This window comes from Tauraco erythrolophus, chromosome 2, assembly GCF_009769465.1.
Source record: "Tauraco erythrolophus isolate bTauEry1 chromosome 2, bTauEry1.pri, whole genome shotgun sequence".
NCBI classification, from domain to species: Eukaryota; Metazoa; Chordata; class Aves; order Musophagiformes; family Musophagidae; genus Tauraco; species Tauraco erythrolophus.
Window position 1 is genome coordinate 2446928 of NC_141466.1, and position 71200 is coordinate 2518127.

Here is a 71200-nt window from a genome sequence, read left to right on the forward strand (position 1 = left end):
GATACAGGTTTTATTGTGTGTGTTCTGTTTTCTGAAGGCCTGCAAAGGCTTGAAGTCACCTGTGCATAGTTAAAACCCCCAAGTGAAAAATGTAAAAATTAGTTTGAAGTCACCCAAAAGTGGTGTTGACAAACAACAGTTTCTCAGGGAGGTTTTGCCTCAGTTTGGGCTGGCTGAACACGAGCTGATGAAGCATGAATGTGACAACTGCAAGTTTTTCTCTGTGCTACCAGATCATCCGAAACCCCACCTCTGGTTTGTAATCAAAGTACTCGGTCAGCTGCTGTGAGGGTGACACGGTGATGGTCATCTCAGCACTGGGGAAGACCCAGTGAGGCAATGACGACCAACACATCCCAGTAAATGGAGAGTTCTGGTCATGGGAACAGGCGATTTGGCAGATTTCTCAAGCAGCAAAAGGCACGTAGTCGCTTTCAAAAGAACAACCCAAGCCAAGCTAAGTCACTTGACTGATAACAGAATGAAGAGCTTGTTCAAAAGAAACCGGGCGTATCCGAGTTGTAGAAAACTTTCATGCTTGCACAACAAGCCACTAGGCACGGAGGCACGACACCGACCAGCTGCCACAGATCATATGATGCCATCGGTCACATGAACCAGTCTTTCAGAGAAAATCTCTCTGATGAGCCTTTTAGACAGTTACTCAACAGATTAGCTGCTGTGGTGCTTACAAAAAGTTATCTATCTTCCCCATTTTGTAGCGTTATGTATTCTTAAACACTTGTCCTCAAAAGTCCTTAGCAGGGTTAAAGAGAGAGCCAGGCAAAGGCCCCCAGTCTCCATGAGGTGATAGTGGGTGAACTTTTACCTTCATACTCCAGTGTAGATCGTTGCAAGCCTGAAAATGATTGTACCTGGTCAGATTAAAGGCACCGTGTTTTCCCTACTTGCTTGTTTAGAATCATGGAATGGTTTGGCTTGGAACGGACCTCGGAGATCATCTAGTTCCAACTCCCCTGCCATGGGCAGGGACACCCTCCACTACACCAGGTTGCCCAAAGCCTCATCCAACCTGGCCTTGAACACTTCCAGGGATGGGGAAGCTACAACTTCTCTGGGCAACCTGTGCCAGTGCCTCACCACCCTCAGAGGGAAGAATTTCTTCCTTAGATCCAATCTAAGTCTGCCCTTTTTCAGATTAAAGCCAATTTCTGCCATCCAACCCTGGGCCTCCATTCCCAAGACTCTGCCTCGATGGAATTACTCTCCCAGAGATGGTTCCCATGGTTGCCCCAAGAAGGCAACCTAGAAGTGAGACCCAGTTGCTCCCCTCTGCAGCTGTGGCACAACCTTTGCCTGAAGGACAGGCTGGGTCTTGGTGAGCCATGGGTTGTGTGCAGTAAGAAGGCAGCGTCCAGGTGTGAAGAAGAGCAAGAGATACTCAGCTTCAGATGTGGTAGTCCTCTTATCCTTCTCTGGCCCACCCACTTCCATGTTGGCACTTTCTGGTGAATTTTAGGGACATTTCACACAGCTAAACCGGGTTGTATGGCATAGCATTCATCTGCCACCCCATCTGGGCTATCTCAGGCTTGTGTCAGAATGTGGGAAGTGAAAGTGGAGGCACCACTTTGTACTGAGACTGTGACCACGTTGGTTTGAGTTGCTCCTCTCCCCTTTGTAAACAGGCCATGCAGAAAGCGTGCCACGCCACAGCGGGGAGGGCAGGTCTGCAGGGGGAGCGTGCTGAGACGTGTGCCCGTGCAGACTGCTGGAACGAGAAGGGCAGATGTGCAGGGGAGCATCTTTTGTGTACTCCTGCCGAGCGGAAAGGGGTCACACTTGGTCACAGGACACCACAGATTTGTTTTCATCTAAGAGTCATCTAAAACCTGTTAAACACCAGTCAGCACCATTCCTCTTAGCAATCCTGAAATGCAGGCTGTGACAGTTCTGGAAGACCAGACCGCCTGTATAAAGTCCGAAGAACCACTGAGTTGTCTTTATTTAACGACGGGCCTTACCAGTGAGTGGCAGCTACACCAGATGTAGGGATCCAGGATGGAAAGGGGATACGTAAAGACTTAGAATCATAGAATCATAGAATGGTTAGGGCTGGAAGGGACCTTCAAAGGTCATCTAGTCCCACCCCCCTGCAAGGAACAGGGATATCTCCTACTAGATCAGGTTGCTCAGGGCCTTGTCCAACCTGGCCTTGAACGTCTCCAGGGATGGAGCATCCACCACCTCTCTGGGCAACCTGTTCCAGTGTTCTACCACTCTCATAGTAAAAAATTTTTTCCTAATATCCAACCTGAATCTACCTCCCTCTATTTTAAAACCATTACCCCTTGTCCTATCATAACTGGCCGTCCTGAACAGCCTCTCCCCATCTTTCCTGTAGGCCCCCTTGAGGTACTGGAAGACCGCTATAAGGTCACCCCGGAGCCTCCTCTTCTCCAGGCTGAACAGCCCCAACTCTTTCAGCCTGTCCTCATAGGAAAGGTGCTCCAGCCCTCTTATCATCTTCGTGGCCCTCCTCTGGACCCTCTCCAACTGGTCCATGTCCTTCTTATGTTGGGGACTCCAGAACTGGACGCAGTACTCCAAGTGAGGTCTCACGAGGGCAAAGTAGAGGGGGAGAATCACCTCCCTCGACCTGCTGGCCACGCTCCTCTTGATGCAGCCCAGGACGCGGTTGGCCTTCTGGGCCGCAAGAGCACATTGCCGGCTCATATTGAGCTTCTCGTCCACCAGTACTCCCAAGTCCTTCTCCTCAGGGCTGCTCTCGATCCAATCACCACCCAGTCTGTATTTATGCCTGGGATTGCCACGACCCAGATGTAGGACCTTGCATTTGGCCTGGTTAAACTTCATGAGGTTGGTACGGGCCCACCTCTCCAGCCTGTCAAGGTCCCTCTGGATGGCATCCCTCCCTTCCAGCGTGTCGACGGCACCACACAGCTTGGTGTCATCTGCAAACTTGCTGAGGGTGCACTCCATGCCACTGTCCACTTCTTCTGGTTTCATGCACCCTTGCATCAGACAAGTCTTTGGTCATTTTATGTTTCTCTGGTCTTAATCTGCCAAAGGAGGACAGGAACACTGCCTTTCTTTCATCTCATCTCCTTTGTCCATTGTAACCTGCATATTCCAGGGGGAAATGGCAGCCTCTTGTTAGAAAGACCTAAGAGCAATGGAAAGCTCCTTTTTGGGTAGGTTCTTTTGGTACCACTGGGCCGTGGCTCTGGTCCTGGCCTCCAGCCTCCCCCTGTATGATCAGGAAGATGACCCCCCATCGTCTCTGTTCCCTATTTGCTTCTGAATACACAGGGGAAACGAGGCATCTCCCTCCTCTGAAGCACCATGAGGTCAGGGGTAAGAGACACCTTAGGCCTTCACCTGCCAGAGCAGGACCCAGATGACAAATTAGCTGTGGCTCGATGGCAAACCTGTTTCCACTGACAGAAAGTCTCCATGGTACAGGATAAGGACAGGTGCTGCCATGTCAGGTCCCGTTGTCAGCCTTGCGGAGTCTCTGCCAGAGCCGAGAGGAGCATGCTGATCTGGAAAAGCCTGGTCACCTTCCTTGGACATTGCCGTGACCACTCTGAGGAACAATCCTGACACTACAGCCCCGGCAAGCGTTATATTGGTATGGAGAGACAGCAGCCTTACATTCAACAGAAGTAGGAATGGGAAAATGGAAGGGGAAAGGACAGTCACATGGATTTCCCGTGTAGGAGCAGAGCTCCTTCTTCCTGGGTGGGACTGGCACATGCAGCATCAGCGGTTCTCCAGGGGAAACCTACGGCCTGTGCTCAGAGCCGAAGGAGAGGTGGGATTTAGGCTTGCTAGCCCTTGGTGACTGATGTCCAAACCCAAGCCTCCCAGGCCTCCTCAGCCCATCTTCTGCGAGGAATTTCTGATCTTTTCAGGTATGGGATGACGAACTGAGTGAGAAACACTTTACCCATCCCATGAAAAGTTTATAAGTAAGTCTTACAAATTTTCAGAAGAAAATTCTGTTCAGATTGCACAAAACTCCAGTTTTCCAAGGCGTTTCGCAAGAAACTGAGAGAGAAGACTGAAGAGCTACACTGAGATAAACAGCAGTGGGAAAATCAGGCTGGACAGACACTCAATGTCAGTCACAGACCTGCCAATGTTGGGCCACTTTCCTACATTTTGTTGCAAACTAGTAAAACGAAAGTTAAATTCGGTGGGGAGATTTTAATTGCAACATCATTCTCCGTGGTGTCAGTTTACAGATATGTTGAGCCTCTAAGAAAAACATCTCCATAAACTGCAGAAGTAACTACCCTTCGGCTGCTCTTGTGAAACATATTTCGGGAAATGGTATGTCTAGTGAGGGATCCGTTTCCAGGAAAAAGTCTCGTGCTGGATGGACCAAAGAAAAGAGAAACTGAACAGTGTGAAGGGGAAACATAATCACAGAAAACTGCGATGACCGTGTATCTCAATGCAGAAATAAAAACGTGCTAGAAAACATCACATGAGTTGTGATGAGATGTATTCAAAAATATTGAACTAAGAAAGATAAGACTATTATTTACATTTATCTTAAGTCCACTCCTTATGCATTCATGTCAAATCCAGGATGAGAGAGGGATCTTATGAAAAATCTGTGTAGTCATATGACCAGAGACACTACGAGAGCACACGGGGACAAGGCAGCTCACAGAGGTTTGCCCATGCAACCATAAAGTGGACACTTCCAGTCACTTCCCCATTTGACTTAGCAATCAAGATGGCTTGCTTTCTTCAATGTAATTTCCCAGGTCTTTACTAGAAGGAAACCAGGGACATCTGTGTTGCTTTGTTGTGCAGGCACGTGCATCCTTTCAATTCAGATTTCATTGTTTGTGAGCCTGAGTTTGCAAGTTGGGGCTCCCAAGCCCCTGGCGAGGAGAGTTAGTTATGTTTAGATATGAATGGAAGAAAAGAGACAATCCAGCTTCAGCCAAGGCCAAGGAGATGGTCATAACTAGACAACATTCCCCTTCTGTTTGGGATAAAAGTGTCCACAAACAGGATAAAAAAAGAAACAGTGAGAATTAGTAAAGACAGGCTGCAGATACGGTTCAGTAGACCCTTTTTCTCCTGTCCTTCTTGTTCAGAGCAAGCATGATGAATAGCTTTTTCTCAGTAACTTCAGGTGTCTCTACAGAAACCCTGGAGATGCCTTCCAGTCTGTCTTCCCACTTGATAGTCTCTACTGTGGCTTTGGATCTGTCTCCCAAAGGAACAGCAAATGGAAAACCAGATGTAAACAGCTGAGCAGCTGGTGGACAGGTTCTTTCTGCTCGTCGCTTTTCCTGCCTGCCTTCCACAGAGGTCTCTGACCTCCGTGCTACCACTGTCCTCAACTATGGGCACTGCACTAGCTGTTCCTCACTGAGCACTCTCTTTATTTACCCAACTTCTACATATCATCACATGTAACTTCCACTAGCATCTGCGTTTCTTACTCCACCTCACCATCAGACCACAGTCTGAAAAGAGAAAATGAGAGAGAAAAAGAAAAGAATATTGTATCTGCATAGGTATTAAAGAACTCTCTCTCTCTGCTCACAATTTCTTGGTATGTTTGTCTCCTTGAAGATGTCATCCAAACGTTCTTGCCACAAGCCCTCCCACTATGCGCCAGCTGAGGGACTTGAACCCTTTGGGTTGAGCCAAAAACAAGTCACGGTGCCTTGCACCAAGGGGCAGCTGCTATCTCAAAGATAAGAATGCATATTTGCATCTGAGGAGCCAGCTAGCTCCTCACTCAGCATCTCTGTCAGTGGCTGTCTCCCCATCACATGGGCCCAGGAGCAATGTGTGCTGCCGTTCGGGTGGAAGCTGTTCAACTGCCTACAGCATCTCCCACCTCCTTGCTTTGCTGTCGCTGTTCTGACAGCTGTCAGATGTTCTCAGCATGGTGGCTGCTGCTGTTGCTGGATTGGTACTGATGGAACTTGGCCTTAAATGTTTTTTATTTGGTTGTTATTTGGATAGGCCAACAAAGCGTTTCCAAGTCAACCCAAGCTTGCGAAGAAGGTCTTTGACAGTGTTTAGTACTTTCTACCTCCCCAAAAGATGAGTGGACTTTAAGAAAATAATGCAAAGAGATATTCTCTCACTGTGTAGGTCTTCATATGCTGAACAGTAAAGACATTGAGGTTTATGATTCTCAGATGAAAGATTGCAAGATGAGGTTATGCATATTCAGTCAACACAATAGGATGGTTTCTTGATTTTCTCTACACTTTTGTCATTATTGCATATATTATGGACAGATCCAAACACCTCCTGAATTCCTGGAAGACTTTAGCAGGATTTGTATTTTACACTTTGCATTATAACACTACTTATTAAAGAAAATGGTACCTTCCTCATTTTCCTATGGTCATGCATATCACTTTTAATCACAGAATCACAGAATGGTTTGGGTTGGAAGGGACCTCAAAGATCATCCAGTTCCAACCCCCCTGCCATGGGCAGGGACACCCTCCACTACACCAGGTTGCCCAAAGCCTCATCCAACCTGGCCTTGAACACTTCCAGGGATGGGGCAGCCACAACTTCTCTGGGAAACTGTGCCAGTGCCTCACCACCCTCACAGTGAAAAATTTCTTCCTAATATCCAATCTAAATCTCCCCTCTTTCAGTTTAAATCCATTGCCCCTTGTCCTATCACTACACGCCCTTGTAAAAAGTCCCTCTCCAGCTTTCCTGTAGCCCCTTTGAGTACTGGAAGGTGCAATAAGATCACCCTGGAGCCTTCTCTTCTCCAGGCTGAACAGCTCCAACTCTCTCAGCCTGGCTCCAGAGCAGAGGTGCTCCAGCCCTTGGATCATCTTCGTGGCCTCCTCTGGACCCACTCCAGCAGCTCCATGTCCTTCTTGTTGGGGACTCCAGAGCTGAATGCAGTATTCCAGGTGGGTTCTCACAGAGCAGAGCAGAGGGGCAGAATCACCTCCCTCGACCTGCTGTCCACGCTTCTTTGGATGCAGCCCAGGACACGGTTGGCTTTCTGGCTCCCAGCGCACATTGCCAGCTCATCTTGAGCTTCTCATCAACTGGCTCATGTTGAGCTTCTCATCCACCAGCACTCCCAAGTCCTTTTCCTCAGGGCTGCTCTCAATGCATCACGTTTGTGAAGAAGGAATGGCTTCTGCCCATGCACAAGATTATTAGCATGTCAAAGTCCTGTTAAAGGTTTATGCAGCGTGGCACCATGGTGAAGCTGTGCCAAAGGATCTCAGTGATCCAATGCTCACTCACAGTAAAGGAAATTACACTAAAGGAAACATCTTGCTGTGGCCCATAAGTTAGACTAAGGCAGAGTTCATTCAGAGCAGAGCTCCACTAGGGACACAACAAAATCTCTTCATTCATAATATTTGGGCTGTTAGTAGATCTTCGAATCATGCTCATTTTTTTAGAGATGAGTCATTGACTAAGACTTGATTCAAGCACCATTTGGATCAACTCATCTCTGAATCCCAGCTTTGCAGCCTTCCTGTGCAACATTTCTCTGGCAACTCACATCAAAACCTAGATGCTGATCCCCGTCCCTTTTCTGTCTGTGTTCCCAGACTTGGCATTCTGGGCAAGCACTCTGGTATTAAATCCATCCTTTGTAATTACCAGAGGCAGTCTAGGTCATGCTTTTACCATCTGTTTTCTGTAGAAATGATTTGGAGAATGCACCGTGTCCTCTCACGGCACCTCCTTTCACTGGTACTGAAAACAAAAGGGATCACAATGAAAAGCACTGCCCAAGGGCAGGTTGGGTTTATCTCAGCCATGCTCAGCGTACAGTGGTCATGAAGAAGAGCAAAATAAATGAGTTACACCTCACCCTGCCAGAGCTGCCTGCCCTCTCCCTAACACTGATCTCATCCCAAAGTTACCACGGCAGTTATGTTCTCAATTCCTATTTAAAATCAGGATGGGCAGATGACTAAAAAGGCAACAGGTCCCTAAGTATCTTTGAGGATCTGGTCCTTGACTCCACTTCCCCACCAGAGCCCTCGGTGGTAACTCCCCAGCACAACGTTGCCCAGCCGCCAAGGGCAGCTCCAGCCTCCTCCTGCCCAGACGGCGCAGAAGTCACAGCAAAGGAGACAAAATCCCACAAGTGGGCAAACGCCGTTTCCGTCCCCTCTTCTCTTCTAAGGAACAGAGACTAGGGTGGTACCTTGACCATATAAAGTAGAGCCTTCATCCATCTGTATCATTGTGAAAGAGTCTGTGGTTTCTAATGGAAATTCCCCAATTTGAGGATAGAAATTTTTGCCAAAAGTGGTAGAATAATTCGCAACAGCAGGCTTTTATAGATGTTCTCTCCTAAAGGCACAATGCGACACCAAAAGCCTGGGTGAGCTTGGACTCAGCTCTGGAGTCCCCAGCACAAGAAGGACATGGTGCTGCTGGAGTGGGTCCATTCTACAATTCTATGATTTTTTCCCGTTCTTCTTGTTACTTATCCCTGTTTGATTTTGAATGCCACCTAAATCAGAATGGTGGGATTTTACACCTGGGATGCACGGAGAGGCAGGCTGCAGGAATTGGGCCCTTTTCAGTTATACCTACACGGATGCAGAAACAGCCACACAAAGCGCTGCGAGGGAAGGCATTTTTGGCGGGAAAGTTCATTCTGCAAAAACCAGCAGTGTCTTATGCATCGAGAAAAAGAGAACCAACAAAAACTGCATTTTGAGGAACTAAAACCAGGATCTGCTAAGCAATAATAAGAAGAAAAAAAAGAAGGAAGAGAACAAAACAACCACAGTGTCTGACTGTAATTTTCTTTTGGAGGATTACCTCTGTGTAAGAAATTACACAACTACTTTCAATTTAATGAAAGTTGTTTGTTTTTTGATTTTTGTTTGTTTTTTTTTAATCAGTACAACATAATTCAGCATCAGAGTTGGAAGGGACCTCAAAGGTCATCTAGTTCCAACCCCCCTGCCATGGGCAGGGACACCCTCCACTACACCAGGTTGCCCAAGCCTCATCCAACCTGGCCTTGAACACTGCCAGGGATGGGCAGCCACAGCTTCTCTGGGCAACCTGTGCCAGTGCCTCACCACCCTCAGAGTGGAAAATTTCTTCCTTATATCCAATCTAAATCTGCCCTCTTTCAGTTTAAAGCCATTGCCCCTTGTCCTGTCACTACACGTCCTTGTCAAAAGTCCCTCTCCAGCTTTCCTGTAGGCCCCATTTAAGTACTGGAAGTACTCAAGCTCTGAAGTGATATATAAGCCCAAATGTGATTGATTTTCATTTGCTCATGATGAGAGTAGAGGAAAGGAACAAACCTGTTAATGGCAAGGATAAAGCAGTGAGTTCTGCGTGGTACCAAATGTACTCAGTTCACACTCCAGCTCAGCTTGTTCAACTCTGCACTTGTCTCTGCTCTTTGCTGAAAAGTTATGAACTGAATCAAATGTTTTGATTCACTCTGAACATCTCAGCGTGCACCTAGATGGTGTCACACTAGTGGAAAGGGTTGTTCTCTGGCTCATTGTTAGGCTGTAGAGCAAGAAGTCTATCTCCATATACATTACTCCAGTCACCATGCCAGGGGTTTTTTAGAAGACTAAATATGAAGTTTACAAAAATTGGCAGCTACCTCTTACCTTCAGTACTTCTTCTATGTTGAATATACAGAAGTTCCTGTATATTCTGACAGTCCTCCAGACATTTACTTGATGACCACACCAGGTCACAGGCCTTGCTGATAGATAGAACAGGCTGTCCATCTAACCACCTTCCACCCTCCGTTGCCTCACCTTGTAGCTCAAAACCTGAACTCAGCCACCAAAGCTGTATCCGAAAACCTGAATACACTGTTCTGGAAGAGCAGAACCAACTGTGCGACGTTTCCTGCAGGACTGTGTCCTTGGTGCCCTGATCCACCTCTCGGCAAAGACCTTGATCTACACCATGATTATATGCCATTTCCATCAGGCACACCACAGCTAGCCCAGAGCTACGGGCACAGTGACTGAGTGGCCATCATGCACATGCTGTTTAGCCACCCAAGGTTGTTTAATGACCTCTTCTCAGGGAAAAATTACCAACATTACCCACTAATTTCCAACACACTTGCAGGAAATTCACTGGCTTGGGGAAGGGTGGCTCATTTGCCTAATTGTGACTGAAATTAATGTAGGGGTTAAAAGTTACTGGGGGTGATAGAGGAGTAAAAAACACCTGGGAAAAAAGCGCAGTCACACGTGTCTTGCCTGTGAGTCTAGGAGCCCAAGATTAAGAGCAGAAAAAGGACTAAACTGGTCAAGGGGCTGGAAAATAAAACTTATGAGGAGCGGCTGAGGGAGTTGGGGCTGTTTAGCCTGGAGAAGAGGAGGCTGAGGGAGACCTGATTACAGCCTACAAATCCTTGAGAAGGGATGGTGGGGAGGTGGGGGAAGGGCTCTTTACGTTAGTGATGGGTGACAGAACAAGAGGAATGGGTATAAGCTTAGTCAGGGCAGATTCAGGTTGGATGTTAGGAAGTATTTCTTCTCTGAAAGGGTTGTCAGCCACTGGAATAGGCTGCCCAGGGAGGTGGTTGAGTCCCCATCCCTGGATGTGTTTAAGAATAGGGTGGATGAACTACTTAGGGATATGGTTTAATGGGGATTAGGGATGGTTGGACTGGATGATCTCTAAGGTCTTTTCCAACCTAGAAATCTATGAATAAATCCAGTTAGATCTAGCACAAGTTCTGCGTGGCTAAAGATACAGAATTTGGCATAGGAAAGTAAAAATTAGAGGACAATAAAGGACTATTGCGTGCGAGAAGTTAGACGCCAATCCCTTAGAGAGGATAGCTGTAGGCTGAAGGTTTCTGAGGAGCTGCCGCTGAGGCCTCTCAACCCTGTGCAGAATTAGGCCCTTTTTGCTAAGGGGTCTTGCAAACTTTCTTGCTAAGGAGGCTAAGAGCTTCCTTAAGAGCTTGAAGGTACGCAGCGGTTGCAATGACTGCAGTGCCACGTGGCCCTTCCCAAGTTCACTTTGAAGGAAGTACCTCCTCAAAGAGCATGTGGACATCATGTGACACCATATCCCACTATCTGCCTGATGTTTAAAGCGTAGCCTCTGCTGCGATCGTGCTAGAGTCCCATGTCAGATCCCTTCCCAGAGGCCAGGGAAGCGAGCGCATTACAGAATCGAGATAAAATGGTTAGTTCAGTCCCCATATCGAATGGTTATTTCGTTGTGGCATTGCCATAATTCCTCCTGACAACAAGCCACATGCTTCAAATAAGTGAGTATTTGATCTGGCCAGAAGGTGACTGTTGCATTCCGATGTGGTGAGTAGAACTGCAAAGACCTCAAGGGTCACAAGGAGTGTCAAGAAAATAACATCTTGTCCTCACAGACGATGCATTTAAAATGCCTTCATTTGTCAAAGGTTTGCCACTAAGGCTGAAATTAAGGTCTTCTCCTTGCTGCATGACATACAGAAGACAAGAGCTGCCAAACTCTTTACTGGGCTCTCCTGTATGTACCACTTTTCACCAGAAGATATCAAAGCACCTTATACAGTGCAGTGAACTTTTGCGTTCATCACGTTTTTCACGAGAAACTGAGGCAGAAAGAAGGCAAGCTACCCTTTCTGATGTTGTGTGGAAAATCAAAGGGCAGAACAAAGCATCCCTGGAGTTCACCCACAAAACCCCGACACAAAGATGCGATTACAATTTTGGTTAGTCTGAAAAATCCCTAATAGGGGGATTACTGGGCACCGTAGGTTTGATGAGTAAGCCTGTTCAGCAGTTAAAGCAACTACTTTTTCCATGCTTGTGATGTTCTTTAGGATTTTTCCTATAAGGCCAGTTCAGAAATATTATCTGTGTTGTTTATTCATGTCACTCTGACAGTTATGACAGGTTTACATTGCAGCACACTCTTGTCCAAAGAAAACCGCGGGAATGCCTGGTTCTGGAAGCAAACAGAAATGTTGCAGGGAGGAGGGACAACCACTGGAACATACACAGGCCTCTCAAACTCCTCTTCTAGCACATCTGGCTCCCTAAAATAACGCAGACAGGAGTCAATCACAGCGATATGTTGTATTTTGGTGCCTGAGTTTAGCAAACGTTTTCCCTGAGTGTAGCGTTAGAGCTGAGTAACTCAGAGCTGTAATAATTCCAAGGGGTAATGTTTGAAAGATACACTCTGGGGATGGGTGTATAGCGCAGTAAGAGTAGGCATATCGCCTTGTTACCTACCAAATGGAGGGGGACCCCTTTGCAAATGTATCAGCATCTTAGGTTTGGCGTAGCTCACAGGATAACGAGTGTTCATTTCTGCTCTCTGAATATTAAGTTCAATTAGGTTACACAAGGACAAGACGGGTTCGTGGTGTTGTACAAGCAATGCTAAGACTCTGTAGCAACATGGTCTTGGGTTTACACAAATGTTACAGCAGTTGCTGGACTTACAGTAGAATCATAGAATCATAGAATCACAGAATGGTTTGGGTTGGAAGGGACCTCAAAGATCATCTAGTTCCAACCCCCCTGCCATGGGCAAGGAAAACCTCCACTACACCAGGTCGCCCAAAGCCTCATCCAACCTGGCCTTGAACACTGCCAGGGATGGGGCAGCCACAACTTCTCTGGGAAACCTGTTCCACTGCCTCATCACTTTCAGAGTGAAAAATTTCTTTTTTATATCTAACCTAAATCTGCCCTCTTTCAGTTTAAATCCATTGCCCCTTGTCCTATCACTACACGCCCTTGTAAAAAGTCCTTTTCCAGCTTTCCTGTAGCCCCTTTAGGTACTGGAAAGCTGCTATAAGGTCACCCTGGAGCCTTCTCTTCTCCAGGCTGAACAGCTCCAACTCTCTCAGTACATCTCTGGCTTAGCATTTTTATATCTTACGGTGCCTAAAGGTAAGAGGATTCAATGTCTCTTTGACAGGACCCTTCTTGAGGTACTTCTGGAGTACCTATCTTGTCTCAACGAGTAATCATGTAACTGATTGATGTAGCTAGTAAAATTCAGAGCATTTAATCTCAACTTGTTCTTAGATTGAAGACATTTCTATTCCGTTTCAGAATTTCTTTTCACACCTGAGGAAGAGTTTTGCACCTGTATCAGTTGGTGTGGTTAAAGATGTAACCTCCCCTTGCAAACTTCCTTGCTGATACTAAATAAGGCAGTTCATGACTGTAAGACCACACACAGTGACTGTTTTGAGACAGAAAAATCCCAAAGAAACATATTCATCTGATAAATGGGAGAAAAGGTAAAGCTCAAAGAAAGCACAAACAAACCTTTAAAAGGAAGTGGAAAAAGAGAACAAACTCTTCTATTCAAGCCTCAGCCTCCACTGACCAGGGAAATGAGCATGGTGGCATACAGGTACCTTCTCTGTGTACTTCTTACTACCACCTCTGTGCAGCAAGAAAACTTGCTGTAATTTTAGCAAAAATTGTAGTTCTATTTACACACAAGTAAATCACACACAATTTTAATCTGTTAATATGGCAGAATTATACTTTACATAGACACTGGCATAGGTTGCCCAGAGAAGCTGTGGCTGCCCCATCCCTGGCAGTGTTCAAGGCCAGGTTGGATGAGGCTTTGGGCAACCTGGTGTAGTGGAGGGTGTCCCTGCCCATGGCAGGGGGGTTGCAACTGGATGATCTTTGAGGTCCCTTCCAACCCAAACCATTCTGTGATTCTGTGATTCTATGATATAGCAGAACTCAGTCTCAAAGGCGTTTTTCCTTCCCCCCCCCCCAGCCCCAGCTCTGGCTAGCAGGCGATTCCAGCTCCTGCTTGCTCTGGAGAGTGGGAATTCCTCTCTTATTCCTAGCCTGGAAGAATCACTGTGCTTTTGGAAACGTGTAGACAAGGACCTGGCTGCCCTGGTTCCAGGCAGGGCAGCCCTCGGGATCCCCCAGTTGTGCCAGTTGGTGCTGGTGCCCGAGCCCCATGGTGGCTCCACTCTCCACGTGTCCCCTCCACAGCAGTAGCCACAGTCCCCTTTGCCCAGGGGCCTCGTGGTGCCCTGCAGTAGGAGGCAGAGCCCGTGCCATAAAGACATTTGCTTTCTGAAATCCTCATAAGGTAGTTGGGCTTTAAAACAGGATAGCAATACAAAAGAGGAGTGTTTACATGAAACACTAACACGGCAGCTGTTGCTAGTGGCAACAATATGGCAATCACCAGCTAATATGGAGATGTTTGCTTCTAATTTATCATCTCGATTTGATGGGTGGCCAAAACTTTGCAGAAGAACATTTTATTTTGCTGTGTGTGGATGTGCATGCACAAGGACAGAGGGCATGACAGCAAATAACTGTCCCAAACACGAGGTCAGATGTGCTCAGTGGGGTTTAGCTGCAGCCAGCAGAGTCACGCTTGGAAAGATTTGCTTTGCCTGATATTGCTTGTGCCTGGAGGATGGAGTCAGGTGCGTGGCCATCAACGTTCCCATTCAGGGTTCATAGATTTCACGGATTTCATAGATTTCTAGGTTGGAAAAGACCTTAGAGATCATCGAGTCCAACCGTCCCTAATCCCCCATTAAACCATATCCCCAAGTAGATCATCCACCCTATTCTTAAACACATCCAGGGATGGGGACTCAACCACCTCCCTGGGCAGCCTATTCCAGAGGCTGACAACCCTTTCAGAGAAGAAATACTTCCTAACATCCAACCTGAATCTCCCCTGACTAAGCTTATATCCAAGCTTAGTTAGTTGTGATGAAGGTTAGTTTAGTGGTGATGAGGATCTGGTTACTGGCACTTCTACTTATTACTTAGGTATAACACAACTGACAAAATGACAAGGGCATCACCACGCTGAAGAGTTTGGGGATATTCCCATCATATCCCTGGGGCTTGGAAGAGGCCAACTGGAGGTGAACGATAGGGAAATTCCAGCTACTTCTGATTGTTCCTAAAATGACAGCCGTGTTCCCAGCCATGGGCGCTTGCTAAATCTGCGTGTCCCGCTCTACCAGGGCAGTTGTAAGGTCTTGCCTCTCCCAAGCCTGGTTTTCTTTTCTAGTTTTTGTACCAATGGGACACATACACAATGAAACCCTAAATTACACTCAGGCCAAGTTTTATCGGTCTTATTCTGGACTGGCTCCTGGGCCATTGGCAATCTGCAGATCATCTTTTGTGTGACAGTGGGATGACTTACGCCTGAAAATCACAGGCAAGTTAGAATTCAATATGAAATCCAGGTTATCTCTGGTTTCCAGTGATTCTCATTTTGAGATCTGAGATCGTTTTGATGCTGAAATTCAAAGCAAAACACAAGGTGCAGAAGCAAGAGAAACACAAGCCTGTATCAACCAAAATCGCAAAGAATCATAGAATCATAGAATCATAGAATCATAGAATCATAGAATCACAGAATGGTTCGGGTTGGAAGGGACCAGGAAAACATTTGTATTAAACCTGAAAAGCAAAATCAAAATTCACACCTTTCTGGATTCAGTAGGAATATAATCTGCCTCTGAGAGCAAACAAATTTGGCAGAAAAACACCATCTCAGTTTCTGATTTGTGAATGGATAACATAAGAAGCAAAACAAGTGAGAAACCTGCTGGAGTAAAAAAAAAAAAAAAGAGAGTAACATCTCACTTTTCAATACTTTTTGAGTACTTGCAACCAGAAATCTCGAAAAGAACAGACACAGACTTCATTAAACCCTGTTGTCTATTAGTTTGTTGTTTTATTGTAAGTGAGCAAAGATTTAGATCTGCACCTCTCAGTCAAAAAGGATGGGAAGCTTCAATTCCCTGGTGCCCTTTTGTGCTGGCTACCCCAGGGAGCCAAGGATGAGTGATTCCCCCAGCGCTGCTGAGATACAGCAGCAAAACTGAACTCAGACCCCCAGCTGAACACCAGCGCAGACCCTTTGGAGAAATGGCCTCATCTGTGCCTGCTCTCCACAGCTAAAAATACACCCATTGGGACCAGTCACCTGATGATGAGGGTAAAAAACTTTAGAGCTGCCAACTTCTCCAGTAGAACAGTAGAACACTGGAACAGGTTGCCCAGAGAGGTGTGTGGATGCTCATCCTGGAGACGTTCAAGGCCAGGTTGGACGAGGCCCTGAGCAACATGATCTAGTTGGAGATATCCCCTGTCCTTGCAGGGGGGTTGGACTAGATGACCTTTGAAGGTCCCTTCAGCCTAACCATTCTATGATTCTATGAACTTAGCTTTGGGGGGAGCACCCATGAAAGAACTAAACAAATCAATCTGTAAAGTAAACTCAGCCAAAATGGTGTCAGGGCTAAGGGCACAGAATACACCTGGGCTGTGTCTACAGTATTATTTTTTATTTGTAACTTTTTCCTATGTGACAGTAACCCCAGCGTGTAGAAGGGTGGTGCAACCTAACCTGATACTGATTAAGGATAGAAATCAGCTGAACGGAGCTGGGAAAAAACTGATAGTGGGTTTCACTTTCCAAAGGCAGGGTTAGCATGAGCCCCACATCCCAGCTGACTAAACTGGAGTTCAGCACAGCTGGGTGATGGATCTTGTTCTGAACTGTTACAGGCAGGAGGTTGGGACTGGCCTGATGGAAGCTAGGCTGCCCTCCTTTCTGTGATCAAAGCTCGAAACGTGCCGTGCAGTCTGGAGAGCGGTAGGAAATTAGAGCTGCCTTTAGAAGACGTGTAGAAATGTGACCTGTTCTCAGCAGCCCACGTGTCACCCTGTTCTTTGAGTCCATGGACAGGACCATTGCAGAGCTTTCCTTTCCCAAAAAAAAAAAACCCACCCAACAACTCTCTGACTTTGGCATTGTTGGCTTTCCTTATTTTGGTAAATGTGCGTATCGTCCCCCGAGGAGACCGCAGTTGTGCCAGTGAAGACAAAACTGGAATACAACCCCTTTTCCACGCGGGAGAGGGACAGATGAAGGCTCTTTCTGCTCTATATGGGCTTGAAAGAGTCACTGCTCCAGGGGCGTCCTGCTGCGCGGCGTCCACAGCTACGCTCCACGCTGCGTCCCTGCTGGTACCACAACACGGCGAAGGCGGGTTTTCAGGATTCATACACACACTCCCCCTTTCAAAGAGCCACCATGTCAAACATTTGCGAAAGTAGCAGAGAGAAACAGCCGTGAGCTGAGGCTGGGATTTTCCCACTTGTGGTTTGATAAGGAGAGAAGAAAACAGACGACGCTTTCCAGCCACAAGCAGATTTGTTCTTTTGTTTACTATCAGCTCCCGGTTTCATTTCTCCTCCCCACTGATGCTGCCCCTTCATTGCTATGGTCTGGAGTCCTCCACTGAGCGCAGGTGTAAGAGGAGAGAGGAGAACACACCTAGCTTGACTGTAAGCTCAAACAAAGGGGAAAATCACCATTTGGTCTTACAAGGGTGTGTAGCGATAGGACAAGGGGCAATGGCTTTAAACTGAAGAGGGGAGATTTAGATTGGATATACAGAAGAAATTCTTCCCTCTGAGGGTGGGTGAGGCACTGGCACAGGTTGCCCAGAGAAGTTGTGATGCCCCATCCCTGGAAGGTTCAAGGCCAGGTTGGATGAGGCTTGGGCAACGTGGCGTAGTGGAGGGTTTTCCCTGCCATGGCAGGGGGGTTGGAACTGGATTGATCTTTGAGGTCCCTTCCAACCCAAACCATTCTGTGATTCTATGATTCTATGGTCTGTGTTGGCAGCAGAGCTACCTAACCTTCTCTCAAAAACTAGCTGGGCAAAGTGCTTGGGAGTGGACCATAAAAGCAGCCATGGCCTGTGAGGGGAGAGGCGCTGCCTGGGCCCAGGGGGGAAGCAGCAGCATCATTCAGATGTCCTGGCTTCTATAAGGAAAGTGCTTCACACCTCAGGAGCAAACCCAATCCCAAGGGTCCTGGATCTACCCAGGGCTGGCTGCTTCTGCGGGACCTCCCCACTCCTGCTTTCCCTCCACTGAGCGCAAAGCACTTCAGCAGAAATGGGGGAAGCCACCTGATGTACAGGAGGGGAAGAACTTTTGTAGGCTAGTCCTACAAAACCCTTGTAAGTCCACCTTCTCTCCCATACCCCAATCTTGGTGTAAACGTCCCCGTGTTTTTGAAGGAGAGTGTGTTCACTTAGACAGGGATGGCTTGGGAGAAACACCAATCCCCTGCAAACAGCTCCAGCTGTGCCCAGCATCTGCCATCTTTTCTGCTACCCTAGGGCAAACCACTGTGGTACAACACACCCCTTGCTCTAATGCATGGGGGTATAAGGTCTGTACCAAACGGAGGGGCAGGCCATAGCAAAGGCTCTGAGTCTGCAAAAGCACAGCTAGGGGGCAGCAGAGGGAATCGGACCCTTCAGGGAGAGAAGAGGCTGTCGTGTAAGGGACTTGCTACTCCCTTATAAATCATAGAATCATAGAATGGTTAGGGCTGGAAGGGACCTTCAAAGGTCATCTAGTCCAACCCCCCTGCAAGGAACAGGGATATCTGCCAACTAGATCAGGCTGGCTCAGGGCCTCGTCCAACCTGGCCTTGAACGTCTCCAGGGATGGAGCATCCACCACCTCTCTGGGTAACCCTGTTCCAGTGTTCTACAACTCTCATGGTAAAAATTTTTCCTAATATCAACCTGAATCTACCTCCCTCTATTTAAAACCATTACCCCTTGTCCTATCACAACTGGCCCTCCTGAACAGCCTCTCCCCATCTTTCTTGTAGGCCCCCTTGAGGTACTGGAAGACCGCTATAAGGTCACCCCGGAGCCTCCTCTTCTCCAGGCTGAACAGCCCCAACTCTTTCAGCCTGTAAAACAGGTTTATACACTGATGGAGGATGCTGTGAAGCTGCTCTGGCTGGTCGGTGTGAGGGCAGCTCACGCTGTGCTGGTCCTTCCTGTCTTCGCCCACCTGGTGCAGCAGCTCTTCTGAGCTCGGGACCCTGCATGCAGCTCTGCGGTGCTCAACAGGGGCCAGCACACGCTCGCTTACTGCTTTTCACAAATACTGAATAGCTTCGCTCTCTGTGGCCATACGATTATTCCACCAAGCTATAGCTTTTTAGGATGCCTGCTATTCAGATGGAGCATGTTTGTTCATAATGAAATAAGCTGCTTTATGTCTTATAAAAGTCATTTGGGCACAATTAAGTGTTTGTGATGCACACCACAAAAGACTTATAAAAAAAAGAATGATACCAGGAGGGCAAAAAAAAAAAATCAAATTGCTTTCCATATGGGCAGGCAGGCCTATATGCATACCTTCCACATCCAATGGCCATTATCTCCCCACAACTGTTAATAGATGGGAACTAATTAGATAGAAATACAGCAGTGTGTGCCAACAGACAGTCTGGTGATGTGCTATCAATACACCACCCATTGCTGTATCTTTTCCTCCTGGGAAATTCAAATCTTTCTGTCCTGTGTACAGCTGTGCCCTGTTTGTAATCTAAGCTTCTGGCCTGGCTAATCACCATCAATTAAACTCTCATTTCTTCACAGGGTCGTACATTTTCCAAATCAAACCCTGTGTCTTAATCGTGTAGCAGGTCGAGCTCAGAAATACATCTGGGTACAGTGCTGGAAACTGAGGGCAAGGTAGAACTGAACTGCATAGGTGCCCGTAGCCTCTGAGATGCTTAACAGACAGATATGTTCAGCTACACATTTCACAGATGTACCGAAAAAATAGATGCCCCTTGTCCCAGGACTCCTGCTGGGACTATCAGCAGGGGTGCGGGTACCGCAGCTGCCAGGGAGCCTCGGAATAAATTCTCAGGAGAACGTGATGCAGGATGACAATGCTTCTTCAAGAACGTGCATCATCCCATGGAATTTAGTAGGGAAATGGCAGATGTCACGGGACTGCTAATTAACACAAAATCAGTTACAGCGGTGAGTTAACGATCAGTGGTAAATGCACAGGGCTGCAGAGTAAATGATTGAGATTCCTGTAAGTTTCAGCCCTAAGCAAGTCTACAGACTGGTGTTTCTACAGGAGCATGGAAACGATGGGCCTCAGGAGGACTTGAAGGTCATCTCCAGCACCTGCCCCTGCAAAAGCAGGGCAGCTCTCTTTTTGCACTTCTGTCTAACCAAAAGTGAATTTTGCACCTTGGATTTCTGCTGGAGTCAAGTGGAGAGACCATCTACCTGTTTCGTATGACAGCCCAGGGTCACTACTACACGGGCTGGGTCTGAGGTGGTTAAGCAAAGAATGGCTTCCAGGGCAAATTCAGCAGCAGATAGAATCACAGAATCATAGAATTGTCTGGTTGGAAGAGACCCTCAAGATCATCGAGTCCAACCAGTTCGCCCTGCACTGTCAGGGTCCCTAAACCATGTTGCTCAGCACCAAATCCACACGGTTTTTAAACACCTCCAGGGATGGAGATTCCACCACCTCCCTGGGCAGCCTGTTCCAATACTTCATAACCCTCTCTGGAAAGAAATTCTTCCTGATATCTAATGATGTAGCCGTAATGTGCATCTGCAAAGAGCTGTGCTACCACACAGCCTCGTCCCCTGCCACACGTGAAACGGTGCATCCGCCAGGGGCAGCAGCAGAGAGACCACAGTTGTACCAGTGTACTTTCCACCTAAAGCCACTACTGAAATATTCCCAACCCTTGGCCTCTCAGCCTTAGCTCCTCTTTTTCACTAGATCAAAAGCTTGGTACCCAGAATACCAGGTTGTAACTTGCCTCTGCCAATGAATCAGGAGAGCTAATATTGTGCACTTAACATCAAACATTGACGAATTTTCACAACGGCCTGGCAGAGGGAGTGCTCTTGTCTGCATGTTCCTGGTATGCCCAGCTTGGAGGGGAGTCAGCAACAGACCCTGAAGAGGTAAGGGGAGAGCCGAGGTAGAATTTTCCCAGATTTTTTGATCTCTTCAGTTGAATTAAACGTTGTTACTTGGACACATAATTCTTACTAAGACGTATTTTAAGCAAGACTTTTCATTACATATTGCCATACATTACTAAATTATTATGTCACACCACTTCTTCTAGACAAGCCCAATGCTTAGATTCTCAAGAACTAGTTGGCACCGGCAAAGTGTGTGTGTCTACATCTGCTTGCAGATAGTAAACTGTTGCCATTAGTTTTTCCAAAAAATATACAAAAACATTTCTCTGAATCTTGGCTATTCCACTCCCCCATCTTTTAACTATTTTACTGTAACTTGATCTGGTGGTGCGTCTTTAAACTGCAAAATCTGAGGTCTCTGAGCAGTCAAAGGGCAGACTGTACCCACTGTCCTTTAATGGTAAGGAGAAGCTGCCCACACTGCAACCCCCTCTGCACATCCCACCTCATGCTGGTGATGCTAGATGGAACCTTTACCTGGCGAGTGTCTCATCTTTTCCATCCATAACAGCGACAAGGGCTTTTTTTTTTTTTTTTTCTTGAAGGGGAAAAAAAAAAAAAAAGTAGTTTCTCTAAAAGGAAAGAGGAAGCCAGAAATTTTGTAACGTCTCAGTCCTGCCCCATGATGCTTCTTCCTGTCTGTGAATTTCCACCTGCCCTTCTGCGTATATAAGGCAGCACACGTGGGGTAGAACTGTTTAGTCGCCGGCGTCCGTCCAAAGGATTAGCAGCAGTGGGGAGTGATGCTGTTTGTCCTTTCCTTTGCAGCTCACGGGAAGTGAAGGAGCTCTGGCTGGATTCATTCCTGGGGTAAGTACTGCCTGGGGTGACATCCGTGGTGTCAGGGCTGGAGTTGGTGAAGTGCTCCAGGTACAAGCTGGACAGAGATGTCCAAAACCACAGCCGGGGCAGGAAGGTGCCCACTGCTAAGGGCAGCTCGCGGGCAGAGCTGGCTGCCTCGCTTAGCCTGGGTTTGCAGATTAACAAACTCACGCGGCTGTCGCCACTCGCTCATTTTTGGCGTGGATTAAAATGGAAAGCTGCTTTCTTTCTGTTTTAATCAGGAGGCAGACAGAGCTGCAGGGCTGAGTGCCTTCCAGAGCAGGGACTTGTGTGGGGTATCTTGCTGGTTCAGGATCAGAATTAAACGCTAGACTGGCTTGCAGGGGAGAAAGGCAAGATGGGTGCAGTTTTACAAAGCTCTTTCTTTGTCCTTTCCCTGTTCAATAAACAGGCAAACAAAAGGACCAAAGGAAACCAGAGGGTCCAGAGCTCCCCCGATCAAACTCCTAATGAAAGTGTTGAGCAGCTGTAATACCGTGAGTGTCTTTATTGTTCCAGCCCTGTCAACAGAGCGATTTTGAAAAGCTCTGATTTCTAAACTTACCATTCAGCTACTCACGTAGTGTCTTTGTTTTCTTGCCTAGTCAAAGACACTAAATGCTGGGAACATGGAGAGTCTGATTGGGTGCCAGTCGGAGGTAAGCAGCCGCTACGTTTCCCCCATCCTTGTTGGGTACTGATGTGATCTTTGTTGGGTACTGCTCTGAGATATCTTAGCAAAGTGGACGTGGCCCCTGTAGGAGCTGCCCACCACCTACTGTTACCCACCAGCGGGCAGAGCCCTTTGAAGGCAACTTCATGCAGCACCATGCAGAAGGAGCTGGGCATCGCTGTGAGCAGCCAGCGCATTCCCTGGGCTCCCGGGTAGCTTTGCTTGGGAATCTGGCAGGCTCCAAACCATCAAGACTCCCCACAGAATTTTGGGAGGAAATCTCCAGTGCTGAGGGAGGACACAGAAGGGCTGGCTGTATCTGGTGTGGCTTCTCTGGATCAAAAGAGCAGCCTGGAAGAGCATGGGGCTGTGCCCTGCCGGGCAGGTCTGGGGTGGCTGGCTGCAGGGTTTACCACAAACCCCTCTGTTGGGCAGGGAGACAGTGACACTCCTGGACTGAGAAGCCTTTTCAGGAGGAGTTAGGTTTGCTCTGGTTATTCCCCGGAGCCTCCCACAGATTTCTGAGGAGCTGCAGCAACTCGCTGGTGGCCGTCGCTGCCGGTGGCAGCTCTGTAACCCCAACGTGCTTCTTTCAGGCTGATGCCAAGAAATGTCCCCCGCTGGTCCCAGCAGATACTGAAGACAGACTTTGCCACTCGACCGGTGAGTTTTAAAAACTGCCTTCTTATATAATGCTGGCAAGCTGGCACTTCTGCAAAACCACCCGAAACTGCCTGCTTCACCTCCCTGAGAGCAATCCGCAGCCCTCAGCCCCATCTAGGAGATGGCTTAACCCCTGGAGTGCCACTTACTTGCAAATGTCCTCTCTCCCTTACGCTTGGTGGCAGAGGTGACAGTGCTGAGTGCCAGAGGTCTTGTATCCCTGTTTCCTGGTCCTCGGAGCCCTGTTTCATTGTAAACGTGCTCCTTTCTCACTGGAGCATCTCCACTGAGGTGTGGCACCGCAACCGAGCACAGATACCAGCGGTTGCACGCCAGAGCAAATAAACACTCTTGGCAGCAGCAACTGCACATGTTTTTTCTCTCTCGGCAAACCCTCAGCACCTGTAAACAGCTCAGAGGAGACCATTAGCAGGGCAGGGTCAGATTTGGAGCAGACGATCATATCAGACTATTTTCAGCAGTATCAGAAGCAAACATTTTATATGGCACTATAATGTTAGTGCCATGTGTTTTCTCATAGCTTTTAAACCCTCCCTATGAAGGACTTGCTAAGCTACAACTGCAGGTCCTGAGAACCTCCAATCTGCTTAAGACAACTTCATTTTGGAGGGGCTGGAGGGGGCATTCAGGGCTGGAGCACCTCTGCTATAGGAGACAGGCTGAGAGAGTTGGGGCTGTTCAGCCTGGAGAAGAGAAGGCTCCGGGGGGATCTTATTGCAGCCTTCCAGTACTAAAGGGGCTACAGGAAAGCTGGAGAGGGACTTTTTACAAGGGTGTGTAGTGACAGGACAAGGGGCAACGGATTTAAACTGAAAGAGGGCAGATTTAGGTTAGATATAAGAAAGAAATTTTTCACTCTGAGAGTGGTGAGGCAGTGGCACAGGTTGCCCAGAGAAGTTGTGGCTGCCCCATCCCTGGCAGTGTTCAAGGCCAGGTTGGATGAGGCTTTGGACAACTTGGTGTAGTGGAGGGTGTCCCTGCCCATGGCAGGGGGGTTGGAACTAGATGATCTTTAAGGTCCCTTCCAACCCTAACCATTCTATGATTCCATGATTTTGGAGAAGAAGGCAAGTCCTTTACAGGAAATTTGCAGAAGGCAACTCCTTTAGAAAGTTTTCTAGCAAAAGGATCCTTCTGTCACCGTTTCTGGAAGGAAAAAAAAGCCACACCTCATACCAATACAACCACCATCCCCAAATTCCTAGCACGCCCTCCTCTTTAACATGCAGATGCAAAACCCATGCTAGGAGATTCCTGATCCTGAAGCCAATGAGGCCCTCTGTGACACTCATCCTCTGGAGCAAGTATCACCCTCCATTGGCTGGCTGGCAGGGGCGCGGGGCAAGCACTAGCTCTAGCAGGACCATTAACATCAGAGCTGGCTCTGAAGCTGGCAGAGCTGGAGCCATGTGTTTTCATTTCAGCCTCTGAAAGAAGCTGAGAAGCAGGAGCCCCTAGTTCCGTTCTTGCCCTAAGGCTGGGGCAGGTCAGACCGAGCAGTGACAATTGTCATGGTTAGCTGGCCAAGTGACATACCTGCCTTAGATTGTTATCACAGAAACCACTGCAGTATCAAAAAGCTCTATAAATGCTGTTATTTCCCTGCCTTGGATGTTCCCACTCTCTAAGAAGAAACAGTGACTAGAATGTAAAAAAAATGCCCCTAAACAGGAAAGGTGGTGTCCTTAGAGGGATGGTCACAGTTTGACAGTTTAGGTGGTTGTTTCCTTAGTAACCACTTCGTTGTCTTTCAGTTTCTTCCGTTTAGTTCGAGTCGTTTCAACACACTCTCTGCACTGCACACAGATGACAGGCTGCGTGCACTCTTTTTTTTTTTTTTTTACATTGATTTTTTGCTTTCCCTTGCTTGCAGCAGATGGAACAAAGAAAAGAAAGAAGGTGATATCACAGTCCTTCACTCTGAGACGAAGCTCTACCAATGGGAATTCCCCAGGGCAGCTGGACTCGAGTGCCAAAATTGCTCTGTTTGGCCAGCCTCTGGCAATTATCTGTGGAGAAGATGACACGCTGCCCCAACCAGTCCAGGTATCGTATCTCTGGCTTCCAGGATGAGGCAGGATGCCCAATACTTGTGCTGCAGCATCCAGGATGAGTGGTTTTGGTGTTTCCCCTCCACACACACTTCTGATAAGCTCAGGGCCCATCCCAGACGTAGAAAGGGTCAGGTCTACTGGTTTTGTCCAGCCCATCCAACTTTCACTGGAAGTGATTTTGAGTGGAGACAACACAGGACCAGGAATAGGAGAAAATCTACTCCTTAGTATAAACATTTGTGATTCTGAAGAAGTCATTTAAATGAATCTTTCAGCAGCATAAACTTTCAAGGATTTCTGTATTTCCCTGAAAAAACGTGTTTAGCTATGGATTGCCACCAACAAAGACCTAAACACTATCTTCTGGGTAAAAATGGTCTTGTGACAGTTCTCCCACTGAGTTAGCTTTTGCAGTAGACAAGCTTTTGTCTCTTCTAAGCAATATTTGCCTGGGTTGGGAGGGAAGAGATTTTACCTAAGACTTAAGCCATCCCTCGTTTCCTTCTGGAAAGAAGCAGGGATGACTCCACTGAAGTTAGTGGAATTCACCAGTTTAAAAAGAGGGTGGGGTGGGGGAAAATCAGGTTATTGCCATGTAAACTACTTGGAGCAAGAACTAGATACTGACATAATTAGAGCATAGTGTACCTCCAGACAATTTTTCTTGTGTTTCTGAATAAATGTTTGCCTGCTGAAGAACCTTCTTTCTCCCAAGTAACTGTTCTCCCATTCTTGTTTTTTTTGTGTGTTTTTTGTTTGTTTGTTTGGTTGGTTTTTCCCCTGCAGGATCTCCTAGCTATATTGTATATAAAAGGACCTTCCACTGAAGGATATTCAGAAAGCTGCCAATGAGAAAGCTCGAAAGGAGTTGAAGGAGGACCTGAACAAAGGCGAGAATGTTGATTTGAAAAGCAAATCTGTGCACCTGCTGGCAGTGGTCTTGAAGGTGAGCTCCTCTGATCTGCAGGGGTGAGATGGCAGTGCTAATCTGCACGGGACCACTTCAGTGCCCAGCGCTGACCTAGAGGGGACTCCAGGCTACAGTGAAGCCAGACTAAAGGTTCCAGGCTTAGGAAAGTTTGGCATTTTCCTTTTCCACCTGATTTTCATCCCACTTGTTGTGCTGCTGATGTCCTGCATGCCCGCAGGAAACTCACTCCATCCTCCTCCTCCTCCTCAGCATCCTCCCAGGGAGGAGTACTGAGGTTTATGGCTGAATGAAAGCAGCCAAGAGCTGGGTCCCATTACTACACCAATGCAAGTGCACTTGGCACGTGCTCGTGCACTGCACAGCTCTGCCAGGGCTGATGCCCAGGTAGCTCAAGCCAACCTGCCTCCCAGTGAGCCCATGCCACAGTGGTGCTCCCTCTGTGCTCAGGGGTGGTGTCCAAAGCCTCATCTAAATCTCTTGCCCTTGCAGGACTTCCTCCGAAATATCCCCTCCAAACTCCTGTCGGCCGACCTCCACGAGAAGTGGATGCAAGCTCTGGAGAAGCCCAGCAAGCAGGAAAAAATTGAAGAATTGAAAGAGTAAGTTTTGCAACCAGGAAGTTCTGCAACCAGCCCCAGTGTGACGGAGGGGCTGGCAGAGGCCCGGGACTTCTCTCGAAATCGAGAGTCTCACTGAAAAGCCCGTCACTTCTGCCAGCTTGCTGCTGCTCCCGGGGTCTGGTTTAAGGCTCCAGCAGCACCTCCGGAGGGTATGGGAGATGGCTCCATGACACGACTGAGCGTAGGGAGAGGAGAGAGGCTGCGGCATCTCAGCTAACGTAGTCACTGTGCTGTGGGACAGGCACTGGCGGGGACCCTCCACATCTGCTGGCGGTGAAGTCGAGCACGTGGAGACCACCGCCGTGTTTTGCTCTTTAGAAGGAGCAGATGTGAGGGCCGGCTGGGAGGGCTGTGAAAGCTGCACGGCACAACCGCAGACTTTCACGTGCCTTCGGGAAGCCTCCAGTGACCTCTCCTGACATCATCCCATCTACTCAAGGGTATGGGTGGCTGTAACGCTCGCCTTTCTGTCAAGACCTTGTAGTTCAAGATGTTATAATTCACCACACGCTGAGCTGCCATTGGGGATTTCGAATGGTGCTTCCACTGAGCAGTGAGGAACAGCACACGCTCCTCTCTCTGGACGAAGTGTCATCTGTCTGAGTTTGGCTGAGACTTGCTCAAATAGAGAAGCAGCCGCTGCCGCGCCGTGAATTAACGTCACATTTTGTTTGTGCTCATGCAGGGTGGCCGACAGACTGCCCAGACCAAACCTCGTCTTGCTCAAGCACCTGCTCTCTCTGCTCCACCACATCAGCCAAAACGCCGAGACCAACAGGATGGACTCCAGCAACCTGGCCATCTGCCTTGGCCCAAATATGCTGAGCCCGGAGACGGACAACACGCTCCCTCTGGAAGTGCAGAAGGAGATGAACGAGAAGGTGTGTTGAACTCACCAAGCAGCCACCCGCTTCGGGGCAGCTCAGACCCGTCCACAGGGATCCCAAAGCCACTGCCAAAGCTGAACAAAACAGCACCCCTGCACATCGGGTGCCCCTCGTCTCAGGTGCCTGCAATGTGATGGACATGGCTGCCCCTTGTGTCACCTCCTCTGAGCAAAAGTGGCAGTTGCCCTGCAGCCCCCTATCCCATAGCACAATTCCTGAACACTTTGCACACAGAGGGCAAGGGCACCCTGTGGGCATGGCCACCCGCGGGCCCTCTGGACAGCGAGGCTGAAGCTGTGGCTGATGGCATTTTGTCTCCATGGGAGGCAAAACAATTTGTCTGCAGCATCAGGCCTCATCATCCAGAGTGGACTCATCCTCTAACTTTAACCTAGGATTCTGGCAGAAGCCACCTTGCTCTGTGCTACCCTTCATGCAAAGAGAGCAGGCAGGGCCAGAAAAGACTGTTCAGCACGCTTTCAGCCCTTTTGACTGAAATAAACTGTTTTCTATGTGCAGGTGACAGAGTTGGTGGAGTTCCTCATAAACAACTGCTTAGAAATATTTGGAGAGGACATCGCTTTGTCTGCCTGTGCCTTGGCTGAGGAGTCGCTGGAGCACACAGACAGCTCCACAGGTATGAGAACGGACTGAGGATGTCACAGACTGGGGATGGTGGGCAAAACTCTTTAATTTGATATGGGAATACATCTGTTCAAACACAGAGAGTTGTAGATGACTCAAGACATTATTGCAGTGCTCTTCTACAGGAACTCTTTCCATATAGTTCCCCTTCATCCTCAGATAGTCAGTGAAAACTAATGGGTGATTTCTTCCCACAGAACACTTATGTGCTGCTCATCAGAATGACTCTGCCTATGACAGCCCAGATCCTGAAGCAGAAGGCAGCCCTCGTACCTCCCAGATGGAGCAGCCCATGGGGAGGAGCACTAGTGTGAGCAGAAGATATCCAACACGCATCTCTGCCCCTTCACTGTCTAATTTCAATAATGACATCAGCACGATGGACAGGAGGTACTCAGAGCCAGACCTGTCCTTCCAGAACCGCCTTGAAGGCAGGATAAGGAAACAGAAGCTAAACAAAAGTGAGGACAATTTTCCGGTTCAGCAGAAACAGCTAGGGTTGGAGGCATTGGAGAAACGGCTTGCAATCTTACCTTCACAATTATCAACTGACTCTCTACCCAAAACATCCTCCAGCTGCTCCCTGGAGAGCTCTGACGGCTCGGTCTTCACCAGCTCCCCAGTGGTTTCACCCTCCAGTCCCAAAAAAACTTTTTTAAATAGGCCCCAGTCCTTTTCCACCAAGGCCACCGAAGACTGTAGTACGCCTAGCAGAGAGATCAAAAAGCATTCCATGTCGTTCTCTTTTGCAAACCACAGGAAAACACTAATAAAAACCCGGAGTTGGGGGCCTGGAAAAAGCATAGCTTTTCAGAGAGACAGTTTCACAAAGAAAGAAGATCAGTTCTCCTGCAGAGTTGTCCAGGAGAACAGCCCTGATGATGACAAACCATTGCCTGTGGCGTATGAGCAAAGGCACCGTTTCAGGTCGGCCGATGAAGTGTTCAGAGAGGTGGACCAGAGGAATCCTGGAAGGCCACCCTCTTACGAAGAGGCTACGAAAAACTGCCTGGCCACTGAAGTTCCCTCCGACAACCTCACGGTTCGAACGATGAGATTAAAGGTGTCGGGCCAGGACGCTTTGCTGCCTCATCCAGGCGGCAGCTGTGCACAGGACACATCATGCGTGGTCCTGAGGGATCGACCCAGTGGCAGAGTTCCTGCAGCCAAGGGTTCTGACGTGGAAAACGAAACCCTCAGCATCACTGTGGGGATAAACTCCCGCGTGAGTTTACCTGTAACCCCAGGGAGTCTACCGATTGAGAGCCATGTCTGAGTCCTGTCAAAAGAACAAACTTGAATATGTGGCTCGGAGGTGCAGCCAGCCAGTTTTTGAGGTAGACCAGATCCAGTATGCTAAGGAATCCTATGTTTAAAAAGCCCATCCCTCCTCTTCACACTGTACAAAGCAAATACTGTAAAAATAGACATCTTGCTCATCCTTCCTAAGATTTGACTTTCAAGAGACCAAGAATAAGCTAGCCCTGCATGAACTTTTTGCCCTTGAGGCTCTCTTGAAGCGTCTGTCAGCTTGACATGTCCCAGTCTTTCAGCACAAGAGGTGGCGGTGGGGAAGACCTGTGTATTATTGTGTGAAAATGTAAGTGAATGTGTTGTACAGAACCTGTTGTGTGGGAAAACTAGTAGTTGATAAACAGCCTTGTATTTGTATCTCCGAAAGGACAATTAAAAGGTCGGCAGGTCCAAAACCTGTCCCACCTTCCTTTTCTTTTCTCTATGGTCACAGACTCCATGCCATTTGTCACGTGCGTGTGCCAGGTTGATGCAAAGCTTTGCCGATTTTCTGCATTAAGAAGTGGGCTGGCAGTTACCCTAACTGGGGGAGAGCTGTTCTACCATCAAGGCCACTTCAGCACTCTTCCATAAACCCCCTCTAACTGCTGCCATTCCCTCTTCCTGCTTGCTGGTGATGAGAATGAGCTGACCACTAACCAGCATTAGTGTTGTGTACCGAGCCTGGGTTTAGAGCCACCAAAGCCCTACAAGGTCATTATGGGAATGTATCACGTAAACCTCGTGTGGCCTGAGGTGCTTTTAGTCTAAATAAACTGGACAGGCTAAGCAGAAAGAGTATCTTCAGGTTTGCTTTTAGGAGGGGGAAAAAGCCCTAAACAACAAAAACTTCTGTAAGGAAACGTTCTAGATTCCAGCTTTAAACAGTTAAAGCTGCAGCTCATTTAAAATAAAAAAAAAAAAAGACAAAACAAGAAAATACCAGGCTGTGTCCTTATACCCTTGTAAAAATGACTGGAAGTGCAATGTGGTTTTACGTGTAGGAACTTGTTTTAGGCAGCACTTATCTCCTCTTTTATGGTCCAGCATAGCCTTGAAGCAGGAGCAGGGAGACTTTCGTTTTTCCCCTGTGTAACTTCACTACAATAAAACATTTTTCTGCATGAATGCTAAACTGTCCATTGTCTTTCTTTAAAACACCCGGGCCCTGCATGTTCTGTACTTACTTTTACACCATTCTCCAGGTACTGCAGGTCCGCTTGAACGACGTGGCACATCCAGGTAGCGGGAAGGAAAATAACTGACCAGCAGTATCACTACTATTGTTGTCCTAAGAGGCTGCAGGCTGGATTTTGGGAGCAAATCCCTCTCTCTCAGGAAAACAAGTTACACTGCCATGCAACAGCAGTTATCAGTGAGGTGGAGATGCAAAGAGGTGATGCTGCTCCAAAAGCTCAGCGGATTAGGGAACAGCATACCAGCATCTCAGGTATGATGTTTTCCAGGTGTAGGTGTTCACAGAACGCAGAGAAAGGGGAAGGAGTGCGTGGCCTGACAGGAGAAATTATGTGACAAGGACCATCCTGGTAGGCTGCAACTAGAGAAAATTCCACCTAAAGCAGTGGCTCTCTGATTCCAAGCAAGCTGAATGAGAGGGCTCTGCTGCAAGCTGCAAAAAGGCATTTGCCATTTTCTGAAACCTGCAACTCCTGAGTCACAGAAACACAGAACGTGTCAGGCTTGAGATCCTCCTGTCCAACCTCCTGCTCAAGCAGGGTCAGCTAGAGCAGGTTACCCAGGACCACGTCCAGATGGCTTTTGATTATTGCCACAGACGGAGACTCTGCAACATCTAGATTGAGAGATGTTGAGCTCCTGGAGCGAGTCCAAAGAAGGGCGACTAAACTGGTCAAGGGGCTGGAAAATAAAACTTATGAGGAGCGGCTGGGGGAGTTGGGGCTGTTTAGCCTGGAGAAGAGGAGGCTGAGGGGAGACCTGATTACGGCCTATAAATACTTGAGAAAAGATGGTGGGGAGGTAGGGGAAGGGCTCTTTACATTAGTGATGGGTAGATAGAACAAGAGGAAATGGCATAAGCTTAGTCAGGGCAGATTCAGGTTGGATGTTAGGAAGTATTTCTTCTCTGAAAGGGTTGTCAGCCACTGGAATAGGCTGCCCAGGGAGGTGGTTGAGTCTCCCATCCCTGGATGTGTTTAAGAATAGGGTGGATGATCTACTTGAGGATATGGTTTAATGGGGATTAGGGATGGTTGGACTCGATGATCTCTAAGGTCTTTTCCAACCTAGAAATCTATGAATCTATGAATCTCTGACCAATTTGTTCCCATGCTTGAACATCCTCACAGTGAAAAAGGGTCTCCTTGCATTCAGATGGAATTCCATGCGTCTTAAGTCGTGGCTGTTGCCTCTTGTCCTGTGTCAAGTGGGAATTACAGCTTCTTTTGTAAAAAACACAAGCTCCTGGCCCTCATGGCAGAACGAGAGCGAAGAGATAATCCACGTGCAGTGGAAAGGCTCAGAAGCCACAGAGCAGAAAACACGAACTCAAAAATGTACTCAAACGTTTAACAACATGACTCATTTTTTGTGACTGTGACAAGACTAAGGATCCCAAGAAGAGGAACTGCTTGTTTCCTGTCCTGTAACCACACCAGAAAACCCGAGGAGAATAAGCACAGTCACTTCACCAGAGATGAGGAGAGTCTTTCTTTAGGTCCAAGGTGTCTTAAGGCAGACATGACAATCACACTCAGAAAGCTCACAAAATATTCAATACAGATGAGCCTAAATCTTCCAGCTCCTGGATAAGAAAGTCCATTTAGAATTTCTTTTGAGGCACTTCAATAGAGGGAGAAAAAGGAAGATGAGCAGAGGAGAGCTTCAGAGAGGAGCTCTACACATGGTTAACAAACAAGGGGTAAGGTGAAGGAGTTGTGTAAGACAGTGGTCCAGTCCCTGTCACCTTGCTCTTGCATTTCTTCAAGTACATGAAATACCATGATTAAACAAAATCTGAATGTAAATGGACCCCAAAAGAAATTTACTTCCTCATGACAGATAACTTTTGTCTTCCTCCATCTCTTAAGACTTGTCTCTTCAGTCAGCATTATTCTCATGTCACGTCCCTTCACACAAGGGATTTCTCCTCTACAGAAGCACTTAGGAGACCTCAGAAGACTAGAATGACACAGAAAGCAGAGAGCTCTGCTTTAGCCCTCACCTGCCTTCAGCTCAGCAAACAGCTCTACCACGTTACCGGCCCACCATACCACAGTCAAGCATCCAGCCCAACTACCCCGACCTCCAAGAGTAAGGCCCTTTGCTATATCCAACAAGTGAATTATCTAACCGTCTTTGTCAAAGCTCTCTTTGACTCCTTAGCTAGAAAGATCAAATACCCATTTACAGCTGGGCCAGCTGGAGCTGGATTTTCACACAAGAGCTGAATGATGACAGCAAGCCTCCTATTGTCCACAGGTTACTCCATCATCAGTATTGCATCACTCGCTTCACGCACCCAATTTTTGAATTAAATTTCATGAAAACACTCTAAACATACACAACACGTAAGACTGAAAGAGGGAAAAAGCGGAAGATCCAAGCCATTGCTGTGTGAGGCAAAGCTGGAATGAAGGCTACTGGTGCAATCTGAATTCAGTTCCTTGCGTTCACATCCTGCTGCTGTTCTCAATCACATGCTGCACTCTGTTCTTCCTCACAGGATGCACCTTGAGCTGGGGAGGAACCAAGGTTGTGCAGCGAAGGAGAACGTTTTATTTCTGGCAGTCCCCAGCATGGCTTGCCTAGCAGGGCACCTGGGCCTTGGACATATGACTATGTCTGAATTTCTAGGATTTGAAAGAGTCAACAGAAGAACAAAGGAGTTCCTCATGGAGCAACACGTTCCTCTCCTTCCTTCCCCATGCTGTGCACCAGGTAGCTGCAAACTCTCGTTCTCTGCCACTTGAATTAGGACAGCAACTTACAGCGAAATTACATTGTCATCAACTCTATGGCCAAGTGTCAGTGAAGGCTGAGAAGAATACCATGCCTGCAGGTTTCACAAACATTTGGACTGGCACTCAGGACCAACTGAGACACTTGCATTCAGCTATCATCTTCTGCCCAGTCTGCATTTGAGTCTCTCTCTCTGGACACCCAGGACTGTGCTGGGCCCAAGTGGAAAACAGTTGCCTGAAAGCAGGTGTCTACAGCCATTGGGGTATCTTAAGGCACCTCAAGGAATTTTCTAAGGCATTAAAAGTGGATGCAGGTCCAGATATTTAGACACCTGAATTCTTCCCTAAAATCTTCTCTGACCGTGATGGGAGCTTAGACTCCCACCTCACATGTTGATGCCATGTTTAGATACCTTGAATGTAGGTCTCTACAATCTAGGGCTGACACTTACTTTTACTGACAGCAGAGAAACAGTAATTGGGATTTTAGGCTCCATTTAAGCCTTCAAAGAAGTGTTCTTGAGCAGGTATAAGCCCTCCTTTTTGCCCCCCTCTAGATCTTGCATCCTTTTGCTCCATCCCACCACAGATAACCCTGACTGAGACCTTCCTCTTCTCTGCTCCTGACTCCTCATCTCTGCCTCATTTTCATTGCCTCCCCATTCCCAGCCTGTATTCCCCACCTCATCCTGTTCTTTATCTTTTGGTTGAATCAAACCAAATCTATCCCTGTGGACTTGCTGTCAAAGTCCCAATTTCATTTCTGTCCTCTCCATCCCCAGACCCACTTCTCTCAGTCAGCCAGTTTGTTTGCCTCTGTCACTTCTTCCACATTTTCCCCTCATATCTGCACTGATTATTATTGCAACAAGCCCCACCAACACTCATCCAGGCACCGTCCCACACACACGCCCCCCTGTTTTAGTCTCCATGTATGCAGAGAATCAGAACAAGAGAACGAAACATCTCCGCAAGCTACAGGAGAAAATACACAATTCATAAAGTCCAGTGATGATGCAAATTCACAGTTGTAACTGTGGAGAACCTCTAGGATGAAACTTCCATGGATGGAGGTCCTTGACCTTACAGGATTTCAGCGAGGGGTCTCTACATCTCTCGCTGCGGGGTAGTATGAGCTGTTAGCTGCCTTGGAAGGAGATTTGAGGCAAAATATATGTGTTATTTTACCTTGTTAAGGTAAAATAACAAGCCAAAATAAGCCATTTTTCCCTGTGCCTCGCCAAAGCAATTCAAAAGCTATGATGTTGAGGATATTTTTTGTAATTTGCTTACATTATCTGAGGAAAGGTATTTTGAAAAGTATATTGATTTTTGCTACCTTTACGTGCAAGGTCTTGAGGAAGAAGCTTTCTCACCTGTCTGACCTCCTCTCAAAGCTGTTTTCTGAAGGGTAGCTCTTTCTGAGCACTGTGGAAACTAGAGACATCACGAATCCTTCACACTTCGAGAAGAACAACTGCTGGCCATTAATAATGATGCATAAGAGAATTGTTACAGCCATAGACACCTTCTATGATCTCTGCCACAACATAAACCAAGAAAGCTCTTCACTGGACATAGTCACAGAATAGAACCACTTCTCTACATAAGATATTTCTTCTGTATTTTCCTCCCACGATTGCTACCTGTATACCCCAGGCACAAGACGCAACACTGAGCTTGTTGGTATAAACCCACCGTAAAAATATTGATGGAAAGAATTCCACCACCAACTTTATTCTAACTACTAGCTTGGGCTGTTACTGCCCACACTTTGTATTTGGCATTTACAACACAGGCTTTCCTTTTTCAGGTGTGCTTGGCTCTTCAGAGTTTCTTACACTGTATCTAGTTTGATGAAACAGGATTTGCAGTCTTCTTCTTTGGACATTATGGAAACGGAGGCCAAGACTGCATGCTCTGCATTGACAAACATCACTTGGAGTTCAACAGCTAGTATTAGTAAAGGTAGGGCATCCTGTTTGTCACCCAGAACTCTGCTTCTGTTGGGGACTGAACCACTGTGTGACTGTTCTCCACAATTCTGGCACCTAAAATAAAGCCAAGAACTCAGGAAATTTTTTGTAATGGGATTGTATCTCTTCAGCCTTTTGCTTAGAAACAGATCTCTATATTTTCCTGTAGCACTAAAGCAAAAATGGATGGCTTTGGGATTCCTCTTTGGACTTTAATATTAAAAAGCTAATACTAATGTTGAAAGTTAATGATAAAATTCCAGCCTCGTAACTCAGTTACACATTCTAGGGAGTTCCACACAGACCATTTTTACCACAATGTTCCCTCCTGTAATATTGCTATCAAATGTCTCCAAGCCCAACAGGAAGAAGTATCACAGCAGACAAAAATCCCATCTGTGTTAATTTTAGTCTGAGAATGGGAGTTCTTATTTCTCTACTGCCCGTTCTGGTTCTGGTGCTGATCCATCACAGGAGAGCAGGTGGTTTGTTGCAGCACCACACCAGCACTGCTTATCCCTGGGCTGACTCATTCCTCACCCAGACCACTGCAAGTGACAGTTTCAGCTTCCCATTACACCCAGGCAGGTTTCGTGACTCAGAGAACAAAATTTTTGCCGTAGTAAGGCCAAGAGATTACAGTGCTTGGCTATCACAGGGGTGAGCTTTGAACAATTATAGGTAGGGAGCCCAGGATCCGGAATGATAGCCTACAGTGGATAAAAGAGTTCTCAAGTTAAGGAGCTGCTGATTTCCAGTGCCTCTTTTCCAGGATCTCCAAGTTCAAGGGTTCCCTAGAGGAAGATGGGATTATGATTGTCAGGACTTTTATCCTTCTGCCACCTGAATGTGTCCAGAGACACTTCTTCCCACAGGATTCCAACAAAGGGAACACCTTAATATAAAAGGCCAAGAAAAAGCTCCAGTGGCTCACTGCCAAAAACTCCCTCCATGACAACAACATTCTCTTTCTTCCCTTAAATCCAGTAATTTATTCTCTCTCTCAGGAAAGGAGGATGTGTTCAAGTGACATTCATGCAATCCTACACTTCTGTTCAATATGAATCAAGTCTTCAATAAGGGGTGCACGGGCCATTTCACCTGCCTACTAAGCCATGTCCAAGGCAGCAGGCCAGCTTCTCCACTGCTCTGCAGGCTCAGGGGGCACCACGAGCTGTGGGGAGCAGGCATGGAAAGCTGTTTTGTTGGTACACATTCCCTCTTCGTGGTAGAATATGCTTGTCTTAGATGGAAAGCAGCACAGAAACTCATTCACCAAGTTAACTTGGAAACTCAGCCATGAAGCATAGACTCATAGACTCATAGACTCATAGACTCATAGACTCATAGAATCCTAGAATCATAGAATCAGAGTGGTTTGGGTTGGAAGGGACCTCAAAGATCACCTAGTTCCAAATCCCCTGCCATGGGCAGGGACACCCTCCACTACACCAGGTTGCCCAAAGCCTCATCCAACCTGGCCTTGAACACTTCCAGGGATGGGGCAGCCACAGCTTCTCTGGGCAACCTGTTCCACTGCCTCACCACTCTCAGAGTGAAAAATTTCTTCCTTATATCCAATCTAAATCTGCCCTCTTTCAGTTTAAAGCCATTGCCCCTTGTCCTGTCACTACACACCCTTGGAAAAAGCCCCTCTCCAGCTTTCCTGTAGGCCCTCCTTAAGTACTAGAAGGCTGCAATAAGATCCCCCCGGAGCCTTCTCTTCTCCAGGCTGAACAGCCCCAACTCTCTCAGCCTGTCTCCAGAGCAGAGGTGCTCCAGCCCTCGGATCATCTTCGTGGCCTCCTCTGGACTCACTCCAGCAGCTCCATGAAGTTAAACAAGTTCACTTTGACGTTGGCTTGGTTGGCTGTCCGACCCAGCAAGCATTTCATGTCCACAACTGACCAGGTCCAGCTGCGAGATTCAGGTGAGTAAGACACGCAGCTACTCTGCATTAGCCAGAGAGCAGTTGCTGCGGCTGTCGTGTGTCTCCACGAGGACAAGTTCTAACTACAGGAAAAGGAAACCCACCGTGGTTAGGCGCTCTGGTTACATTTTTCTCTGAATTTTCTGAGCAGTCAGTCCTTATCACACGTGTCATCAGAACAGAGAGAAAACTTCAGAGAAACTTCTGAAGGTTAAAAATTCAGAAGAGGAAGCAACTTTTTAAATAAAAAGCCTGACAACAAGAGAGAGAAAAATCCAGTGGAATAGGGCAGGCGCTGCTGGAGAAGTGATATAATCCACATTTGCACAGCTGACTCTCATATACATAGCAAGTCTCCATGGATGGTGGGTGAACGATTGTTTTCTCTGTCTCTCTGTTACTCAGAAATGCTAATCATCTAATCCTTTTATTTTCTATAGAATACATCACTTTTATAACTTTAAATCAGTCTTCTCCATTCGCCATGATAAATAGACCAATTTACATCTCACTTCTGAGTGAAGCCCATTCCAAATTCTTCATGTTCTTCTACAAGGGGAGAGGAAATAACAGATTATTTTCTATTTCCAATCTGAGGTGTCAGCATGTAAGTCTGAAAACATGGTTCACAAATCCCAAACAGAGCTTGATGTCGTTGAGCTCTGCTTCCTCTGCTGGCTAATAATATGAAAAGGTTTCTACGAAAGGTTTTGCACTTTCTAAACAAAACATGCTCTTTAGCCAACCAGCTATTTGCAGAACTGATCCAACGGCTGCTTGAAACTTTTCCTTTCTACGACCCACAAACCTCCCACCAACTTCCTTGACAGATGCTACAGCCTAAATTCAAATCTTGCGCCTTCAGTATCACATAGGCCAAGCTGAAAAATATAAAAATGTATTTTTAAAAAATTTTAAGTCCAAACCCAAGCAGATTCCAAGACAGATGATCAGAGAAGATGCTCTTATGACAAAGAGCAGGGATTTGTCTGCTTTTCCACATGCACTTCCATCCCTGGAAGTATTCAAGGCCAGGTTGGATGAGGCTTTGGGCAACCTGGTGTAGTGGAGGGTGTCCCTGCCCATGGCAGGGGGGTTGGAACTGGATGATCTTTGAGGTCCCTTCCAACCCAAACCATTCTGTGATTCTATGATTCTGTGCTTGCTGCACAGTCTTAGGCTGTGCAATTCAACCTCATCATATATAGGGCATAGCCCTGTCTACTTCCTCCGTGTACTGAGGAAGAGGTTTTGCACTCACCTTTTCCCCACTCCTCCAGGTGTGAATTCTATCTGCCCATCATAAAGCTGTGACTTCACACAGTAAGTGCAGCCAGACAGCTTTGCTGGCAATTCACCGACCAGTTCTCTTCAGCACAACTGGTCCCAAAGTGAGAAAGTCACCACGGCGTCACTCAAGAACTTCACAGAGTGCTGTACTTCAAGGAGTACGTAACGTTACATGATATGATACACAGATGCACACCCATCTTATGAGGTACAGGCACCAGCAGACAAAGCATTTGAGAAGTCTTTGGGTGTGTGAAAGAGCAGAGCAGTTCCTATTTCTCCATAGATGATCAGGGAGGATGGTCTTGAGATAAAGACTGGAGATTTAGAGTTAAGTTATTCAACATCAGGGTCTGCTTTTTCCACCTGCTTCCCACCCAGTGCAGTCCTTGGACCACGCAGTTTAACTCCGGTAAAGCACAGGTGATACCGCTCTGCCTCCCAGAGGTGTGATAAAGGGCAATTTATGTCAAGATGGACAGACACCAAAGCAACAGTGGAGGGGCAACAGAAGCAGATCAGTCTTGTTTCTTACTCTGCAAGTTTAGTGCAGTTGAACAACTGCTGTCAGTACAGGGAGATGGAAAATAAGGCAGAGCTTCCTGGGCCAAAAGGAAGACAAGTGGAAGAGCCCTGTCAAGGAAGGGAGAGGTGAGAAGGGGACAGAGCGGGAGTAGCAGCACACAGTCTATTCGAGCTTAAATAGGAAGGTTGTCAATAATTGATTTTCCAATTAGTTTAATGAATGGTAGTTTAAAATTAAGTGTGCACTGCTCCACCCTCTAAGGTGCTCTCTCACCCCTCCGTAATTCTTTCTGGCCACTGGCTGTGAGGTCCCATGGTGGCACAGGGGAAGAATGCAAGCCCTGACAGCAGGTTTGTCACACCAAAACACAAAGCTTGTGGGGGACATGGAGGGAAGGGAACCTAGAGACAGTGGTGCTGAGATCCAGACATGAAGTGGTCAGTGGGAAGCAGGAGTGTTAATTTTGGCTGGAAAACATGAATAATAAAACCTGGATTTTTACTACTTCAGAACTGGGATTTCCCGGTCCTGCCCAAGCCCAAGAGCTCAGGACTGGGGTTGAGAGAAAGCTGTGCTGCTACAGAGAAAAGGAAGTTTAATAATTTCAGTTTGAAGACATGAGTGATAGGATCTGCATTTTTTTCTATTCACAATTACATATCAAGATTAACAACCATATTTAAAAAAAAAAAAAGTATATCACCATAGAGACTCAAGTTTAGCCCAGGTATTTATTTATTTTTCCTTCTATATCTCTCATCTGTCAAAATTCTCAAGCTGGCACGTATTTTTTAAAAGTATCTCACTCTTAGGACCAGGCCTATATGTAGGCAACATCTATATATGTCGTGGTTTTAGGCTGATCCAGCAACTAAAACTCACACAGTCTCTCCTTCTCCAATAAAGTAGAGAGGAGAGGGAAGAAAAAAAAAAACACAAAAGGACTGAGGGTTGAGGCAAGAACAGAGGGAGCACCCACCAACCATGGTCCTGGGCAAAACAGGCAGCGCTTTTCTCAAAGCAAAACAGTTTATTAATGATTACTTAGAAGGACAAAGGGAAATAAAAACCGATTACTTGAGAGGACAGAAAGAAACAAAACCAGATCTTAAAACCGACACCTTCTCCCCCCCCCCACCTTCCTTTTCCTCCCGGCTCTACCTCCTCCCCCCAGCAGCACAGGGGGCAGGGACTGGGGGAGTGCAGGTCAGTTCATTCCGTGCTGTTACTGCTGCTTCTTTCTTAAAGGAGAAGGAGTCCTTACACCCTTTTCCCCTGCTCCAATGGATCCCCTACCCACGAGGAAAAATCCACAAACTTCTCCAACGTGAGTCCAGCCCACTGGAAACAATCCTTCCCCACAGATTGCCCCAGTGTGGGCTTTACCACAGTCTCGGGTACTTAGGGAGCTGCAGCCACTCGCTCCGGCGTGGGTCGTCACGAAGACTCCAGATGCCTCTGCCTTGCCGTGCCCCCAACACGACCATCCTCGGGCTCAGGCATCTTCTCCCCACGGGCTGCGAGTGGGTCGCTGCTCCACCGAGGCCGTCCTGGTTGCAGGGGGGCAGCCTGCTATCTCACCATCAGCCGCAGGGGAAACTCGGCTCCGGCACCTCCTCCCGCTCCATCCTCACTGACCTGCTGTCGATGCGGCTGTTTCTCTCAGATCTCAGTCCTCTCCAGGTGAACTCAGCCCAGTGGGCACCCTGGGAGTGGGGTGCCCCCGAGTTCCCCAGCTGGCTCCGCCGCCGCCATTCTCCGTGGGCGGCGCCGGCCCGACGCAGGCAGCCGCCCGGCCGGGAGCCAGGGAGCGGGGGCAGTGCCCTCCTCCCTTCTCTGGTCGATCCTGGGCGAAGCACCTTTTCCGGTTCCCTTGTCCTGACTTAAATAGGGCAATTCGCAGAGGCGCCCTATTGGCTCAACCCCGAGGGGGATGGCAGTCTGATCTGGTGGCCAGAACTAAGCCTAACCCGGATCCAAAACCGGGGAGGTCGCAGGGAGCAAAATCCCTCTCCTGCCACCAGAACCACCCCCCCCTCCACATCAAACCATGACAATATATCACAGACGCGTTGAACCTAGTGCCTACCAACAGCAGCAAAGACACCATCTGAGGGCCAGCAGACACCAGTGATGCCACACTAGTGCAGTATTGCTGATCCTCTATGGTCACGTCACTGCAACAAGTCACAAACAGAACATCTGCACCCTGTTTGGGCTCTGCAACTCTTTCACCTTTGCTGTCACACTGACAGCTCTCCATGTGCAACGTGCGCTGGCAGCCCAGAAAGCCACCCGTGTCCTGGGCTGCATCCAGAGCAGCGTGGGCAGCAGGGCGAGGGAGGGGATTCTGCCCCTCTGCTCTGCACTTGTGAGACCCCACCTGGAATACTGTGTTCAGCTCTGGAGTCCCCAGCACAAGAAGGACATGGAGCTGCTGGAACGGGTCCAGAGGAGGCCACGAAGATGATGTGAGGGCTGGAGCACCTCTGCTATGGAGACAGGCTGAGAGGGTTGGGGCTGTTCAGCCTGGAGAAGAGAAGGCTCCGGGGTGATCTTATTGCAGCCTTCCAGTACCTAAAGGGGGCTACAGGAAAGCTGGAGAGGGACTTTTTCCAAGGGCGTGTAGTGATAGGACAAGGGACAATGGATTTAAACTGATAGAGGGCAGATTTAGATTGGATATAAGGAAGAAATTTTTCCCTCTGAGGGTGGTGAGGCACTGGAACAGGTTGCCCAGAGAAGTTGTAGATGCCCCATCCCTGGAAATGTTCAAGACCAGGTTGGATGAGGCTTTGGGCAACCTGGTGTAGTGGAGGGTGTCCCTGCCCATGGCAGGGGGGTTGGAACTGGATGATCTTTGAGGTCCCTTCCAGCTATGATTCTATGATACTGTGTTTGTGGGTTTTGTATTTCTGTCAGACATCTCAGGGCATTGATTAGCAGCAGCATGATGCTTTCTGGGATCTTCAAGGCTACCCCAAGCACCTCCACCTCTGGAGATTTTCAAAACCTAGCAGGAGAAGGCCCTGACTAATCCAATCTATCTTTGAATTCCTCCCTGCTTATGCAAGGGGGTTACACTAGAGACTTCCAGAGTCCCTTTCAACCGAGATTGCTCCATGATTCTGTGACGTGTACTCGAAGGCAATGGCATTTTTGCCTCAAGTAGAGTTGCTTCCAAAACTGGGAGCTCCATTCCTTTATCTGCAGGCCCAGAGGGGTAAGAACCACCGCTTGGGACACTATCTCAGGTGTCTAACCCAAGTCTCAGGTAATTACACAGTATTACATCAGGGAAGCGTTTCTGTAATTTTAAAAGCAGCATGGTCCTCTCCAGACAGAAGGCAATGCTCTGGGAAGGCAATATGCCCCTCCATGTCCTTCCTTGACAGCTAAGCATTGTCTATATCCAAAATGGCTCCGTAAACCTCCTTCCTTTCTTAATTATGCAGCACTACAGAAAGTTAAGATAGCGGCAACTGGACACAGCTAGTCTGCTCATCATTGTATTATTCAATACACTGTGGCACAGGGTCTCCCAAGCTAGCACCATCCGAGCTAGGGCCCCAGGAAAACCCGGTCTCAGCACTGTAGACCCCTTGTATTGTATTTCAAGATGCCATTCAGTAGTTACAGAATGCATCCCAGGTGCTGGAGGAAACAGTAGATGCACATAGAATCATAGAATGGTTTGGGTTGGAAGGGACCTCAAAGATCATCCAGTTCCAACCCCCCTGCCATGGGCAGGGACACCCTCCACTACACCAGGTTGCCCAAAGCCTCATCCAACCTGGCCTTGAACACTTCCAGGGATGGGGCAGCCACAACTTCTCTGGGCAACCTGTTCCAGTTCCATCTTTTGTTACTAGATGCTGACACCTTCTCACTCACTTTGCTGTGAATAAACTCATTGCACACCCAGAAAGCCCATAGCCAAGGAGCATTCCATAAGGCATGGTACAATGCCAGGAAATTCTCATAAAAAAAAAAAATTCTCAGTCTGTTTGTGGCTCCAAAGCATTTTAACAGACCCACAGCAAACCTGGAAGGAGACAAAGCCCTTGCTCTGCAGCTTTCAAGGCAGCTGACGGCACCTCCAAAGACCTTTCTTGGCTGCCATATGGGAGCCAATTTGTCCCTCGCCAGGCAGGCCCTCTTCCCAGGCAGCACCTCCTGCGCTGAGATCCGTGCATGTCCCAGACGATTCTCCAAAGAGCACGTGGAACAGCCACCATGACTGTGAGATCCGGAGCGCAGCTATGGTACCAATGGCAGCCCGGCCATCTGATTGCAATCAACGTAGTTTTGGCTCCTGCTGCCATCGGTCTTGTGATGACATGAAATGTTCCAGAGCTCATGGGGTATTTTTAGCGAAAACCAGCATAAAACGGGACAAAAGAGAAGAGCAGAGATTTTTCCTGGATGTGGCTTTGCCACTTACAAAGGTCTGCTAACCTGCAAATCCGTAGACCTTCGCTGCTCCCACAGAGTACTTGCAATGCTTTGGCACTAAACTGGGATTTAGGAGTTACTGGTGTTTCGCGGAGGTGAGAAGGAGAGTCGCTGTCCTTCAATCAGTGAACGTCAGGTGAACGAGAAATCCACTCAACAGGTAAGACACCAGGCTGGGGCCAGCTTAACAGAACGAACCTGCAATGCAACACCTTCATCTTCACAAAATTTGTGGCAACAAGCAGCTCCTCAGGAATCCTTGCTTAGGTGGTTACAGGCCCTCCTCTTGCCACCCCTCTGCCCAATTCAGACCAGCCAGGTTTCAAGGGCTGTTCAGCAAGCACACTCAAACATTCCTCACTGGACATGTCCTGCCTGATGTTTTTGAAGGCTATACTGCAGCTATTTTTCCATGCAAACAGAAAACACCATGTCCCTAACAGCTGAGAAATGTCTCCCTGAATTTCAAGTCCCCAGGCCAAAAGCAGAAATAGGTATATAGTCCAACTCAAACTTTCAGAAAATACGAGTCAGGTCTCCAAAATCAAAGAGTTGTACTGGTTCTGGTCAAAGTCAAGGGCCATTCATTAACTTTGCTTGCCCAGAGACAAGAAATCTTGAAGGGCTGCTCTCTGCTCCCACCCCAACGACACCTGCACTGTGCACCTCCAGCCCCATATCCTCTTGCCCCACCACTCAGTCGGTAACGATGTAGTCAACACAACTCCCATTCCTGTATTGACTCTGCCAGCTGCCTGTTAATTAAGCACAAACTCATTCCTTCCTCTTTTCACTCGCCTCCCAAGCTTGGCCTTGGGTTTTGGTAGGGTTGTTTTTGGTTTGAGGTGCGTTCTTTTTACTTGTTTTTCTAAAAGTTTCTCTCGTTATACAGCTTCTCCCATGCCTTGCAGGACTCCTACGAAGCACTCTCTGCTACTTGCAGTTCTCTTGGCTGGGCCTGTATACACAGGGCTGTCATGGAGCCACAGTAACATAACTGACCTGAAATAAACAGCATTTCACCACTGAATTACATTCCATTGAAGATTTCAGAAATAAAGGGCATGGATTATTTCACATACTCAGTCTTGCAAAAGTAATCAAGCCTTTAAATCACTACCCACACAGGTTTAAAAAAAAAAAAAAAGAGCTATCAATATATCAGTAACGCTTTATGGCTTTTATGTTTCTTTTAATAGAAATTTTTCACAGAATCTGAAAACATGTCCTCATAATTTGTCATGACAGGGATCGCAGCTCACTGTGGACACGGGATGGCATACTGAGGGCACAGCTCTCTCTCCAATCTCCCGTCATACGGCATCTTGTTCTGTGGTGTTGTGGACACACTGGAGGGAAGGGATGCCATCCAGAGGGACCTGGACAGGCTGGAGAGGTGGGCCTGTGGGAACCTCATGAAGTTCAACAAGGCCAAGTGCAAGGTCCTGCACGTGGGTCGGGGCAATCCCAAGCACAAGTACAGGCTGGGCGGGGAATGGATTGAGAGCAGCCCTGAGGAAAAGGACTTGGGAGTGCTGGTGGATGAGAAGCTCAACATGAGCCGGCACCGTGCGCTGGCAGCCCAGAGAGCCAACCGTGTCCTGGGCTGTATCCAGAGCAGCGTGGGCAGCAGGGCGAGGGAGGGGATTCTGCCCCTCTGCTCTGCTCTCGGGAGACCCCACCTGGAATACTGCGTTCAGCTCTGGAGTCCCCAGCACAAGAAGGACATGGAGCTGCTGGAGCGGGTCCAGAGGAGGCCACGAAGATGATCCGAGGGCTGGAGCAGCTCTGCTCTGGAGACAGGCTGAGAGAGTTGGGGCTGTTCAGCCTGGAGAAGAGAAGGCTCCGGGGGGATCTTATAGCAGCCTTCCAGTACTTAAAGGGGCTACAGGAAAGCTGGAGAGGGACTTTTTCCAAGGGCGTGTAGTGACAGGACAAGGGGCAATGGATTTAAACTGAAAGAGGGCAGATTTAGATTGGATCTAAGGAAGAAATTCTTCACTCAGAGGGTGGTGAGGCACTGGAACAGGTTGCCCAGAGAAGTTGTGGCTGCCCCATCCCTTGCAGTGTTCAAGGCCAGGTTGGATGAGGCTTTGGGCAACCTGGTGTAGTGGAGGGTGTCCCTGACCATGGCAGGGGGGTTGGATCTGGATGATCTTTGAGGTCCCTTCCAACCCAAACCATTCCATGATTCTATGATCTTTACAGTACTCAAATTCCCTGCTTGTGTGGAAAAACAGAGTTAGTAGCGCAGCTATTTGGGCTACGCTTCAGGACGCCGGTACTTAAGCCACCAGCACACCATCCGACAGGTTTTTGCGATCCCCCGGCCAATTTTTGCACCGCAGATCGCGTAAGACATGGAAAACCTGCGGAACGGCTCGCACAGAGGCGGAAGGAGGCCGGTGACACCTGGCGGTTAACCTCCCTCGTTACCTCGGCCCAGGAGGGGCCCGGCGGCGCTGCCAGGCGCGAACCGCTCGGCAGCCAAAAATGATTGTTCCCCGCTAATTCCTCCTGACATCTCCCTCAAGCTTCAGCTCTTTCCTGGCAGGAAAACCCGCGGCAAAGAGCACAGGACAAACCGCCGCCCGGCACCACCATTGCCGTCTCCCGCCCCACGCATGCGCGGCGCGCCACCGCGTTGCCCTGGAGACGGCGGCCGCGGCGCGGGCGGCCATTGCCGCTGCCGCTCCCGCTCCCTCACCGGACCGGCCGCGCCGCCCCCGCCATGCTGCCCGCCCGCGAGCCGGAGGTGGCGGCGGCGGCGGCGGCCCCCGCCGTCCCCTACAGCTACTGCAGCCGGCCCCGCGCCCCGCCCGCCCGGCCGAAGTACCGAGCGCTGCCGCACGCCATCGAGCTGTGAGTGCCGCGGCCTACGCGCCCCGCACGGGCAGCGCTGCCCCTCCCGCCCTTCGCTCCCTCTCCCTCCTCCCAGGTCCCTCGCCGCCCTTCGCGCAGGAGGAGACTCCTGCGGGGGAACTGGCGCCTGTGGGAGCCGTGCTGGCTTGCCGAGGCCTCAGCGGCCGGGTGGCGGCTCTGTCAGCCCCGCCGTCTGTGCTCCGTGTTGCAGAGAGAAGGGGCCCGCTCGTTACACCAGCCTCATGTACGACAGGAGAGTGGTGCGCGGCAGCACTTACGCCCTTCAGGTCATACCTGTGGTATGTCTTTTGTGTGTAAATGATACTACAGTTTTGTTGAAAGGTAGTAGGCAGGGCAGGAAAACTTCCTCGTTAATAACTTTAACTCCTGAAGTTGGGATTTTACTCAAAATGTTTCACGCGGTCACAAGCTCTCTAGTTAAACCAGCGTGTCACTGTTTCCAGCCTTTCTCGAAAGCGCTTAGTTTCCCATGAACTGTAGTTCTGATTATTTTTTTCCCACTAAGTGCTTGATTATCCCCCCTCCACCCCCCGTTTCTTTAGTGTAGGATACAAGTCACCACTGCATCTGGTACCATGTACCTCCACACGTGTTATCAGCAAGAGTAGCAGCTCTCAGGAAATTAAGTCCTGGGGTAGACTTTGGCTTACCTTAAAGAAGCAGAGCTAGATGGTCCAGCTGTTTGCAAAAGCTGCTTGTGTGGAGGCAAAAGTATTTTATTTATCCTGATACAGTAGTAAATGTTTTGGTAATACTTTATTTTCAGAGAATTTTTATATGTAGATACTTTGATCACATAAGAGTTTAAAGCAGTCTATATTTTTTAAAGTTACTTTGTGGAAGTAACTGTATTGTTCAGTAGCTGTTTCTTGGAGTGAATTTCACACACGTTCAGTTTAAGAAGTTCGAAAGTGATGTTCATTTCAACCCACAAACACAGTACTGAATATAAAAGTTAGTATGGGTTTCTCTTGCTTCATCAATAAAGAACCAATAATTCTTATGTAACAAACAATTCTGTTGATAATATGATAACTGGATTTAAGTCCATTTGATCTTCTTAAAGCTGTACCTAGAAACTCTCAGTTGTCAGCAAGACCATGCCATTTTAATATGCTTTATCTTGCAAAGTTCTGTGTGCAATATCCACTTCCAAATAGCAACTGGTCACTCTTAGTGCGGGATGCCATAAGTATGTACCTGTAGGCAGCTGGCATAACTTATTAGTCTCATGCCCTACAGTCTTTAAGGTAACTGAAAATTTAGGGTCAGGACCTAGAAAAGTAAATCTGAAATGCTAGATTTGTAGTATTACAATCAAACAATAGCCTTCATTTTCCTGTAGAGAGAAGTTAGTATAATTTCCAAATACAAAGTGCATTCTGTTTTGTGGGGTTTTTTTCTTCTCCATCCCTGCTCAGAGTACTCAACCCAATCCCCTTGAGATTCAGAGGGAAGCACGGAAAAGAGCAGTGGCTAGAAAGCGTGCAAAAGAGCAAATGCAATTAAGAACACCGGAGCCTGTGGAAGGCAGAGAGCATATTCATGTACAGACAGGTAAAAGGCTGATTTTTTAAAAAATTCACTTGAAAACAAAAACTTGCTGATTTATATTCACTTACTACATTGACGATGCAGTTGGTAGAATCACACAGAGTTAAGACTAGAATCATAGAATTGTAGAATTAGAAGTTCTCTAATCCTTGCCATTATAAGCCCTTATTTTTGGTTGTATTTAATGAACTTAGCTAATTAGTGATGTTTTCCCAGAGGCTCTGTTTTTCAGTGTACATTCTTGAACACTAGTCAAGACTTTATTTATTCTTTCCTTTTCCAGTATCATCAGAGAAGTTTGGTATATGCCTAAAATTGAGAGGTGTCAAAAATTTTGCTTAAGAGCGCAGTCATCTGTAAAACTACTATTAAAAATTGGGTGACACACCCTAATTTAGGATAAGAAACTGCTCTGTTGTGGGAAAACAATTTTATTTGCAGGAAAACCAAAATTTGGCAGTGGGGTAATCATGAGGTGAGTGTAATGTATTGCTGTCCCCTCTGAAAATCGTTTCAGCTTGGGCTGACTCACAAACTTGTGTTACAAACAAACAGCTGTGTGACTTGTTAATCAGATGTGATCTTTGGCTTCTGAACGTTCCCTCTGCCCCAGCCCCACTGAACCTCCTACAGCACCTCCAGTGCATACAGCATGGCTTTTCAGCCTTTGAATACTGTTGGACGCAGGAGGAGGCTATCTAGTGTGGAACTCTTGGTCTCTTATCCTTCCCACTGACCAATGTGGATAATTTTAAGTGCTCCACAGTCCTTACTATCTGAGCCAGGCTATTCATCTCTGCAGTTGGAGACAGACAGTTATAATTCAAATCAAGCACATGTTGTTACAGATGTGTGGTTACCTCAAAGCCGCTTCTCGTGGGGCCAGAAGTAGAATGTTATTCTTTAAACCCAACAGATCCAGTGTTCTGGTTGGCTACATACAATGGAGAAAAATGTAGCCTGGAGAAGAGAAGGCTTCGGGGTGATCTTACTGCAGCCTTCCAGTACTTAAAGGGGCTACAGGAAAGCTGGAGAGGGGCTTTTTACAAGGGCGTGTAGTGATAGGACACGGGGCAATGGCTTTAAACTGAAAGAGGGCAGATTTAGATTGGATATGAGGAAGAAATTTTTCACTGTGAGGGTGGTGAGGCACTGGCACAGGTTGCCCAGAGAAGTTGTGGCTGCCCCATCCCTGGCAGTGTTCAAGGCCAGGTTGGATGAGGCTTTGGGCAACCTGGTGTAGTGGAGGGTGTCCCTGCCCATGGCAGGGGGATTGGACCTGGATGATCTTTGAGGTCCCTTCCAACTCGAACCATTCTGTGATTCTATGATTCTGGTTTGCTACATACAATAGAGAAAAATGTATGTTTTCAATATTTCTTGTTAGTAGATAGGCAATCATTATCCCTTTTTGAGTTTGTCCTATCCCGTTGGCTCTACCAAGAATTGTTTATTCTGCAAGGTGGGCTGAAATGGTCCAGGCTCTGACTTTTGAAACCTACTAAGTGAAATGCCTCTTTAGGAAGTGCACCAGATGTTACCGAGCATGTGATATCAGATGGCCTATGCAGCAAACTGATCTATATTTTAAGTTGAGGTGTCTTTTTTTTAACTTTATAGAGGACATTTTATTGCACTCTTTGGATATAATTCACTCTGTAGTATCATCAAAAATAGTTGAGAGTTAAAATAAAAAGAATCCAACTTACAGCATTCATTGTGCTTTTATTTCTAGAACTGTATTTGGAAGCGATTAGTGACCGGGTAATAGAGGTTGATGCAGAGTGTCAAACAGATGCATTTTTGGACAGACCACCCACTCCATTCTTCATACCAGCCAAAACAGGAAGAGATGTGGCCACGCAAATAGAAGAAGGAGAGGTATGAAGCAAAGTCAAAATGCTATCAAAATACATCTCCCATACAAAACACATTTCTGGTGCAAAATTGAGGTGAAAACAGAAAGGAACTTATCCTCACAGAACATGCAAAAATAAAAAAAAGTCATCCCCAAGGTCTGCTTTGAGGTTAAGTGCAAAATTAAGGATGGTAGTCTCCGTGCATGCAGGTTCTGTTGCTTTCAGCTAAGAACTACCGTGCTGAGAAATGCTCTCCCCTGTAGAAGTGGTGTCCAGCCCGAGAAGGGTTTGGGCATGCAGAGGTGAGCAGAAGCAGGGTCCAGGTGAGTGCTCTGCTTCTCCCTGGCAGCCCCTGCAGGGGAGGGTGTGAGGTGTCTCACTCCAGCCCACTTATCGCTTAGTCTCCAGCTGTGTTCACGCTTCTTGCTGACGCTGGGCCCCCACCTGCACTTCTCAGCCCTGCCTTCAGCACAAGGGTTTTGTTCCTCCTCCCTTTCTCCTTGCCAGAGATGCTGAGAGTGATGAAGGGTCACTTATCTCTGTTTCCTTGACTCCCATCCCCAGTTGTTCGACTTTGATGTTGAAGTCAAGCCAATCCTGGAAGTGTTGATTGGGAAAACGGTTGAGCAAGCTTTGCTGGAAGTCATGGAGGAAGAAGAGCTGGCCCAGCTGTGGGCACATCAGCGTGCCTATGCAGAGCTGCGTAACGCAGAGCTTGCTGAAGTACAGCGCCTGGAAGAGCAGGAGAGGCGAAATAGAGAGGAGAAGGTAGGACGTCCTAAGAGCAGAACAGGCCTGTCTGAATGCTCGTCGGAAGAGAGAGAACCATTTCCAGTACTGAAGGATAATCTATGAAGTAAGCTGGATGTGACCAAAAGGATATTGTCAAGTTTGGTATCCCTCAAGGTGTTTTGGTGCCATACGGCTGCACTCGGCCATTTACTCTCATGCACCAGCACCATGCTGTTATGTTTATTCGGAGCAGTCACGATCCAGTGACCTGGTGTACTCGGACACCTGGTTGAGATGCCAAACCCAACAGGACCCTTTGTCCCTGGTGCAGCTGTTACTCCAGCCTTCTCACTATAATAACTGCTAAATTCAGCCTGGAGAAGAGGAGGCTCCGGGGTGATCTTATAGCAGCTTTCCAGTACCTAAAGGGGACCTACAGGAAAGCTGGAGAGGGACTTTTTACAAGGGTGGGTCAATAGGACAAGAGGCAACGGATTTAAACTGAAAGAGGGCAGATTTAGGTTAGATATAAGAAAGAAATTCTTTACATTGAGGGTGGTGAGGTACTGGAACAGGTTGTCCAGAGAAGTTGTGGATGCCCTATCCCTGGCAGTGTTCAAGGCCAGGTTGGATGAGGCTTTGGGCAACCTGGTGTAGTGGAGGATTTCTCTGCCCATGGCAGGGGAGTTGGAACTAGATGATCTTTGAGGTCCCTTCCAACCCTAACCATTCTATGATTCTAATTAATAGTCACAGAGCTTGCAAGTAAGAGGCATCTGCTAGTCTTTCACACTCAGTGCGTGCACCTACTGTACGTGCACACGTACTTCTCAAGATCTCCAAGCATTAAGCTGTATGAATACTATTTAGTAAATAGAAAGGGCAAGTCTTAATTACTTGCTATTCATCAGCCTTATATATTTGTGGTTTTTTTCCATGTTTTCCTGGACTAATTTGAGTTTTAATCTTTAATTGCATCAAATAGGATATAAAATTGGAAAGACAAAAAGTTCAGGAAATCCTGACCCAGCTTCACCTCATTCCAAGGCCAATGATCATCTTTATCTTCAATAATAAATTATTCTTCAAAGTCTAGATCAAAGGAGTAATGGCTAAAGGCCTGGAAGTTTTACATGCAGTATTGTCTTGACAGGAACGTCGCAAACAGGAGCACATGCAAATGCTGCAGAAACAGAAAGAGACCGCAGAGAAAATTGCAGCTTGGGCATTCGCTCAGCGTTACCTGGCCGATCTAATTCCCTCGGTCTTCAACAATCTTCGTGAGAGTGGGTTTTTTTATGATCCTATAGAAAGAGGTTTGTATTTTTTAGGGTTTTTTTTAATACGTGAACTGAGTCATATCAAGTTTAAAACAACCATAAAGCATAGCTTATTGTCCTATGATTTAGAATAATGTCATAAGGCTATTCATTAACATTTGTGGCTGAAGTTCCCAAACTCAAATTTTTAAACCAAACATTACTGGTCATCTGTACAAGTAGTCAAGAATAAGCAAGAGCTGACAGTGTTACAGTGAGAAGAGCTGCTTCTGAATTGGAGAGAAATAAAGGGGTGGTGAGGAGTGGTAGAGCAGAGAGAGCGAGAGAGATCCAAACTGAAATAAATGCATTTTGGTGGGCCAGGCAAAGACGTCTGTATGTCATTCTGAATCTTTGTTAATGATTGCCAGAGAAATGGAGAAATTAGTCAATTATAATTAGGCCTTGAAAATAATTTCGGAGTTGTACATCAGTGACTTCCAAGCTTTGAGAATCAGCAGCATTTCTTATAGGCCACCTTGCTGCATCCCACTTCCTCAGGCCCTGGGCAAGTGCCCAGACCACAGCTTGAAAATGGATACCCTCTCTCCAGAATGAGTCGTGGGGCAAATGCAGAAACTGAGTGCATTTTGCAAACAGGGCAGGCTGTGGGGCCACGGCGTACAAGGAGCACGATTTGAGAAATATGTGGGTAAGCAAGAGCCCTTTAGTCAGAGGAACAAATGCTTTTCAGCAGACCAGAAGCCAGATGTCTTTGGAAAGCAAGGCAGGAAATGTTATTCTCCTGACTTGTGCAGGATAGTTATTTTCATCTCACCAGAATGTTGCTGTGTATCTCATCTGTGCCAGCCCTTCAAGGGTGCCAGGCTCCTTTGAAAATCACTACTACAGTTTAGAGGACTCTGATCTGGATTCGTGACAAGGAGGAACCTCAGTAAGAGAGGCAAGAGATAAGAAACCCAGCAATATCTGAGTGATTTCATCTGGCTCTTGCACAGCAAGTGTCTTTTGGCAAGGATGTTCATCCCTTAATGATTGTAGCAAACGAAAACCAGCCCCCAGATCCTGTCGTTCATCCTTGATAAAAAGACGTTTTTTCTTTCTTTATTCCTGCTAAATGCTTACAGATATTGAGACAGAATTCCTTCCGTGGCTGATGGCAGAAGTGGAAGAAACACTAGAGAGGAAGGTTCTGGGGAGGACAATGCTTGACTGTAAGTTACCAAATACTGGAATGTACTCTGGGCTGCTTGGTGTTCTTGATTTTTTTTTTCCCAGTCAGAATGGATTTCCCATTTACAGGGTCATTGTGGATTAAGGAAGCAGGTATCATTTTAACAAGAACTCCAAGTACCCATGGCTTTTTGTGATTTTTTTTTTTTTTTAAACTATATTAAAACATTTTTAATGTTGGGAAACTACTACTAGATATATCTAGATAATTGATTTTCAGATGAAATAATAGAAGTGCCAGTCATGTTGCACTACTCTCTCTCTACTGGCTTTGTACTGTTCGAGGTGTGTCGATGCTGGGAGATGCAATGCGTTTGGCAGGAGCAGAATGGTGAAAGAACACCAGTTCTTTTCTTTGCTATAAAATGTTTATTCCTCACGTGTTATGCAGCCACAGTTGCTGTGCTGTTTTCTGTAGTGTGCCTGATTGTGCCAGTGGGAACAGAAAAGCCCATCCTGTCTACAGCCACGTGTATCCCATGAAAGTCTCTTAACTCCTTTGTGTAAGCTCCCTGAGCTGTGGAGTAATATGTTCATCCTAGGTGAAAGGAGAAGAGCAGGATAATCGTAGGCCGTGATGAGTGAGAAATCAAGTGACCAACACTTTTCACCAAAACAAGGGCTTACCTCCTCAGCAGTCAGGAATGATGTTCTTGCTTTTGAAATAGGTTAAAATATCGGTCGTCTTTTGGGCTAGATCGAGCTAAGTATTCAGGTTCTTCACTGTGAGGGTGGTGAGGCACTGGCACAGGTTGCCCAGAGAAGCTGTGGCTGCCCCATCCCTGGAAGTGTTCAAGGCCAGATTGGATGAGGCTTTGGGCAACCTGGTGTAGTGGAGGGTGTCTCTGCCCATGGCAGGGGGGTTGGAACTAGATGATCTTTAAGGTCCCTTCCAACCCAAACCTTTCTGTGATCTTGTGATTCCTATGGTTTTCCTCCTGCCGTGATTTTGGGTTTGAATTATAATTGTGTTCATTTCCTTTGGGTTTATTTTCAGTTTATCCAAGATCCTTTGTTAGAGCACAGTTTGGATAATTACAGCTGATCTGTTCAGAATTTTATCCTATCATATATGTGCTGGTACGTACACTCAAGGATCACTTCTTCATGTAGCTCTTCAGAAGAGAGGGGATTTTCTCTCCTTGTAAGAAAGAACTATTGCATGTGACTGTTGAATAAACATTCCAGGAAGAATGTTGCTGTAGGATATACTGTTGATGAGAACATCTATCATATTCCCGTTAAATCTTTCTGTTTAGTTTTTTAACTAGATATTGTGGTCTTGCACCAGTTCAAAGACACACAGAGCAGCTGGAGCAGGCCAATAAGTAATACCAGCAGCCCCTGTTTTGCTGTTTACCCTCTGTATTTCCTGACTTACACCAAATCACCCACTGTTGAGTAAACATCATCTCTGTAAAAGGAACTGCAAATGAGATTCTACGAGTTTTGTAGAGGCAGGCACAGCCTGGGCTGAGACACTTTGTGGCTTCTTCCTTCCCTTATGCAGAAGCACAGGAAAAATCTCTAAGGATCCTTTTTTTAACCTATTAGAATGAAGACACTACTTAAAGAATTTGTTTTGTCATTGTCCAATAGCAGAGCTGTTAACTACAAGGGAAGCACCCACAGTGTAAGGAGGCTGTTTTTTCTCTGAGATGACCATTCCTTCTTTTACTTGCCAAAGTCAACCCATTAATTAACAACGAAGCTCTTTTTAGTACCTGTACATTATCCTATCTTCTGTGTTAAACCTCTCTTCCTTCGTTGTTGGCCTCCATTTTTCATATTTAAATGATGTAAATCAAAGTGAATGTGGATTTTTTTGGTTGTGTTCTTTGATTTGGAAAGGGTATAATATTTAGAAAAAATTGTGAAGGCTAAAACCCAAACTTAATAAAGAACAGGTGCTTTACAGCTCCTTTTCAGAAAGGGAAAATCTTTTGATGATTCCCATAGTTCCAGTATTTCCCATTGCCAAAACTATGATGCTGTGTGCCACCTGGCTAGTCCTTGTTCTTGGCAGGGTGACCTGCTCCAGAAGCGAGGAACAACTGTGAGGAAATCCATAAAACAATCCAGGTGAACCCTTTCAAATCCCTGATTTCAGTGCAAACCTCTCATTTGTCTGGAACTAGTCTACAACAGCAGGGATGGTTTTTGCCATTCAAGTATTCTTTCTTTTGTAGTGTTATTTCAGGATTTTTTTCCTTCAAGGAAGTTAAAGATCAATAATGTATAAAATAATCTCAAATTGCAGGTGTTTTCCTCTGTGTTTGTTAATCGTGGCTTTCTCTGTTGCAGCCTTGATTAGTACAGTGGTTGAAAAGCGCTTGGAGGCATTTAGCCGTAAACCTCTGTCTGACCAGACAGAAGCACCTGCTGAAGAGCCCAGACCAACAGATGCAGCACCCCAGGTGGCCCATGAGACCCACGCTGCTGGCCAACCAGTCGCAGAGAAAGAAGAGACCCACCAACCTGTTGCTGAGGAACAACCTTCACATCACATCTCTTTCCAGTTAGAAGAATCAGATGAAGAAGGAACAGAGGACTTGGAAACTGAGTAACAAGCAGGCAAGTCATCAAGTAAATGGAGATGAATGGCTTTAGCCGAAAGAAGAAATTAATTCCTGTCTATTTACAAGTATTGTGCCCAAGCCATGCTGAAGGATGAACCTGAGCAACAGTGGAGCATTAAAGTGTGTTTTCCCTGTGCTTACATTGCTGATTTCAGGCTCTAAGAATCAAGAGAGAGGTTACTTGTGCAAAGAATGGCAGTGAAATTCTATCACCTTCCACACAACCCAATCCATCAAAACCCGGGGAGGTTTACAGTTGAAAAGTAATGCTGTCTCGCACCCTGTGCTAGAAGGTCGTGAGAAGGACGTTGAGAGCATCCTAATAACCTTTGCAAGTGCTTTGATAACGTTCTCAGACCAGAGTTTCCTTACTTTCCCTGCTTTGAAAGGTAACTGCTATGGCACTTAGCTAAATTGCTTTTCACTCATGTTAGTCTCTCCTTTCCTGACAAACTTGGATGGGCATCTCAGCAGGCAATAGAGCAAAGGCTGTTGTTCCTGAAGGTCTTCAGGTTCAAAGAATTATCTGCCACTGGGAATTTCCACCAGTGCAAAATCCTCCTCAGCCTACTGACTCCTGGAGCACTGGTGATGGGCTGGAGCCACGTGCTAAGTCCAGTCTCAGTTTCCTTTTTAATAGTCCTTTCCTGCTGGTTCACTGGTATCGGTACCAGACGTGACTAACACAATGTGCCTGCAGTGCCACACGTATCTGTCTGTTCACAGGCCAACTCCACAAGTTGGGCATTCTCCCTCACAAAAGTACAGCCAGGGTCCATGGCAGCAACACCATTTCCTTGCTAGCTGCGCCTGTGGAAAAAGTCCCACCTTGTCCAAAGTGCTTTGTGCTACCTCCTCTCTGTAGGTCAGAGGAGGTGGGTGCTAACCCAGCAGGCCAGATCCCAGTCTGAGAGTGGGATGTCAGGAATGACACCCGAAGAGACAAGTACCTGCTCCACAGCTCGTACCCTCAAAAGGGACGTCCAGACTTTTCACTGGACCACTTGCACGTGTGGCTTCACAGGCAGCCCCTGCCTTCCCTCCACCCTGGGCTAGGACTTCCTGTGATAATCAGGGCAGCTGTTGCTTACATGGAAAAGCTTCCTTGGAAGGTGTCAGGTATTTACCTCTCTCTGCAGGTAGCTGAAAATCAGAAGTAATGAGATGTAACCACCAACCAATCCACTCAGTGGTTTGATGCAATATGAATGGGTTAAAACTGTCTGGAGTCACATAGTACAGACTGTAGACAGACACACCCATGGATGCTTTGCAAAGCTGGAATATTCCCCTGTAAGCTCCTCTTCTGTTTGCTAAGCTGACAGTATTTCATCGAATCATAGAATAGTCTGGTTGGAATAGACCCTCAAGATCATCGAGTCCAACCGTTCACCCTGCACTGTCAGGATCCCTAAACCATGTTCCTCAACACCAAATCCACACGGTTTTTAAACAGCTCCAGGGATGGGGACTCCACCACCTCCCTGGGCAGCCTGTTCCAATACTTCACAACCCTCTCTGGAAAGAAATTCTTCCTGATATCTAACCTAAATTTCCCCTGGCGCAACTTGAGGCCATTCCCTCTCGTCCTGTCATTCCTAACGTGGGAGAAGAGACCGACCCCCATCTCCCTACAACTTCCTTTCAGGTAATTGTAGAGAGCAATTTCAACAAAGTGTGTTTGTTTTTTTCTTTTACGATTGATTCCTCAAAACATCCAGCAAAGTGTGTTACGTGTATGAAATTAAGGTAGTCGGTACTCACTACATCTGTCTGTGAGTTTCTAAGAATAATTTGGTTTTGTGCATATGACTGGGATTGAAGGCTTGAAATGAAACTCCGGTTTAGGCATTGGAGTCAGTGGGAGGTTCACCTCAATTTCAGTAGGACCAAGATTTTGCATTGTTTTTTTTTCACATGATGATTCACACTCCTGTCATGACTTCATGTAAATCAGGTAAATAATTTCAGGCTAATTTTATCTAGCGAAATAAAAAGGCTGTGTGACATAATTCATGAGAATTGGAAATGTTTCAGCTCGTTTGTTGAACACTGTATGTCGGTTTTAAGGATTCCTCATTACTGAATGATCATTTTGTCATGTATTTGCAGGAGACTTAGCATAACCTAGAGGACTGTCATGGATCATTCCTGAAAAGATTCAAACAAATGCTGACTTGAAGATTTGGTTTTGGAACATTACAAGAGGAAGGTGATCACCCAGAATATTTTTGGTTTTGTCACTCCTGCTTTGTGTTTGATTGCTAGAAAATGCACTTGAAGTGTTGAATTCTTCTGTTTAAATAGGTTGTGGCGTTACTATGCATTCTTAAATTATTGTAAAAAAATAGTGAATTGCCTGCCTTGCATTTTTACTTCATTAGAATGTATAGATACCACTCAAGAATTGTGTATTGTGGTAGAGTTTTCCGTAACAGGTTATGGTTTTGTGGGGCCAAAGAGCCATGAAGATTGATGCTGCACTGACACTTTTCTGTTAATAGTCCTGTACTCGAATTGAGCCCCGGACGTGGGCAGGTTGGCAGAGGAGGGGACCCCTGGCATGCTGTTGGTCACTGGAGACGTGGAGACTGTGAGCAGCACTGAGGGCAAGAGGGCTGTGGGACCTTGGCTAGCTGTCACCTGTTTGGGGTGATGCTGGCAGACACGCAGGCCGTGCCGCTGGCAGGGCGGCTCGGGGGCTGGCACACGGTTGGCTGGGGGAGCTGCTCCAGCCGAGCACCACATCCCTCAGACCACCTCCCCACAGGGAAACCTCCTCATGCCCTTCTCCTCCCAATCCCCTTTCTCTGGCCTGCCCTCCCCAAAGCAGGTGTCCCCGGCAGGCAGGTAAGGCTGCGGGTGGCCAGCTCTGCACCCAAAGTGGCACGGGGGAGGCCCTGGGGGCTTGCAGCTCCCCTCGAGTGTGCGTGTGGGTGCGAGGGGGAGCAGAGAGGGGACAGAGAGTGCTGCTGTCACTAGAGGGCAGGACAGGCCACAGCGATCCAGCTGTGGAGACACGTAGGAAGACACTGATGTCACCTGTTGCCCATTGCACACCCTGCACTAGTGACACCCATCGGGACTTCCCTCCTCTGATAAACCCCAAAGGCATCGACGTTTTGCAGAATCTCCCCATAACATGTTGAGCTAATGTGTAGGGTCACCCAACATAGTCCACACTAAGATCACAGAATCACACAGAATGGTTCGGGTTGGAAGGGACCTCAAAGATCATCCAGTTCCAACCCCCCTGCCATGGGCAGGGACACCCTCCACTACACCAGGTTGCCCAAAGCCTCATCCAACCTGGCCTTGAACACTTCCAGGGATGGGGCATCCACAACTTCTCTGGGCAACCTGTGCCAGTGCCTCACCACCCTCGGAGTGAAAAATTTCTTCCTTCTATCCCATCTAAATCTGCCCTCTTTCAGTTTAAAGCCATTGCCCCTTGTCCTGTCACTACACACCCTTGGAAAAAGCCCCTCTCCAGCTTTCCTGTAGGCCCCCTTTAACTACTGGAAGGCTGCTGTAAGATCACCTCAGAGCCTTTTCTTCTCCAGGCTGAACAGCCCCAACTCTCTCAGCCTGTCTCCAGAGCAGAGGTGCTCCAGCCCTCGGAGCATCTTTGTGGCCTCCTCTGGACCCGCTCCAGCAGCTCCATGTCCTTCTTGTGTTGGGGACTCCAGAGCTGAACGCAGTATTCCAGGTGGGGTCTCACGAGAGCAGAGCAGAGGGGCAAGGAACTTTATAAGCAACTCTTAACACTTCTGTGTGCTGGACCCAGGATGCAGGCTTCTGGGTGCTTTCTCCTAGAACCATCAGAAACGATACAAAGTTCATATTGGCTTTGAACTGTGTCCAAAAGACCACTTGTAGCAGGGAGTTGTTCAGCTGGTATCTCTTAGAGTCAGTCCCAGGCTGGGTACCTGTCAGTAAAGACCTTGCACAGTTGTGTGTGTGTGCACAGTGAGGCTTCCCATCTTTGTGTGTTTTTTTCAAAAGCAGCTGGTTACAACACAACCATATCCACGTGGTTTCCATCTATCGATTTCTCTGCAAAGAGCCAACGACCAGCTCAGCAGTTTAGCTCCACTTTTGCTTCAACATCTGCTTGAGAAGTAAGAAAGACTTTGAGACTTACTGCCTGGCCCTGGTTCAGTTTGGGAATCCTATTCATACTGATGGACCAAGCTGGACTCCCCATGTTTCTCCATTACACACTGATGGACTGGGAGTGTTTTGCTGAGACTAAAGTTCACGGCTGGTTTGCAGCTGGCAGAAATCACAGGTTTCGAAGAGCTGGGGAGAGAACAGATGAAAAAGTGCCTATGAAAGTGTGTGTTCGCTTGTTTGTATGCACGTGTTTAATGTGAACCTTCCCTTGCCCATCTTTAATGGCCGACGCCTCGGAGGCCTCAGAAGCTGTGTCACTTTAACAGCAGCAGCTCTGTGGTCTTCACAAAGCCATGAAGATTCCTGTGCTGGCCTCCTGTGGGAGGTGCCTTTAGACGAGTAGGATGGCATAGAATCATTTGGTTGGAAGAGACCCTCAAGATCATCGAGTCCAACCATTCACCCTGCACTGTCAGGGTCCCTAAACCATGTTCCTCAACACCAAATTTTTAAACACCTCCAGGGATGGGGACTCCACCACCTCCCTGGGCAGCCTGTTCCAATACTTCACAACCCTCTCTGGAAAGAAATTCTTCCTGATATCCAACCTAAATTTCCCCTGGCGTAACTTGAGGCCATTCCCTCTCGTCCTGTCATTCCTAACGTGGGAGAAGAGACTGACCCCCATCTCCCTACAACTCCCTTTCAGGTAATTGTAGAGAGCGAGAAGGTCCCCCCTGAGCCTCCTCTTCTCCAGACTGACCAGTCCCAGCTCCCTCAGCCGCTCCTTATAGGACAAGTTCTCCAAACCCTTCACTAGTTTTGAGTTTCTAAACCCTTCACTAGCATCTATCCTAGTGAAATAGTGAAACAGTTTCATTGTGGTTTCTTTCTGCCAGGGTTGCTTTACTGGTACATACTGGAAGGTAGACAAGGCCTGGAGTACATTTCAGTGGTCTATCTGTGATGGTGCTTTATTGCAGTACCGTTGTGGTTATAAACTGCCTTAGGTCACCTCACTCCTCCTCCTGAGCCCCATCACAGACATTCGTCCCTCTCAAGTTGCCCAGGCCTTGGTTATTAACATATAATAATATCAGCATACATGTATTGTCACCAGCAGTTTAAATAAACTTGACAGTGAACTATCCTCTGCTCTGGAGACAGGCTGGGAGAGTTGGGGCTGTTCAGCCTGGAGAAGAGAAGGCTCCGGGGGGATCTTATTGCAGCCTTCCAGTACCTAAAGGGGCTCCAAGAAAGCTGGAGAGGGGCTTTTTACAAGGGCGTGTAGTGACAGGACACGGGGCAATGGCTTTAAGCTGAAAGAGGGGAGATTTAGATTGGATATAAGGAAGAAATTTTTCACTCCGAGGGTGGTGAGGCACTGGCACAGGTTGCTCAGAGAAGTTGTGGCTGCCCCATCCCAGGAAGTGTTCAAGGCCAGGTTGGATGAGGCTTTGGGCAACCTGGTGTAGTGGAGGGTGTCCCTGCCCATGGCAGGGGGTTGGAACTGGATGATCTTTGAGGTCCCTTCCAACCCAAACCATTCTGTGACTCTAGGATTCTATAAAACTTCCAGATAACGGAGCAAAATCGGTACCTGGGCAGGAAATTCTTAATGCCGTGAGGTGCCTTGCTCGGAAGTAATGAAATACTCCGCGGCAGGTGGCGGAGGTTGCGCGGATCCTTACGAGCCCGGGTAACTCCGAACCGCAAGCGGCGGTCGCGCAGCCGCGGGCCGGCGTTCTTGCACTTCGTTTTTAACAAGTTTCGCGGTGGCGCCGCCGCGGAGCGAGCCCTCGGGCAGCAGCAGGGAGCCGCACCCCGCCCGGCCCGGCCCCGCGCTCCCCGCAGCCCGGCCCCGAGGTCCGCTCCTCGCCGGCCGCCCGGCGGGAGGGGACGGGACGGGACGGGACGGGACGCGGCCCGCCCGCCCCTCGGCCCGGCCCTCCTCCGCCCCGCCCGCTGCCGCCCCGCCGCCAGGCGTCTCCCCCGGGGCCGGGCACCGCCGCGGGGACGGGAGGACTCGCCGCCGCTGCTGCGCTCCCCGGCCCGGCGCTGGGGGAGCGGGCGGCGCCCGCGGAGCTGGGCCATGAGGTGAGCAGGGCCGCGCCGCGCCGCGGGCGGCAGGTGAGCGGGCGGCGGCCTGCGGGGCCGGGCCGGGGGCGCCCCGCCGCGGTGCTGGGCCGCTCGGGGAGCGGGGGGCGCGTTGCGGTCGGGCCGGCGGGCGGGGGCCGGGGGCAGGGGCCGGGCGTGCAGCAGCGCCGAGCACCGGGGCTGGCGGGCCGGGCGGGCCGCCCGCCGCCGTAGAAAAGCGGATTGCGCCACATGCGCCCGCCTTCAGGAGGAAACTGTTTATTTTTATTTATTTATTTGTTTGTTTTCCCTTTCTCCTCAACTTTCCCCGAGCCCCAGCCGCTGCGCGGGCTCTCCCGCTTGTCCGTCACACCGGAGCCCCGGGACGGGCTCCCGCCCCTCTGGCCTCCCGGAACGGAAAGGCCTCAGGACCGGGGGTTAACGGGGGGCACATCGCTCCATCGCTCTTTCGTGCCTCTCTTCAGCCCCACGGCACGCGTGGGGCTTTCGCGGCGGGGCGTGGGGCGGCGGACGGTGCCTGGAGGCGCGTTCGGCGGTGGCAGCCCTCCGGCGTGAAACCCTGGGCCGGTAGTGGTCCAGGGGGTTTGTTCCCACGCGAGGAAATGTCCGTGGGCCCCAACGTGCCCCCGCCGCTTGCGAAGGGGTCTCGATGCCGGTGTCAGAATCCTGGCCGGCCGCGGTGGCTTTACGGCGGGGTGTCATCCCTCGTCAGCCCGCTGCCGGCGAGTCTTGAGCTGCCATTGACTCCCGCGGGAGACATGACGTTGATGTTTTGTGTGGGGAAGACAGACTTTACCACACTATATGATTTATTTTTTCTTAAAGTAGGTAACTTGGTGAAAATTTAAGTTTCGGTTGTTCTTTATTTCCCCGTTAGAAGTCTGTGTCCCATAGCCAAACGGCTGTTTTCCTGGAAAGGTGAATTCGGGACAGCCAGACTCTTCTCTGAGGGCTGTTGCTTTCCCGGTGTGACTTGAGCATAACAAGTATGTTCCTCCTTACAAAGGACGGCCAGTAAGGGTAACTGCTTCTTTAGGAGATGTGTAAAGTAGCTGATGAAGAGCACAAAGTAGTAGCTGTCTGTAAAATGTGAGTTTAAACACGATTTTCTCTCCTCAGCTGATACTTTTAATTTATGAAGGACTGTATTGGACGAAATCCAAGCTATGTTTTTGGGTACGTGATACATCTACATACATATTTCATAGAGTCATAGAATGGTTTGGGTTGGAAGGGACCTCAAAGATCATCCAGTTCCAACCCCCTTGCCATGGGCAGGGACACCCTCCACTACACCAGGTTGCCCAAAGCCTCATCCAACCTGGCCTTAAACACTTCCAGGGATGGGGCAGCCACAACTTCTCTGGGAAGTTGCGTGTGGCCACTTTGTCCAACGTGTAGGATTATTCATATCACCTTGATGATGAGGGACTTCATGAATAAATACAAATGGTACACGCATTCTGTCTCCAAGAAGTGGTAGGAGAGGATGTGCTCGGCATTATTACTGGAAGATTAGCAAATCCAGCTCTGGCAGAACGAGGACGGAGGAGGTTCCCAGTCTGAGCACTCACATCTCTCGACGTTGCAGTCGTAAAATTAACATCAGCATGTGCGACCCGATTCTTGGTTGTCCCGATGCTTAGCAGAAAATCTGAGTGTTTCAGTCTGAGACATCTAATCCCGTGCAGCGGCACAAAGTGTCAAGCGGTCCTGTCCTGCCTTGGCAACTTCTGCAAGATCAGAGCTTCTCTTTTTCTTGTGAGGTCTAGAGTCCTCCACTGCCCCTGCATGTGCAGCACCTCTGTTGTGCTCTGACCCCTCACTGGGGAGAAATAAAGATGCTGGCACTGGGAAATCCCCTTTGCTGGTCCTTTGGGTCCCTGGTGTTGGTTTGGAGGAGCAGCGCACGGAGCACTGCTCCACCTCTGTGCACGGGGAGCGGTCATGCTGTACAGCATGAAATGGGGCTGTGCCGGGCAGGTGGCTCTGGGTGGAACGTGGGCAGTCCTGCTAAACAGAAGGATGGGTACGGTGACAGGATCGGTGACAAATTGTGTGATTATTATTCGTTCTTGTGTTGGTTTGCTGCTGTGGAGCTGCTATACGTGCAGTGTGTTTTCCACCATTAGTGTGCACTTACTTGCCCTGTGTTCTAAGTCAGCGCAGTCAAAATCTCATTTACAAACCTAATGGGAGCCAGTATAGATCCTGGAGGAGTATAACTGCGTAATAGGCTGATTGCCACGGCGTTTTGGATTGCTGAGAGCTCTCAGGGTGTATCTCTGACATTTAGAATCACAGAATGGTTTGGGTTGGAAGGGACCTCAAAGATCATCCAGTTCCAACCCCCCTGCCATGGGCAGGGACACCCTCCACTACACCAGGTTGCCCAAAGCCTCATCCAACCTGGCCTTGAACACTTCCAGATCCCATTTAAACAGGATCTGATCGTTCCGATCATGCAGATGCTGCAAATTGCTAATAGGATTATTTGTGTGAGAAGTAGAAGATAGGATGAGGGGGAATAAAAGCTAGAAATAAGATCCGAAGGACTGTACCAGTTTCTCTGGACCTGCACATCGGAGTGAGGAAAGTAGTGGGAGTTTTGGAGAGTTTGGTACAAGAAAGCACATAAACACAACAAAATAAATAAATATTTCTTAAAGGCAGACGGGACTATTAAATCATGCAGTTAGTTCTCCCAGTTTAACCAGATTGAAGCGTTAGAGGGGCATCTTCAGGTTTATTTAAAATTGCTCAGTTTTTAAGATAAAAATGAAGAGTCAAACCATTTTGGGTGCATTGCTGGTAGGTGGACTTTCTTTTATCGTGGGCACTTGTTTTGCAATCATTCTGCAGACGCATGAGCCAGCGGGTGACAGATTCATGCTCTCTAACTAAAGACAATAACTCCTGTTTCCTTTCAGTTCCATAATCGGCTCTGCAGGGAGAATCTCCTTGTTGGAAAGCTCTGCGAGCACATGTATTTCTTCTCTCCCTGCCTGCCCTTCCGCCAGGACTCAATGGAAAGGAAACAGCGGAAGATAATTCCCTCCCCACCCCCCCCCGAGTGTTGACACACATTTATTCTCCAGTGTGTCGCAGGGGCAGGGAGCTGAGCTGCTGTCCCTTTCCCTCAGACTCCTAACTTCTTGGCTGATGATTAAAAACCAAAGTCATCAGCCACCACCCCGCCCATGCGTGAATACGCACACTGTGCTTAAGACAGTCCGTGCTGGTGTTTGACACAAGTTTCCTGTGTTTGAGCACTTGGCATTACACCTAACTCCATGAACCTTCCAGTACTTAGAGGGGGCTACAGGAAAGCTGGAGAGGGACTTTTTACAAGGGTGTGTAGTGATAGGACAAGGGGCAATGGCTTTAAACTGAAAGAGGGGAGATTTAGATTGGATAGAAGGAAGAAATTTTTCACTCAGAGGGTGGTGAGGCGCTGGCACAGGTTGCCCAGAGAAGCTGTGGCTGCCTCATCCCTGGAAGTGTTCAAGGCCAGGTTGGATGAGGCTTTGGGCAACCTGGTGTAGTGGAGGGTGTTGCTGCCCATGGCAGGGGGCTTGGAACTGGATGATCTCTGAGGTCCCTTCCAACCCAAACCATTCTATGATTAACCTAGAGAGTCCTCTTCAGCAAGAGCAATCTGGCTCACAAGATGTTTGCAGAACCAGAGCATATTTCAAGTTCCCTACTGACTCCATGGAGTTTTTATTTGAAGATGTTCCTGCTTTCAAAGATAAGCATGAAACAACAGGGCTGCTCCAAACAGCAAGGGAACAGCAGCCGTACGCTTCTACCTAAGCACGTGTCACCGTACAACCGGCCACATCATTCAATTGTCACTAAACCCAGAAGAAACTGTTTGTTCTTTTCTCGCGTGTGTGGAAAGAAGTAGGAAATCTCTTTAAATGATGCCAAGGATACGGCTATTTTATGGTAACTAGCAGGAAATAACAAGAGTTAGGACAGAAAGAAGGTCAGTCTCCTTGAATTCTGTATGGGAAAATCTTGAAAGCTGATAGTAAAATTTGATTCCACATATATCCCAAGGATAATCAAATAAATATTTTACTTCTAGCTTTGCTTTTTTGCTGATTTTTCTCTTTCTTCTATGCGTTCTTCCGAATATGGGCTATTTGGAATTTGGTGTGAAAGAGCGTTTTGCATTCCAGATGTCTCCGACACAACGATCTAGAAGCGACAGTTCTTTCCAGTCTTTGTACACTTCTCGTATTTTCTCCTTTTTTCTTGCTTTTTTTTGCCTGGACTGATTGATCCTCTGTAAAATGGCGTGAGTTGCAGTGCTAAATCAGGATGAAGGATGCCTTTGTAAACTAACTCTGTCTAGGAGGATGGGATAGATCTGCTTTTATCTTTATCCTTCTTGCAGCTAAAGCACTATTTTAGGAGAAACTGTTTCACAAAGAACTTGAAATAGCAAAATTTAAGCTTTCCATATAGCATTAACTACTCATAATTCCAGGCTGGAATGATGATACAATAGAGATTGTATCCTAAGGCATTGATTTCTAGTTCTGATGAGTTGGAGAGAGAACTCGATCACGCTGATTACCTCCCAGTGACTTTTCCCATTCAGCTTCCGTGATTTTTCAAAGGACATCCATGAACGCACTGACACTGTATATTCCCTTGCTTAAACCCCTGAAAAACTGCAGTGGGAATAAAAGAGAGAAAAACATGCGTTTCTAGTCCTTGCGGTGGGTCATAAAAGGATTTAAAGTAAGATCAGTCATGCTGGGTTGGTAACTCAACGTCCTTGTTTTCTTGTCTTTTTTTCCTCTGGAGAGCCACAAGTTTCAAGCACGGAAAGGTTTGGCTCTTTGAGTTGCTAATAAATCCTTGCAGATATTAGACAAATATAAATGAAAGCGCTAGTTCTTGTCTGTGTCAGTGAAGAGCCTGAAAAAGTAGCTGTGCAGAACTGTGTGCATTTCATCCTGTTATTCTTAATTTAGGCGCTGCTATTGGAGTATAAAAGAAGCTGTAGGAACTATCTCAGGAATATCACCATGGTCTGCTGTGAGCAGCACCTAGTCCTGCCTCTCCAACAATTAAGTAATGGGGAGGAAGACCCCCCAGCTCTGTCTGACCCACAGGAGTCAGGGAGTAAGTGCCAACATTCATCCCAGCCCAACTGTGTAATGTGGATGGATTCCCTGTCCCAATTGTTTTCTTCTCCCTCTCCTCCTCCCATGCTCTGAGGGAGGTGGGAATGGATGGGTCTGTCCTAGGAGGATGCTTCTTCATTGCCTATTTTATGTGTGGAGGAGCAGGGGAGTTGTCTCTTTTGCATTGAGATACAGTAGGGTCATCTCTTGAGTGTCTGGAGTGGTAGTATTGTTTTTGCCTTACATGAGGCAGTGGGGCTCCTGACAGGGAAAGTTGTGCTCCTGGTTAAGGTGGTTCAACTGGTGGCTGCCCAGACCTGCATGTTGCATCCAGAGCTGTTTCAGTGCCAAACGTTGACTCTTTGTGCCGAGGGCTGTTGCAGGTGACCCAGGTGCTCCGCATGGAAGGGCTTACCACGTTCATTGCACAGATGGCACCATGCTTTGTCTTCACAGCGATGCTGGCCGTGTTGGGTGAAGTTGTGTGAGGGCACTTTGGGAGCACTGGTCAGCCCAGAATGGCAAGATTCATCCACAGATTAATTACTTTGCTGGATTCATCTTGTTGGGAGGTACTCTTCCTTGTCAACCTTCTGATGCCATTGCCTCTCAAGTGATAGTCTGAAGAACTGTAGCAAAACATGCGTTTGCTGCAAATCCAAACTAGCACCTGGTAGAGTTCATAAGGTGGTGTCACCAGTGTGGTCAACTGTGTGCCTTGCACATACAAGCGATACTCCTCCACTTGGTCTCTTGCTTCCAGGTTCCTGTTGCTATGAATGGTGTTGGGGGACTCTTGAGGATAAGCAAGGATATCTTCTGCAAGAGTGTCATGTATATCTTTCAGAGAGAACTGCAACAGCGAAAGTCCCATGTGCTTTTTTGATCATGAACTGCCACTGCAATTTTGTTGATTTACTTCAGCTAGAGTGTTATTTCAACCACTGCAACTGTGTAATGTGGTCAACAGCACTGGTTTGTCCTGCCCTACAGAAATAAATAACGTTAGAACCAGTACAGCTTTTTGAAAGATTACAATGAAATGTGCTGCAAGGCTGAGCAATAACCAAGTGATTTATAAAGCATTAAAATTCTGCTTTGCCAGTGCCTTGACAGATTGATGCCCAAAGAAGACACCAAGTATCTAATCGTTATATTGTCCTGCAATAATAGTGGAAGGACCAGTGAAGCACATGTTAAAGACATGGCTAAGCTAGTTCAAAGTTTTTTTTTTTTTCCCCCAGAGAGGTGGACATTCCTTCTTTGTCAGGTGGAATTATCTCCAGAGTCATCGGCAGGGATGCAGCATGCAGGGAACCAAGGGGAGTATGAAAGGAAGGGAAGCAGCAGTGCTGAACAAAGATCTGGCGAGAGGCAAAGGAAAGAGAATGAAATACTGGAAAGTATTAGCTAGAGGAAAGAAGTCACTAAAAACGTAACTGAGATTGGATTGAAGAAACAAAAGAGAAACTCTTAGATGGAAGAACTGTACAAAAAACCCGGATATTTGTTTTGTCAACACAGAAAGTTTTATTTTAATTCCATTTTCATTTCGTCTTAGCAACCAGCTCAACTCCCTGTGCAGAGAGGCAACCTTTGCAATGTTCTAGAAAGCAAAAAGATACAAACATACATGTATGTATGTATGTATACCTCTACATACATGGTCCAGGATGCTTTCTGGCTTCTGATTTTTTTTCTTGCATCTTGGTGGGAGTCATGACTCACTGGCATCGATCAAGTAAAAGGCATTAAACCCTTTTTAAGTGATGAAGACAAGCTAAGAAGTAACACGACTCTTTTCTGCTTCAGTTGCACTTAGATATCTCAGCAATCACCCGTATTACTTAAACAAGTTACTTAATACCTGTCACTTAATACTTAATACCTGTCAATTAATACTTTATTCTCCCAGGGAAGCAGCAGCAGGTGATTTGGCTGCTGAAATCCGGTGATTTACCTGCCGAAACACTACCTTCCTGTATCCTCAGGGCTCATTCAAGAAAAGACCAGGGCTGCTGGCCAGAATGAATCCAAATGCACCGGGATAAAACCACTCCTCCCTTTTTCTCGGTGGGAGACGTTGGAAAACTAGCACAAGGTATCTCGAGGGGATGCAGCGTTGGCTTCTTGTAAACCTGGCAGGCAAATAGCCCTTCCTCATTCCGATGGTGCCAAGCACGGGAAAGGGATCGCAAGTAAGAAAAGTTGTGTCAGGTGAGAATTTCCACAGTTAGGGGGGAGAGGCTGTTATATCCCAAACGAAGGAGGGTGAAGCCAAGAATTCCAGTGAAACATAACATAGCCTGTAGCACTGATTCCTTGCAAACTCAGTGAAACGGATTCGATTCTGCACAATGTTTTGATTTCAGTTCACTCGGCGTATTCAGAGAAAAATAAGTTTTACTGGAAATATTTTGACATGACTCACTTGTTTGTACAAACCTTACAGTCCTTTCCCCACAGAACAAGTCAATAAGTGGGTAATGTACTCTAAAATCCATTATTTTGAAATTCTGTAGTTCACAAAACTATTCTCAGCCTTCCCTTCTGCGAACCCGTTTTGGGGGGGTGTTGGTGAAAAGTTTCTTACTGCTGTGGTGACACTCACAGTGTCCTGGTTTGGAAACCTGTCGCTTTTGATTTTTAATTTTGTTTAGAACAAAGGTTTACAGAGGCGTTTTGGGTCTCTTGGAGGTTGCAGATGGATTGTAATGGTATTCCTATCACTGGTTGTGCCCAGTAAGGCTTCTGGACCTTATCACTTCTCGTGTGATAGTGGCAAAAATAATTTTCACACTTGGAAATCATCTTTACTTGACCTGGGCACGTTAATGTGCTGTTCTTCTCTCTAAAATATTGTTAGTGTGAGTGATGGCTGGAATCATCTCCCTTTTTAATGCATGAATTTGCTATACAAATTTTTCACTGAGTCTGCTAAGGTATGTGGAGATTTTTGATTAATAAAAAATGTGTCTTCATTTTCAAGTATTTATTGATTTCCTGTATTTATTTAGTTTTCATGCATTGTATTTACAGGGCAAAGAGCCTGCCCTGAACAAAACAGAGATGGACAAGGAAAAAAAAAACCACAAGGATGAATGGGAGAGTAAATTGGTTTTCCCTCTTTTCTAAAAGAAAAGAGTGGAGCTGATTTTTTTTTTTTTCTGTGAGTTGTTCTTATCCTTTCAGTGATTTGTCAATGTTAAAGCCTGAATCTTGGAACACTTCAGTCTTTGCAGGCTTCAGCACCCATACAAGCAAATTTTAAATATTTTGTACCCAAATCAGTAAAACGCTTCACAAAATACTTGAAGATGATGTAGAATGAGAGTCTTTTTTGACCTGTAAAAATATTAGGATGTATTACTTTAAAACTTTTTCTCATCAAATTCACTCATTTTTTAGACTATATAAGTCTCTGAATTGTCTTTATGGTCAATGATTTGCACTGATTACTTTATTAATAATCTAATTTAGAAAAATCCATTGGTTGTAATTTTAAAAATTAAATTCCAACCTGACAGCAGAAAATGCCACGCATCTACTTAAGTTCTAAGGCTGCTATCATACTTCTAATAATGTATTTGGGTCCCAGAATCTTAAATTGCATTAAATTGTAATTTTTATTTCATTTATTTTTGCAAGAATGTTCCAATAAGCATTGGATGGTGGATGCTTTCTGATAACCCTAAGTTCTTCCACTTGCAGACCTCACATCCCATATGAACATCTGACAGAATATGTTCCTGTAGGTTTCATAAATTACTAAAATGACCTTCTGGTAACGTGGGGGGCAAATGTCAAACATTTGAGTTGTTTGGGGTTATTTTTCGGTAACTCACTGAACCACACGGAACGGATGTTTCGGGTGTCAAAGTTGCAGTTGAAGAAGTCATGCAACTGGGTGAAGAAATAAGGACAAATGACCTCTTGGTGAACTTTTCATGAAAGATTAGAGATCACAGGATTTTTTCTATGTTATTGTAACAAGCTTTTATATATAGGAGAACTTTTAAATAAAGAAATGGTGTTCTGTTGCTAGAGCCCTTGGAGAAGTTAAACAGACTCCAAGATTGTCTCTGAAAAAGTGGCACACAGACAGGTGACCAATGAAAATGCCAAACTGCTGAAATATTAGGTATATTTTATATCCACCTGCACGTTGCATTCATTAATCCATG

The 71200-nt window shown here is 47.3% G+C and overlaps 2 protein-coding genes across 2 annotated transcripts; both read left to right on the forward strand.

The window, feature by feature from the left end:
- The first annotated feature begins 21434 nt into the window (after positions 1-21434).
- On the forward strand, positions 21435-29604 carry LOC104371142 (T-cell activation Rho GTPase-activating protein-like). The gene is given in 14 exon segments (XM_086632019.1): positions 21435-21465; positions 21468-21499; positions 21501-21622; positions 22047-22131; positions 22240-22293; positions 22904-22970; positions 24865-25037; positions 25832-25875; positions 25877-25991; positions 26466-26575; positions 27282-27477; positions 28003-28120; positions 28326-29374; positions 29376-29604. Coding segments are annotated over 14 exon segments (2325 nt in total). The 3' UTR covers positions 29505-29604.
- A 16666-nt stretch (positions 29605-46270) lies between these two features.
- RSPH3 (radial spoke head 3) lies at positions 46271-55647 on the forward strand. The gene is made up of 8 exons (XM_086632020.1): positions 46271-46401; positions 46613-46700; positions 47844-47979; positions 49712-49857; positions 50400-50603; positions 51721-51883; positions 52975-53061; positions 55385-55647. The coding sequence occupies exons 1-8, from the start codon at positions 46271-46273 to the stop codon at positions 55645-55647; spliced, it is 1218 nt and encodes a 405-aa protein (XP_086488146.1).
- Positions 55648-71200: the final 15553 nt, after the last annotated feature.

Bases quoted from the DNA above. Each gene is read 5' to 3' on its own strand.
- RSPH3 (XM_086632020.1), top strand. From the start codon at position 46,271: ATGCTGCCCGCCCGCGAGCCGGAGGTGGCGGCGGCGGCGGCGGCCCCC. The intron at 50,604-51,720 runs GTAGGACGTCCT...TTGTCTTGACAG, and splicing joins GGCGAAATAGAGAGGAGAAG to GAACGTCGCAAACAGGAGCA. The intron at 53,062-55,384 runs GTAAGTTACCAA...TCTCTGTTGCAG, and splicing joins GGGGAGGACAATGCTTGACT to CCTTGATTAGTACAGTGGTT.